Source organism: Phyllostomus discolor, chromosome 10, assembly GCF_004126475.2.
Source record: "Phyllostomus discolor isolate MPI-MPIP mPhyDis1 chromosome 10, mPhyDis1.pri.v3, whole genome shotgun sequence".
Taxonomy (NCBI): Eukaryota; Metazoa; Chordata; class Mammalia; order Chiroptera; family Phyllostomidae; genus Phyllostomus; species Phyllostomus discolor.
In genome coordinates this window covers 67,098,560-67,170,648 of record NC_040912.2, presented here as the reverse complement: position 1 = coordinate 67,170,648, position 72,089 = coordinate 67,098,560, and the positions used below count along the sequence as shown (strand labels likewise).

Below are 72,089 nucleotides of genomic sequence, written 5' to 3'. Positions count from 1 at the left end.
AGCAGCCCAACTACCCTTCAGTAAGTGAGTGTATTAAAACATCTATGGGACATCTATACAATGGAATACTAATCAGGTATAATAAAAAAATAAAATTTTACCCTTTGTGACAGTATGGATAGGTTTGGAGAATATTATTCTAAGTAAAATAAGCCAGTCAAAGAAAGACAAATACCTTATGATTTCACTCATATGTGAAATGTAATGTAGAGACTGAACTAACAAGCAAAACAGAAGAGATAGACTCATAGAGAGGAGGATGACAGCTAAGGCCAGGTGGAGGGACTAAACAAAAAGGAAAGAGGACTCATAGACATGGACAACATTGTGGTGATTGCAGGGGGAGGGGATATAAGGGGACTAAATGGTAATGGGAAAATATAATAAGAAATAAAATAAGGATGACTTGGTTTCATAAGAAGAAAATCCAAAAGTATATACGAAAAATTAAATGAATAAGATGCTTTTTGCAATGTTTTCAGATCAGAAATCATAAAATCTTAGGAATTAATCTAATAAAATAACCACAAAATATGGGAAACCACAAAATATTGTTGAAATTTTCTTGTACCAGAAAATAATATTTTTATATAAAATCTTAAAAATTGAGCTCTAGATTCTGATTAATCTCTATTTAACTTCTGGAACTAGTGTGTGTATGAATGTTATGTCTCTCTATATGCATAAACTAATAAATTGAAACATAATTTCATGTAAAGATGCAAAGCATAGTCAAAATTATTTTAGGAAGAACAAATGTAGAGAATTTTACCACTACATTGTAATGTGCATTCTATATAACAGTAATTAATGTGATATTAGGACAAGGATAGACATACAGGATGAGAAAGAGAGGAGAGGCACAGAAAGAAATTCACATAAATTGGATTACTTAATTTTTAACACCTTTATCGATTAGTACAACTATTAATGTAGAGGTTGATGAAGAAAAGATAGCTACAAAAACATGCTCAAATATATCAGAGGGCTTATATTTTAAGTTTTATTAAGGTATATTTGATATGCAGAAAATGGACATATTTAAAGTATACAGTTTAGTGACTTTGCCGATGTGCATATACCTATGAAACCATCATCACAATCAAGATAGGAATATAACCATCACCCCCAAAAGTTTCCTTCTGCTCTTTTTGTTTTTTTATTTGTTTGTTTTTGTGGTAAGACCAATTAATGAGATGTATACTGTTAACAAATTGTTAAGTGTACAATCACTGTACATTACTCTATGATGTAGAGAGCTCACTGCAAAATATTCATCTTCTATAACAAACTTTATACCCAATGAGCAACAAATTCCCACTTCTCTCTTATCCCTGGTTATCCACATTGTGTGTGCTTCTATAGCTTTGACTAATTTAGATACCTCATATGAGAGTAATCATGCAACATTTGTCCATTGTGAGTGATTACCTTATTTAGCATAATGTCTTTCAAGTCCATCCATGTTCTGATTTCTGTGATTTTTAAAATTATTTTTTTCTGTAAAGTATTATTTAAAAAAAATTGTTGTTCAAGTAGTTGTCCTCATTTTCCCCCCACCATTCCACTCCACCCCACCCATTCCCACCTCCTACCCTCTTACCTACACCCTTTGGCTTTGTCTATGTATCCTTTATACATGTTCCTTGATGGCTCTTCCCTTATTTTCCTCCATTATCCCTCTCTCCTCTCCCCTCTAGTTACTGTCACTTTGTTCTTTACTTAAATTTCTCTGGTTATATTGTGCTTGCTTATTTCTTTTGTTAATTAGGTTCTATTTATAGGTGAGATCATATGGTATTTATCTTTTACCATCTGGCTTATTTCACTTAGTATAATGCTCTCCAGTTCCATCCATGCTGTCATGAAGGTTATGAGCTCCTTCTTTCTTTCTGCTGTGTAATATTCCATTGTGTAAATGTACCATAGTTTTTTGATCCATTCATTTGCCAATGGACACTTAAACACTTGGCTACTATAAATTGTGCTGCTGTGAACATTGGGGTGCACAGGTTCTTTTGGATTGGTGTTTCAGAATTCTTAGGGTATAACCCTAGCAGAAGAATTGCTGGGTCAAAAGGCAGTTCCATTGTTAATTTTCTGAGGAAAATCCATACTGCTTTTCAGAGTGGTGGCATCAGTCTGCATTCCCACCAACAGTGCACTAGGGTTCTCTTTTCTCCACAGACTCCACAGCACTTGTTGATTTGGTTATGATGGCTATTATCATAAAGGTGACTGCTATAAAGTGATATCTCATTGTGGTTTTAATTTGCATCTCTCTGATGATCACTGAGGCTCAGCATCCTTTCATATGTCTCTCAGCCCTCTGTACGTCCTCCTTTTGGAGGTGTGTCTGTTCAGGTCTTTTCCCCATTTTTTAATTGGGGTTTTTGTCTTTCTGGAGTGGAGTTGTGTGAGTTCTTTATATATTTTGGAGATCAAATCTTTGTTTGGGGTATGATTAGCAAATATATTTTCCTATACAGTTGGTTCCCTTTTCATTTTGCTGATGTTTTCCTTAGCTGTGCAGAAGCTCTTTATTTTGATGAAGTCTCATTTGTTTATTCTTTCTTTTATGTCCCTTGATCTAGGAGACATATCAGTGAAAATATTGCTGTATGGAATATCTGAGATTTCCCTGCCTCTGTTCTCCTCTAGGATTTTTATGGTGCCATGATTTCTATTTAAATCGTTTACCCATCTCAAGTTCATTTTTGTGTATGGTGTAAGTTAGTGGTTGAGTTTCTTTTTTTTTTGCATGTAGCTGTCCAGATCTCCCGACACCATTTGTTGAAAATGTTATTTTTATGCTATTTTATGTTTCTGCTCCCTTTATCAAATATCAACTGACCATAGACACTTGGGTTTATTTCTGGGTTCCCTATTCTGTTCCATTGGTCTATGTGTTTGTTCTTATGTCAGTACCACGCTGTTCTAATTACCATGACTTTGTAGTATAGTTTGATATCAGGTATTTTGATCCCTCCCACTTTGTTTTTTTCCTCAAAATTGCTGACGCTATTTGGGGTCATTTATTGTTCCAATAAATTTTGGCAACATGTGTTCTATATCTGTGAAATATGACTTTGGCATTTGTGTAATTTTTTAAGACTGAATAAATAATCTTTTTTTATGTATATAAGGTCTGTCCAGAAAAAGTCCAACTATTATTAATATGCAGAAAATGTTTTGTGTGACACTGATGTAACCTGGCAGCCAAGGTGAAGGGACTGGAATGTGCATTCATGAACAATGACAACTTCACTGTATTAGTCAGTGAGAGTGGTAGATGCCTTTGAGTGAGCATGTGTACTGTGTGGCTGTCACATTCAAAATGACTGAGCAAGTAGAGCAATATATCTGCATCAAATTTTGCATTAGGCTTGATCATTCTTCTGCAGGAAGCATCTGGATGATTCAGAAGGTTTTCAGAGGTGATGCAATGAGTACAGCACAAATAAAAGTATGGCACAAGCATTTCAAAGATGATCAAGAATCTGTTGAAGCGATCCATGTTCTGTAAGACCTGCAACAGCAGAACACCTGAGAATGTTGTAGGTGTACAGGCTACAATGAGTAAAGATCAGTGACCATGTGAGAATGAGAAGCTGATCTCAAGATTCCAAAAAACTACTATGTCTGAGATTTTGTCACAGGATCTTGTCATGAAACACATCCTTGCAAAATTCATTCTGCAGCTTCTACCACCAAAACAGAAGGAAAATTGTGCTACAGTTGCTGACTTGATTCAAACTGCTACCAATGAACCAGATTTCCTTAAGAAGGTCATAACCAGAGATAAATCATGGCCTATGGCTAAAGTATGATCTGGATACAATGGCCCAGTCTTCCCAATGGAAGTTGCCTGGTTCTCCATACTGAAAGATGGCACAGCAAAGTTGCAGCAAGATCAAGATGATGGTAACTCTGTTTTTTGATTGGGAAGGTGTTGTCTATCACAAGCACACCCCTCCAGGCCAAACACTTAATGAGGAGTACTTCCTCAATGTTCTTCACCAGTTGAGAAATGCAATATGACCAAAAGGGCCACAGATGTGGGCATATGGTGATTGGCTGCTACAGCAAGACAATGCACTCATGCATCACGTCTCGTGCAGAGTTTTTTGGTGAAACTTCAAATCACCCAGGTGACCCAGCCCTGTACAGCCAGATTTGGTGCCCTGTGACTTCTGGATTTTCCCCAAACTAAAATTACCTTTGAAAAGAAAGAGATTTCAGGCCCTTGATAAGATTCAGGAAATACAATGGGGCGGCTGTTGGCAATTCCAACAAAGAATTTTGCAGAGTGTTTTGAACAGTGGAAGAGATGCAGGGAGAACTGTGTGAGATCCCAAGGTGCCACTCTGAAGAAGACTGAGGCATCATTTTCCTATGTACAATGTTGTATCTTATATCTTCTTGAATAAATGTCTCTATTTTTCATAGCTGGATACTTTCTGGATAGACCTCATATACCACATATTTTTAATTTATTCATTTGTAAATGGACATTTCAGTTTTTTCTGTATCTTGACTATTGTGAATAGTACTACAATAAATATAGAGATGTAGCTATCACTTTGAGATACTAATTTCAATTATTTTGGATATATACCCAGATGTGGACATACTGGATCATTTAGTAATTCTATTTTAAATATTTTGAAAGACCTCCAAACTATTTTCTGTAATGGATGCACCATTTTATATTCCCACCAATAGTGCACTAAAGTTATGATTTTTGCACATTCTCACTGATGCTTATCTTTTTCTTTTACTTTTTTATAATAATAATCATCCTAAAAGGCATGATGTGACTACTCATTTTCACTTCAATTTGTATTTCCTTGATAATTAGTGATGTTGAGCACTGTTTCATACTCCTGTTAGACTTCTATATGTCTTATTTGGAGATATGTCCGTTAATGTTCTTTGCACATTTTGTAAAGGAGTTATTTTTTGTTGCTATTGGGTTTTAGGATTTGCTTATATATTTTGAATATTAACTCTTTATCAGATGTATGGATACAACATTAAAAGCACAGGAAACAAGGGCAAAAACAGGTAAGTGCAATTACATCAAACTAATAAACTTGCGAAAAATGGGAAAAATCAGCAGAATGAAACAGCTTCCTACAGACTAGGAGAAAATATTTGTACACCATACATCTGATAAACAGTTTATATACAGAATATATAAAGGTCACTAAAATCATGCCAAAGGTGTCACTGTAATTTATGGGGAAGAGAGGATTGATTTCAGTAAGTGATGGCATTCTCCCAAACCTCTCTGCTTTCAGGATTAGCATTTAAGGAGAATGCTCTTTGTATCTTCGCAAAGTACTTTCTAATTTCTTGATGATTAAGTTACCAACTAATGTTCATTTAATTTTTCTTCTTTCTCTCCTTTTGCTCACTTTCCCATTTACTTTCATCATATCTCTTTGCATGCCTTGTTTTACTGTATATGTTTATATTAATTCAAGTTGATTTAGCTTATATTTTATAGTTTATTTTTTAACTTTTATGTTTTAAAATTATTTTGAAAATGTACTCATTTGGTTGTTTACTGCCACTATAGTCATGTTTTGGATCTATGGTGTTTTTTTTTTTCCTGGGAACTTAATATTATTAATTTTACTATAGAATTATTTCCAAAGCAGTAATTTGGATGATCATGATTCAAAACCAATATATTTCCATAAACATCCAAACACAATTTAAAAATCTGGATTCAAGTGTATACATAAACACTATTAAAATCATGTGTTTTATCTGATAATAGTAGTACATGGATTTAAGTTAAAATAATATTATCTTGTCACACCATGTTTTGCAGTTAGAAATTCCTTCTTTTGCAATCCACATAGTGTTCCTGTATTTTTCTTTCCATGGGAAAAACAGGGAATATATATCTTAAGTGGCATTTGATAATTTTATTACCTGTTACTATAGCCTATAATACATCCTATAGACTTAATGAGAATTCACTTGTAAAGCCTGAGCCTAAGCTTTAATCTGAGCAAGATTTTAAATAATATATGTAATATTATAATATATATAGTTATGTATTATATAATAAGTTGTTTTGTCATTGTTTCTAGTAATTGGTTTAATAAATAAATAATACAGTTCCTTTTTAAATTTACATTTCTTTAAAGTTAAAAAGTGAAGACTAAAAACTATAAATTGTAGATGTGCATATATGCCTTTTCTATTGAATTAAACACTTTAAAGGCAACTTAAAAATTCAACATATTACAAACTTAGATATTAATGTTCTTAGATGAGTTACAATTTAAGTTCCTTTTTACTATCCAACTCCAACTTCATATTAGGACATTTTGTTTTTCAAAAAATATCTTGATCACCATAATTTTTCATCTTTGTCCATATCCAAAGGCAAAAATTCCATGCTGTATTTTGTTTATACTTAGAAGCAGCTGTTCCAACATACATTTCATCATTTAAAAGATGCCCTGTACAGTTTTATCAGAGGAAATAAAACACCATGATGTCATTATCAGCCAGTAACATTTTTCCCTCAAATACATGAAGGCAGAAAATATACACACATATCAATTAATTATTTGTTCACTAGACTTAAGGAAGACAATGCAGAAGGTGATATAAAACCCCTTCCCCGTGCTATACCTTATAGTTCCACTGACATGTCATACTCAATTAATTCTCTGATTTTCTCTCTCACATACATTTCATCCCAATGCTGCCTTTAAGCATTTAGTCTTCCTTTAAATTTGTGCAAATACTCTGCTTATTTCGCTTTCAGTCCATTTTAAATTCAATCTGTCTACATAAACTACTCTTGCTCATCACCGTCAACTCAGCAAACCAAGTTACTCTCTCAAATTCCCTAATGATTTGGCACTTAGACCATGGCCAGTCTATTATCACAGATATATTAATAGTGAACATGGATTGGACACAACTGCTTTTCAATTACTTTATATCTTCATCTTCAGTAATCTCTTCTCACATACCATTTTAACCACAGGTGGTCAAACCTGTACTTCTGTGGCTAAAATGATATGTGTCAACCTTAAAATGCCCTGCAAATTGTTCTTTTTTTTTTTTTTGCTTTTATTCTCACTGGAAATATTGCCTATTTTAAAGATTACAGAGTTATTTTCTGTTCTAGTCAGAACAACTAACTCTGGGCACACCATTTTGAATATTAGAACTAATCTATATCATATTTTCAGATATATAACTAATTTTCAGCCTGACATTTTTAAAATTACAAAGTCAACTTAGAAACAAGCTAAAAAGACAACACACTTGATGGGAACTCCTCACTCTTTGCTGTCCACAGAGTCCCATAGTTTTGAGTGTTAAAATGGCCTTCTCAGATGTTAATTCAAGATGAGCGCTCACCCAGCATTACTCGCTTCCTCTTGCTTTACACTCAAGTAAGGCAGTTTAGTCACTGAATGCTGTTCACGGAAAAGGGCCATCTGCTCTTAGCTCTTTTTTGAGTAATAATTAGGAAAAGGGATCAGGTATCATAGTACCTTATTTTGAGAATTCAGAATTCTGCCTGAACTTTCCTGGCCTTGATGCTTCTTTAGCTCCCTTAATGGAAACTTCAAGTCAGCCTGGTTGTTATAAACCATGGGTGGCAATGTAGCCAGAGCAAGCTTAGGGCATTCAAATAAATTCTGGTTTTGTTACCTAAATTCTTTTGTTGGATATTCATGATAATGATCACTTGGATAAGAACCCTACTCACCAAGTTCCACTCTAGTGGTCCACATGGTCCAGTTCAGAATATATAATGGGCTTCTTTATGTCTTATAAAAACTCTCTGACCCTACTGCTGTTAGTCATTTTGGATAAAGAGTATGGGTGCAAGTGTGAATAATAGAAAAATGGTGAAGTAATAGTTACTGTAACAGGACACACTGATTTTGTAACAGTTGAGAGAATAGTGATTCATTCACTTAAGAAAGGAATACAGGTCACTGGGAAGTATGAGGGATGGGAAAACTTTAATGATTTTTTGTTATTTAAAGCCATTCCTGAAGTCTTCATTGTGAAAACACCCTAGTTAGGATCTTTTAAATTCTTGCAAGTACCTTAAATATAAAACTGCATTTTGATATTTTGACAAAATAGCTTTATCATAATTTGGCAGCCATTTCTCATAACATTACTCAGAGACTATCAGAAGCAGCAAGACATTACTGCAGTTCTGGCACAAAACCCCATTCTACTGTTCCAGATAGCTTCCCTACTCCTGTTCCTCATATGTCACTTATCCATTTGTTCGGACACTTGGATGCCACACAAATATTAGTGAAGACAAATAGGTCTGATCTGAGTGCCTATCCTTAGACAATTCTTCTGACAACAAACACCAGACTCCACAAAAGCCTATATGATGCCTAGGAGGCCACACTAGAAATACTGTCAACTTCTATTTCCCAGCAAATGATTACAATCATTCCTTTGCAATGATTGTAATCAATATATTTTTTCCAGAGTAATTACATATACCCTCAGAATTGTACTTCGTATATGGAAACCAGGCATTAATTAAATTGTCTCTCTCCTCAAAACATACTGGTTTGTGCAGCATAGGTGGTCATAAGAGACCTTTAAGTGTTCACAGAAACACCACTTCTGCTATGGAAAGCATTCCAGTCAGTCTCACTCACTGTCCAAGTTGGTTTGAGGTGTAGACCAACACTACCACCACAAACCAAGGTAGAGCTTGTAATTTTTTTTTCATCTGATTGGGTCTGGGATGCTAGGGAGTTATTTGAAGTTAATATGGCAGGTTGGTCTTATTTTACTCTTGGAGTCTTGCTAATAGTAGCCTGAATTGTATATTGTATATAAGAACTTAAAATGATTTTGTCCCAAACTATGTCAGGTTGGTTAATTAAAATGTGTGATAGAACACTGTACTCATGGGACAATTCACCACAAACCAAGACATTGTAGAAAAAAGGGATGCATGTTGTTGAAAGCAATTTTCCATGGAACTCTCACCTTGTTGTGTATCTAGTAAACAGAGGCACAGATGTCTTTTGTTCAGGCCTATCTTCAATGATATAGCAAAATACTTACAAGATAAATGTTTTGCCTTCTTTCAAAGCTGAAAGCAGGTTTATTTACTATTCAGTATAAAGAAGATAATGTTGCCTTTTGGTGTAAAGATCAGGCTTTTTGCTTGTAGTCCATTACAAAGATGGTTCATAGACAGTATATTTCTGAGACATTCTGCATCAGCCCTGTGGGACATGAGGGACAAAGGAAACTGGCATGGACATGAAGATCATGCTGCTTGCTGTTATGAGCAATAAAGTTCTTTGACACTGACCCGGGAATCTTGTGTTTTCTACCAGCATTCATGAACCTATAGCAGGCTAACTTGTAGAGCTAGTAGAGTAAAATTTTAGAGTTTCCACAGTTCTTGATATTGGCTTCATAAATTCAGCCTTAATATTTGAGAAAAAATTCACTGTCTTAATATTAACATTTAATAGCAGTGGCTTACAAACATTCATGGTGAAATAGATGCAAAGGCAAGTGAATATATTTCATCTGGGCAGCCTGGAAGTATAATCCGAAATTTGATTTCTTTCCCCTGCATCTTGAAATTGATTTTAAACTACATTGTTTATGTGAGAAAAAGTCACGTGAATTTTACTTTTTTACATACTAAATTTGCATTCACTTTATATAAAAATGACACATTACATTATTCTTTACATTGTTTACCAATTCCAACTACTTGATTTCTGAGCCTTACACCCCATCCAATTTTCACATAATATTGATGAACCTGAGTGCTCACTGACAACAGGCTCTAATAACCTAGTGAACACAACTTATCAATCCTCTGAGGGTTGGTTTGGCTAAGATTTCAAATGGCTGTTACATGGTGATAGTCATCATCTGAATCCCAGTTTTCTCGATTCTCTGGAATTATGTTAAAATCCAATGATTGTATCCTGAGGAATAAATGCCTCACACAGTATCTTTTCTTTGCCTCTCTGATAATTTTTCAAAGATTTAAATGATATTCTAAGAGTATCTGCCACCATCACATTCCCTGGGAGTCATGAAATAATGACTTGTTACAGACTCCACCATTGGAGTCTGGCTAAATTATTGGCCAATTTTGTAACCTGAATGGCTGGCAGCCCTTAGATAAAGTACTCATTTTACTTTTCCCTTCTTTTCATCTAGATATTTTGGTCTTAAGTGTATTCCAAGTTGATATTTAATTTGCATTGGTATTAAGAATATTTCTCTAGATACTAAATGTCAGGTACATAAGTAATTACAAAATTATATTAAGAATTTGGATTCATATTCTATGAATATCTCAAAATGGTTGATATATTTAAGCTCAACCAAGATATTAAATTAGGCAAATCAAGTGGTAATTGGTAGGGCTTCAGAACATGTTTAAAATTCTGTTTGCATGGAAATATATTTAATATCTTACATGATCATGTTTTAATAGGGAACAGTGTAGGGACTATCATTATTTTTATTCATTATCAACCTAAATATAGTTTCCAAAATGATTGATAACTTCTTGTAAGTGAAATCATCCGTTTTACATTTGTTTTAGAGAAGGAAGAATAAACTATGAATTGTGATATTATGAATCATAGGAATGTTCTGAAGTATATAGAAAATTAAAATTCATTTTAATAGAAAATAATGAAAAAATATTTTAAGTCTCTGTTCAGTACATTTATTGAGGATATGTTATCACTAAAATGGTCTGGATTGTTTGGAATTTGGACATAAAAGTATAAAATAAGGTATTTACCCTTAATTTGCCCTTAAAATGTTATAGATTAGTGATTAGCAAGTGCTCATGGGAACTCATTAACAAATAATAAATTTGAAAGCAAGAAACACAAGCATATTAATGTTGAAAGGAAAAAATCAAAGAGTAATTGATGGATACAGCTTTTATGATACATCTTACATATGCCAAGATTTTGAGACCTAGAAATTTAGAAAGTTTGTTCCTCAGGAGAAAGGTCAATGCTTAGGCCGCTTAACATAATGTTTAATAGTTAAAAATATAAAATTAGAGGAAAATAAAACCCCTCAATAAAAATTGATCCCCATGTAATTTTTGGGGACCTTATAAAAGAGTTCTTTTTTTTTTACTACTGATGCAAGGCAACAAGCACAATATGGGTGTAAAAAGAAAGCATAAGGTAAGAAGACAGGAACTAGGCACCAGCTTGAAGGTGACATAGTGGAAAGTAATTTTAGCCTGCTGGTATGTTATGCTACTCAGGATATTCCTTTAAACCAACTGCTTCTACTCAGGTGATACTGCCTCAGAAATTAGAATATAGGGCAAAAATTATTCTATTTTTTTCATTTTATTTAGATACTATTTTAAAGGCTGCCTATGAAAATATCAGTGGGCATTTTTATGTCTAATTTCATCTGAATAAAAATGTGAGGGTTTGGTAAAATGTCTATTGTATTTAGTAAATTAATAACCCATATTTTATTTATCTACTTGAGTAAACTTTGTGGGGTGTAACTGACATACTTTGGACCTGAAAATTCTGCCACTGCAGGACCATCTGGCTGGTCAGATGGCAGTTTTCATTTTTTTGTCAGAAAATTAATATCTCTGGTAGAAAGAAAGTGAATATTGCTAGCAAGCCTTCAGAGGTAAGATTAACAAACTCTTATCAGAGTTCTTGTGTACTAATGTTCCTGTTTCTGTATTTCTGTCTATCATTTTCACATTTCTCTTTTAATTAGAATAGCTGAAAGTGAATCAATGACTTCAACAGAAGTATGTTTAATTAAATGAAATGAAATTAGGATATTTACAATCCATGGTATAGGGATTGTAGGAAATGTTAGATTACTCCTCAATGTGAATATAATCTCTGGCACTTATAATCCATGACATTGAAAACAATTTCCTCCCTCCACCTTGTTTAAGTTTGTTTCTACATACACAGATCAATCTAATCCAAAGTTATAAGACATGGTGACATATTTGAATCTCTAGCATAGTACAGAGTACTCTTCAAAGATGCCTCCTTTGCAGCCACTTGAGTTGCCAGAAGCCATACCTTAACCTTCAACTCACTGAGGGTTAAGAAATATATCTTCATTGTTATTATTAGCTCTTGGTTGCATAGTACACATTACAGGGGCTCCAATAATATTTTTGCTAGGAATGACTGAATAACACAATGATTCAAATTCAATTTTAAAATTAGAAAGTATTCATATTAATTTCTCTGAAAGTCTAAAATGTGTTTAGTAAAATCATTGTGGATTTTCTGCATTTATATTACCAAACAATGGATGGAATCCATGTTTTCAATTTGTACTATTATGTACTATTAAAAACATATCATGTTTTCAATTTGTACTATTTTATATAATAATTTGGTGCCAACCTTTATTGGATAGGTATTATTTTTCCCAGTAGAATTAATTGTCTTTGAAAAATAGAAAGTAAAAAAAATGATATACAATAGAGACACGATGAGCTGTTATAAATCATGCTAGTTACATATTTTGCCATTTAGATGTAATGTATATCAACATATGCTTTGAGGTATTTTTAAAATAAAATGTATATAAGTTTTAATGATAAATATTAAGAAAATACACTCTGTTGTATTTACTGATTGATTCATTCCTTTTTCCATCATTTTGGAAATCCTTCTTTCATATATCTCCACTGTTTCTACCTAAGCTATGTTATCTCTTATCTATATTACATTATGAGCAACCTACTAAATGGATCATCTCCTCCAGTGCTGCGTGCATTGGCAATGCATTATCCATGCTCTTGTAAGAGCAATCACTCGAAGACATATGTCAAATCTTCTTACTCTACTACTTGTATCATTTAAAAGCAGCCTTCAGGGAACAAGAGCTAAATCTTCAGTTTGTGTCACAAAATCATTCATAATTTGGTTTCCGATAACTGTTCAACTTCACCTTGTAACACACAAAACCCCACTGGTATGTCCTGCTCATATGATATGAATTGCAGAACCTTAGCAGTCTCTGCTTTTCTACTACTCCATGCCTTTGCATATATTGTTCCTTCTATTTAGAATAAATTTTCTTTCTCTTACCTTTCACTCTCTGGCCTGCAATTATTTACTGTTCAAGATGCAGAAATAACATCAGCACTAAGATTCCATAGAGACCTCAAGAATCTCTCACCTGCTTATATTTTACTTTCTAATCTTACTTTGCACACATATAATTACTGAGCACTTTGAATATGACTAGTGAGGCTGAGAAGCAGAATGTAATTTTATTGAATTTTATTAGTATTAATTTAAACACACATATCTGGATATTAGTAACTGTTGGATATTACAAAGTTAGAAAAAGGCCTTAATTTCCTGATGATGCTACTAGCATATATATTACCTTACATAAGTTATTTGATACCCTTAAATAATAATTCAATAATAGAGTGTACATTTTAGTATTAATATTCTTCAAAAAGTTCAGAGGAATCTCAAATTAGGTAATATAATATATGTAAAACATATTAATAGCAATGTGTTATAGTGTTGGTTATAATGACTAAAAAGCCTTCAAAAATCAAATTTTAATATTTATACTGTTATATGGGATTCAAGATAACAGCAGAGTAGGTGGAAGCTACACTCACCTCCTCCCAGGACCAAACTAGAATTACAACTAAAATAAAGAGCAATCAACCTGAAAAACCAACTGAATAATAGCTGAAGAGAAGTTTTATAACCAAAGATTTACAGAAGATACATTGAGACTGGTGGGAAGAATAGAAACAAGAAAAAGGCGAGTCTTACTTTGGTGGACATGGCTGAGATTCTGAAGGGATATCTCGGCTGTGAAGGCTCCCCCTGAGAAGCATGTGGTCTAAATCCCAAGCCAGGCTCCACGGCCCAGAACACTAGAGTGGAGAAGTGGAGCCCATATAACTCCTGGCTTTGAAAATCAATGAGGATTCTGTCTCTGAGAGAGAAACAGGAGTCTGCTAGAGAGATGGATGGCCTCAAGGGCCAGTATGCAAAATTTGGTTCATAATCACTTACCCTGAGTACCACTGGAGGAAGGGCAGAGCAGACTAGACTCACGTGAGGAGAGACTGGGACTTGTGGCTCTGGGGAGAGAGCTGAAAAGACAGCCACCGGCATCCATGTGCTGAGTCCCTCTCCAACACCAAGAGCCATCTTTCTTTGAGGAAGTAATACCCTCCATATAGCATCAGCCTGGGGGAATGCAATAACCCCACCCTCGGGAATCCCTGTTGTTGCATCCTGTAGAGTGTGTGCCTTGTTGAGGAGTCAGCTGTCTGGGCTGATTATAGAGATGTGGGAAGACTTAAGGAGCAACAATGACTGAGTTGTTTGGCTTTTGGGTGGGGACCATTCCTCCCACTTTCCCATGAACCTGACTGGCAATCCCCCTTTCATGGGAGATCCACTAGCCCCATACTCTCTACTCCCTATGGCCCTGTCCTTCTGATATCATGCTCCTCCACACAATCTGTGATAGACCAAGCTGTGTGGCTCTAGGATGGGGGCCATTGTTTCTTCACACACCAGAGCATGTAGAGCCTTCACATCACATGGCCAAATCTTGGACTGTTTGGGCCTGACAAAGTCTGCTGGCTCAAATTTCCAATTCTTAATAACCAATGGCAAAATTCTGAAGAGGTTTAAGGTTAACTTGGATAACATGAAAAAAAGCAACAACTTTGAATTGAAAACTGAACTAGAAGCTTTACGAATTGAAAAATCAAGGGTAAAAGAAGGCTGGGGGTGGAAAAAGAAGGAAGGAATAAGTTACCTGTAAGGAAATACAAAAGAATTTAAAATATCTGTAATTAAAATCTAGTAAATGAGGAGAAAGGTAAAATACACGTTTGAATAAATAATATTCAAAAATTTCAAGGCTTAATGAAGAAAATCAACCCATAAACCAAGTAAGCTTGCTGATCAATAAACAAGATAAGTGCAACAAATACACACCAAGATAATTAAATACAATTATTGAAAAGCATGAATAAAAAAACCTTACTTGTTAACAGAAAAAATAAATTATGCCATTACAAATAGGGACATAAAGAGAATAAGAATTGATAAAATTACATAAAAGTGTGCAAATAAGAAGGTAATAAATAACTTAAGTTCTTAGAGACAAAACTTCAATATAGAATTATACATAGTTTATATCTTCTTATATTAATTATCTATTGCTCATATGAGTATATAACAAGAAATACTAAGATACTCAAGTAATAAAACTACTAGGAATAAGAAGATAACATGTTTACACTGGATGAAATTTCAAAGCTTTTTTATTATTACAGCAAAAGAAACAATAATATAAAACACAATAAGGTGAATTTATATATTTATAGACATTTGATCCCTCTCTTCTGCAAATCATTTATTCAAGTTTTTGCTGTTATTTACTATGTATTTACTTTTTATGACACATATTATTATATTCTGGACAAAATGGATCTATGAACTGAGGATAACTTCTATTCTGCACATTATTTATAATTAGACTGATATTACATTGTCTTATTCATTATAACTTTAGAATGGTTATTAACCTGGCACTCACCCATCTTTGTTTTTTTTAATTGTATTTTCATATGAACTTTCTAAGTACCTTCTCAATCTTCATAAAAACAATCTTAAGGAACATTGAATAGACTTGTATTGAAATTATTTTTTAAATAATTAATTTATTTATTTTTAGTGATGAGGGAGGGAGGCAGGGAAAGAGAAAGAAAAAAAACCACAGGTTATCTGGCTCCCAATCAAGGCATGTGTCATGACTGGGAATCGAACTGGGGACCTTTTGGTTTGCAGGCCAACACTTAATCCACTTAGCCACACTGTTACAGAACAGACCCAAGGGTGGGTATATGATATACTATTACTGAAAGGATCCCCCTTTTTTCTCCAGGGGTCCCTCCCACTAGGTTCACTATGCCCACCGCCAGAGGAAAGACATCTCTCAATGCCAGAGATTTGTGAAAAGGAAGGGAATTATTTATTTTAAAGCTGTACAAACTTAGAGTAGTAACTTAATAGATTATAATCACTATGGATAGATTATACACATAATATATAATGCATAATATATGAATTATACATGCAGAACATAATATACTTTATATTATTTTGTATATAACATTTTACTAGTACTGACATTTTACTACTTTAAGTGCAGTGTACAAGTTTTACTTCTATTTAGTTGCTTTTATCGCTCTCCCATTTAAAATACAAATGACTTATGTATTCCCTCTACATCCAAGAACCATAGCATACAATGTTATGTTAGCTTCAACCAGTAAATGTAAATTAAGAAATCAAGAAAAAGAATCCATTATATTTACTACATCTTTATGTTTTCTTTGTCAGAAGTTCTAGCTTTTTTGTTATAATTTCTTTTTAGTATAAAAAGTGCTTTAGACATTCACTAAGAGCAGGATTACTGATAATTTTCTTATTTCTTCTTTGTCTATAAATGTCTTGACTTTCCCTCATTCCTAAAGAATATTTCAACAGCCACTAAACTCATTGTTGACAGTGCTTTTCTTTCAGTAGTTGATGGTGTACTACTTCCTCCAGTCACCATGGTTTGAAATGAAAAATCTGCTCTCATTTGAATTGATGGTCCTCCCTACCTTATGTGTTGTTTCTCTCTGGTAGCATTCAAGATTTCTTTCTTTCTTAGTCTTCCAAAGTTTGTGAGTTTTAAAAAGGTTTTATTTATTTATTTTTAGATAGAGAGGAAAGGAGGGAGAAAGAGGGAGAGAAACATCAATGCATGGTTACCTATCATGCCCTCCTCCCCGAATAGGGACCTGGCATGCAACCCAGGCATGTGCCCTGACTGGGAATTGAACTCGTGACCCTTTGGTTCACAGGCTGGCACTCAATCCACTGAGCCACACCAGCCAGAGCTAATTATAATGTTTTAATGTGGATTTCTTTGGTTCATTCTATGTGTATTCACTTAGCTAACTTGAATTTATGTCTTTATCCAGCTTTTGGAAGTTTCTATCCATTACTTCCTTGACTATTTTCTCGGTCCAATTCTCCCATTATCTATATAAATATTATAGCTAAGGAATCTATATATTCAATGAAAATAGAGAAAATAGACAAGGGGAGATTAAGAGTAGTAATGGAAAAGTAAAAGCCAAAGAACTTATATGTACAACCCATGGACATGAACTAAAGTGTGGGAATTCAGGTGGGAGGGGGTGTGCAGGGTAGAGGAGAATAAAGGGGGAAATTAATATTAAGCATTTTTTGTTGTCCTACAGAACCCTGAGACTCATCATTTTTTTCAGTTTATTTTCCTTATGTGCTTCAGATTGAATATATTCTATTGACCTACTCTCTGGTTCACTGATTGATTGTACCATTTTTATCTCCTACTATTGAACAAATCCATCACACTCAAAATTTTGTGTTATTTTATTTAGTTCTACAATTTTCATTTGATTTATATTTTTTATTTCTTTGCTTTGATTTTCTTTTTTAAATTTTCAAGCAAATGTGTTAAAGCATTTTTTATATCTTTTTAAAAATCCTTACTATTTAGTTCCAACATCTGGCTTATCCCATAGTTGGAATATTTTATTGTCCTTTATCATTCAATTTGTGATTTGCTTTCTTCTTGATATAGTTAATAATTTTTTATTGTATCCTTGGTGTTTGTATATTATATTATCATACTCTTTTTAATTAATAAGGGCATTTATGAGATACAGCAAGATATCTGGCTGGGTGTGTATGTTCAGCTTCTCACTGACAGGCCCTTCTGACTTATACTGTCATAGTGTTTCACTGCAAATGGATGGGGTGGGAGTTCAGACTCCCAGCCCTGCTAATACCATTCATGCAGAAGTAGGGTGCCAACTTATAGCGCCTCATTACCTTTTAGTGCATGTGTAAGTTCACCACCTTCTCTGAACTCTGATCCAGCCAGAGCAGGATAGGGAGAAGATTGGAATACTAAACAACCCACTTCAAACCACTTTGCTCTGTCATATTGACGCTATATGGACATAGCTTCTCAGCTTCTACTGCACCCCGCTAACACTGTGGGAAGGGGTAAATTTTAATGGTAACTAGCCTTATCTCTCAGTAACTTATTAGGTAATGTAATTGCTGAGAAGAGGTAAAGGCTCAGTGATGATGGATTATTGATTATATTTGATTAGTGGCTACTGCTTATCTCTGGTTAAAAAGTAAAAAATAGACTTCTGGCCAAGATGGAGGCATAGATAGACACACTGTGGCTCCTCTCACAACCAAAAGAAGGACAACAAGAACTTTAAAAACAAAAACAACCACAACTGACAGAAAATCAAACTGTATGGAAGTTTGACAACCAAGGAGTTAAAGAAGAAACATTCATCCAGACCAGTAGGATGGGCAGAGACCTGAAGCTGGGTGGAGAGGGCTCATGGCAAGGTGGTGGCTGGTGACCCGGCCAGGTGCCACCTGTGTCAACAGCCATCACCTTGTGGACTGGGCAGTCCCATACTGTCATACAGATAAATGGGGAGGAACAACTAGGGAGAGAGACAGACCGAGCAACCCGGGGTTCCAGTTCCAGGAAATAAAGCCTCAAAGCCTCTGACTGAAAACATCTTTGGGGGTTGAGGTGGCAGCAGGAGAAACTTGCAGCCTCACAAGAGAGTTCACTGGAGAGGCCCACAGGGTCCTAGAATGCACACAAACCCACCCACCAGGGAATTAGCACCAGAAGGGCCTGATTTGATTGTGCATGGTGGGGAAGTGACTGAAAATGGGCAGAGAGCAGAACAAGTGGAACTGTTCCCTCTTAGATGCCTCCCCCACATACAGTACCGCAAGAGAGCAATGAAGGTTATAAAAAGTGAAATAAAGAAAAATGTTCAATGAACCACCAGTGATGGGGAGGAAACCAGGACTCAAATCAACATTTTGGAGAAGGAAGAAAGAAACTTTCAACCAGAACAGAATGAAAAAACAAGAATTCAAAATAGTGAGGAGAGGGTTAGGAACTTCCAGGATATCTTTAAATGTCCCAACAGTCGAATCACAGAGGTGCCAGAAGGAGAAGAGGAAGAGAAAGATATTGAAAACTTATCTGAACAGATAATGAAGGAGTATTTCCCTAATCTGGCAAAGGAAACAGACTTCCAGGAAGTCCAGGGAACTCAGAGAGGCACAAAAAATGTGGATCCAAGGAAGCACACACCAAGGCACATCATAATTATAGTACCCAAGAATAAAGACAAGGAAAGAATCTTAAAAGCAGCAAGAGAAAAGGAGACAGTTATCTACAAAGATGTGGCCAGAAGACTGTCAGCTGATTTCTCAAGAGAAACCTTGCAGGCAAGAAGGGGCTGGAAAGAAGTATTCAAAATCATGAAAGGTGAGGACCTACATCCAAGATTAGTCTATCCAGCAAAGCTCTCATTTATAATGAGAGGGCAGATAAAGTGCTTCCCAGATAAGATCAAGTAAAAGGAGTTCGTAATCACCAAGCCCTTATTATATGAAATATTAAAGGGACTTATCTAAGAGAAAGAAGATTAAAAATATGAACAGTAAAATGACAACAAACTCACAGCTATTAACAACTGACCTAAAAACAAAAACAAAGTAAGCAAACAACTAGAACAGGAATTGAATCACAGAAATGGAGAACACATGGAGAGTTATCAGTGGGGGAATGAGAAGGGAAGATAGGTGGAAAAGGTACAGGGAATAAGTAGCATTAAGGGTAGGTAGAAATAGAGAAAATAGACAAGGGGAGGCTAAGAATAGTACAGGAAATGTAGAAGCCAAAGAACTTATATGTAAGACCCAGGAACATGAACTAAAGGGCGGGAATGCAAGTGGGAGGGGGTATGTGCAGGGTGGAGGGGAATAAAGGCAGGAAAATGGGACAACTGTAATAGCATAATCAATAGAATATATTTTAAAAAATTAAAAAATAAAATGTAAAAAATAAAGAGGTAGGTAACTAAGGCATCAAATTTTACTTTGATTTATAATTATTCCATTAATTTAGTGTTAATATTTAAAAATCGATTTTGTTTGTAAAGTATCTCTGAAAGTTAAATTTGATGAAGTAGAAGTGTATATTTCATGTTCACAACATGTTCACAACAGAAATTTCATTAAAAAGATCATGCTATAGAAATAAGTTGAAAAAAACACAAACACTTTATTTTAAATATTAGCAAAATGAAAAGTACGTTCATAAAGCTCCAGTATTTTTAACAGAATTCAGCCTAAATCCAGATAGGAATCTATTATTCAGGCTCTTAGGAGTCATTAGTGCAACTTCAGCCAAAATTCAAAAGGAAGATATCTGAAGTGCCTTCAGTGTTCTTCAACTAATTGGTTATTTTGAGCTCAAGGAGTTTTTAAGATTGACAAATAAAATGAATAGCTATGCTTAATCACTAATGATTAGTGAAAATAAAAAAAAAGTAAAGACAAATCCACTTCTTTGAAATATATGGGACTTCTCTGGCTGGTGTGGCTCAGTGGATTGAACACTGGGCTGAGAACCAAAAGATGGCCAGTTTGATTCCCTGTCAGGGCACATGCCTGGGTTGGGGGCCAGATCCCCAGTTGGGGGTGAGCAAGAGGCAAGTGATGGATGTTTCTCTCTCACATCGATATTTTTCTCCCTCTCTTTCTCCCTCCCTTCTCCTCTCTCTGAAAATAAATAAATAAAATCTTTATTAAAAAAGAAATATATGGATTCTTGTAAAATCTTTTTAGAACAAATATCTATACAAAGCATATGTAATTATTGTCTTAGTTAAATCATTGTTGGTAACAAATGTAATGCCATGTACAAATATATTATTGATTTCTATATTTATAGAAAATATTATTTATAAAACATTTATTTCACATATGATTAAAAGACAATATATAAAGTTTCACAACAGATGACATTTAAGATGTTCTATTAGTTCAAATGGCCTTAAAACTGCACGTGTCTGATGTCAAATAGAACACACTGATGTTTAGTTAATATTCATAAAATTCCTTCTACTCTCTAAAACTACAATGAATGTGAGAATGGATTCATTAGAAGCAAAACTAATAAATGGAATAGAGTGTAGCCTTATTAGTAAGATTCTTGGAGCAATTTCTGCAAAGCATTACATGTCAACATATTGAAAGCCTTGTATTTTTCTGAAACAAGTTATGCTGCTAAGGCTTTGCTTATTCTGAAAATAATACAAATTAAACAATATAAAATATTTCTATCTGAATTGCAATGTGTCATTCAACTGGATCCAAATTCCAAATTAAACATATCAAAACTCATATTATTTATAAAGAGGGCCACATTAATTTTTTACTGTTTACATTCTAAAAATAAGTAAAAAAAATAATATGAGTATTTTTATTTAATTTAACCAGAAGGTATTTACATAATTGCAGGAAGAAGGCACAGTTGAATGGCAGCTGTAACTATGATTTCAAACAAATAAAGCACTAAATTCAATATTTTGTTTAAACACAACACACAAAATCATTTTGAGCCCTGGCTGCTGTGGCTTAGTGGATTGAGTGCCAGCCTATCAACCAAAGGGTCGCTGGTTCAATTCCCAGTCAGGGCACATCCCTGGGTTATAGGCCAGGACCCCAGTAGGAAGCATGCGAGAGGTAACCACACGTTGATGTTTCTCTCTCTCTTTCTCCCACCCTTCCCCTCTGTCTAAAAATAAATAAATAAAATCTTTAAAAATTATTTTGAAGAAATGGATGCTGTATAAAGCAATTAGGAACATCCCTCTCACTTTTTAAAATTCTCCTGTTTGATTATTATGTTTGGTAAGATACAAGTTCCTTTTTTCCATGATTTTGTTTCTATGATGCTATTACTCAGAAATTTGTACTCAGTTTCCTCTCATCTACATTTATCTACTATATATGGTTTCAATGACAATTACATTGGCAGATAGATAAACAGATAAGCAGATAAACTATTATGTAGGCAGATAAAAAATTTCCTTATATATGTATCAAATATGAATTTGTATTTACAATTGACTCAGAAAAATCCTCCAGTTATTTCAAAATTGAAGAAAAATATATGCTAATATTGTTTTATGTGTCACAATCTAAAAGTTATCTAATTATTATTTATTCATATTTTATTTCATCTTATATCTTTAATTCAATAAATTCTGGGTTGGCCAAAAATTCCATTTAATTTTTCTCCATGAAATATAAGACACATTTTTCACTTACATCAGTAACTTTATTGATTTGGATATTTTGGGTATGTCAGTTATCTCCCATGTGGTATGATGTTGATTGTTCTCAATTAATGTCTCCATTTGATCGCTATCACCTTTGAATTGGTCTTCCTGACCATGGAGGATGGTCCAGTGAGAAATCTCCAGCATACAACTTTAAAAACCACTTTTGACGCATTCATTCAGTCACAGCACAAATCTATTGTTGTTTCAGTTGCATTTTTACGTTCTTGAAGTAATAAAGTATAATATGCTGAAAATATTGCATATTTTCTTCCATCTTGAATATTAAATGGCTACACAAAAATTTACCAATTTTGGTAAGTTTACTTTTTAAATGCATGGTGATATGATAGCTGTCACAATACAATCTAACAAAATTGCTTTGAATGAGGTTAAAGACAACTATGCGCCACTAGAGTCATCTTATGGGAGAAAAAAACGAACTTTTTGGCCAAGTCAATAATAAGAATATAAAAGTGTTTTTAGGTTAATAACACAAAATATTTAATATACGGTGAATAATATTTTTTACATTTTCTCTGAGTTCATGGGCATATCTTGAATTATTAGAGAGAAATATCATTAAAACTGTGAATCATTTTGTGCTTTTCATTCAACTTATTTCAACCATAGACAGCACAAGAATACAAGCATATTTTAGAGAGTTTATTGCTGCCATAGTAAGCAAAATCATCTTCATATTGGAAGAACTGAATAAAAGAGTAGGTTAAGTAAGTTAATCTATTGTGGAATTGGCCATAAAGCCCACAGGCTTCTTTTCTTTTAGTTAAAACCTTAAATTCAGAACAGAAATATTAAATGTTCCTAGCACAAGATATAAAATACTTTGCAAGAATCTTTTATAAAGTTCCTTCATTATCATTTGCACATGGTCTAAACAGGACAACTTTAAGAATCATTCATGTATACTTTTGCTTTCAATGAGATTTCATTGCAAATTCAGCCTAACTTGCCCCTTATTTCTGATTCTAAAATACTAGACTGACGTGATGTAGCAAATAAAGCCACCTGATAATTTACTCAACACAGAAGTTTTTGCAGGAGGGTTTTATAGAAGCCTTAGAAGTCATTATGTAGTTTTCTCAAACAGTGAAAATGCTCTATTCACCACAACCTTATGACTATATTTTATGGAGAAAACATGCAAAGTCTGTGTAAAGAAAATAAAGCAACTGTTTTCATGATGGATTCTAAAACACAAGAATCTCTTTTGAGGGGGATGCGCCCAGTTAGTAACAGTGTGAGACAAATATAGAAAGGAGAGTTCTTCCCACTTTTACGTGGAAGACAACATGGGTTGGCACCTTGAAATATTAGACAACAAAAGGACTTTCATCGGAGTTCTTTGCTGTAAGGAGAGTAACAGCAGCAGTAGCAAAATACAATCTCAAGTGACTTCTGAAACAAGGAAAGTCAATGAGGAAAACTGGGCAAAAGGACACAAGAGGATTATGTGTTTGACAAACCCTTAAGAGACCAAGAAATATTGTGAAGTGAGGATAACGTTGGAATCTGGTAGTCTTCCGTAAACAGATAGGGGACTGGTTCAGTGAAATTTGCCTGGTTACTCTTAATGTGATGCAGTTTATACCCCTACATGGAAAACAAAACAAAACAAAACAAGTCATACTGTTACAGAATGTCCCCACTGTAGGAAATAAGATACTGTTACTGAATGGACCCCACCCCTCACCTGAGGTCCCTCTGTACCACATTTGGCTTGCGTGTCACCCTTAGGAATTGGAATTAGGGCTCTCAATGCCAGAGTTTGGTGAAAAGAAAAGGAACTATTTATTTGAAAGTTATATAGACTTAGAGTAATGACTTAATGTCTTTGTTAAAACCCTAAAGTCCTTTAAAACAGCCACAAACACACACAGTCCCTCCCCCTTTGCCCTGGCAGGCCAGTATTGGGTACTGTGTCTCAGGAAATAAAAAATAGAAGTCTGCAGCTCATTTCTCCCAGTTCCGTGTAGTCATCCACACTAACTGGTAGGCCTCCTGCAAGTTCAGGCACCATCAGCTGTATCACTGAGATCTCCAGTTCTCAATCCAAAGTTATGTGGCTCTTCTCAACCCCACCAGCAAGGGTCCTTTCACCCCTTTCATTCCCACAGTGTCTCTCCTGCATTCTTCCAAACTGCTAAGACAGAGCTCTCCATGGCTGCTACATCTTGCTTTCCTGCTTCCTAAGCTGTGTGGTTAAGGGAGTCCCCTCTCCATCTCCAAAACTACATGGTTCCCACCAAAACCTGCATGGTCAGTCCCTGCATAGCTGATGTGCTTGAGTTTTAATCCCAGCACGAATTTTCCTCTGCAACCACATTTCCAACTCCTCCCACAATCAACTATGCCTGCCATTATTCCAGTATTTTTCCAGCCTTTCTTGGCTGCCAGTTAGTACAGGCAGGCCATGGCCCTGTGGTGTGGAGTGAACCATCTCCAAGCTCTCACCCAAGTCTCAGGCAAGTGCTGTAACCAGGGGCAGCTGCCTCCCAGTTACATCATAGGTCAAAGTCACTTCTTTCTCCCTGGCTCAAAGCTTTGTCACAGCTACTTAACATATCTATGAAGCTAGCCAGCTGTTATAGATATGCAAAATAACCATTTTTGCATATCAGGTATGAAACTAGCCAACTGTTGATGTGCAAAATAACTCTCAATGTCCCTTCCCCATATGTCCCATCCTCTAGTTCAGGCTTGTTGGGGTGAGGATATCCTATATTTTTGTATTTCCTGGACACCCCAAGTTCTGGACACTTTTACAAATTTCTCTTTGGTGGGGCGGCCCTGGCTGCACCCTGTTATAATACCAGTAATTAAAATTATACTCATTAGAAGATATTTCATCAAAACACTTTCTTCCTTAGGCATTTAAAGTAAAAAGACATTAAATGCACTCAGAATAATGAGAATCACCCCTTATTTGTCCCCTAACATCCTGAAAGTAGATATACATTGGATCTTACTCCTCTCTTTTTACATCTATAAAATAAATATGATCACAATCACAGTAATTTATGCAATTAACATGATTAGCAAAGAGTACAAAAATATGGTAATAATTTTGCTTCTTAAAAGTTTTTCTGTGTATTTATTAATTTAATTCTTACATACTACATTTATAATATTTCATTCACAATTTGATATAAATTAACACCATTCATTCATTTGCTTATTCATTGTTTGTTCATAATAATTGGTGTTGGCATAATTGTGAACTGTTTGACAACTGTATATCATGAAAACGTACTATTATACTAAGAAAGCATTTCTAGTTGTAATATATGTATTCTACTTAATAATAAATTAAAAGTAAATGCACCATAGTATTTTATGCTAGTAAATGCCAACAAATACCATTATGAAAGTTCAATTTATCCTTCCGAATACACTGTCCTTGAGTGCTAAAATAGCTCATTGAGACCATCTTTTTCATGTTTTGAAATCCAGACCTACAGAGAAAGTCTTACAGTGAATACAGCTGACTCAAATACAAGATAGATTGTTGCTGCTGGGAAAATAGAATGCAAAATTTTACAGTAATCAGATGAAGTACAAAGTGGACCAAATTCTGAAAACACTTTAAAATTTGTTCTACGTGTTCTAACTACATTTTGATTTATTTAATTATTAAATATATGTCTGTGAATCATAAGAAAAAATACCATAACATACACAGAGTAGCATGCTGAAATAAAATATGTAAGCTGAATTTTTGCTAAAATTGTAAAACAAAGAGACTTACAAAATAAAAATACTTTTCCAAACATCTAAAGGATAAAATGTGAAAAGACCATACTTCTATTACAAATTTTATTAAATCAGAATCTATTGAAAATGTTTTCCTGTTATATTTCATCTTTGAAAACCAACTTACTCCTGTTAAAAGGTAGTCAAGGGGGAAAGACAGCTACACTGGACCCTTAGCAGAAACTCTGAAAGAATTCCAACAGCTATCAGCAAACTGAAAGAAGAAAATAAACTGAATTCATGGAGCCATTCACTTCAACTATAGAGAGGAAAATTGTCATAAAGGCCTACTTTGAGAAAATTTCATTGTTTAAACAGCCGACTCTGAGGTAGCTTTGAGAGAGCAGTAATAGTCTCCTCATAAAGCTATAGAACCAAGGAGCAATTACACCCCAGCCATTATATCAAATAGACCTATTAGCAGCTCTCTCCATCCTTTCAGGGCCCTGAGCGCGACTCTGTCAAGCACAGTTCAGAGAATTAGGAACATGAAAGAGGGAAAAACCTCCTTTGCTTCCCCACAAATAATTTCCAAAAAGGGAAAAAGACATATGATTTAAGCAAGCAAACTTGGTTAGTGAGATTTTCAGATATATGACCTAAATTATATCTCACAAACCCCATAAACTGAGATAAAGTGGATCTTATACTAATGGCTACTTTTAAAATATAAAATAAAGAATAACAAGAATCCTATTTTTGAGTTTCGGCCAGCATTTCTAGGTGCATGATGGCCATTACTTCATTAAATCACATACTAATTTGTAAGGGTAAACATTTTTACCAATGAAGGAATTAATGCTCTGAAAACTATATATCTTGAATTATTCATAGGTAAGTTTGGCTCCAATAGTCATCCCACTTCACAAACACAAACCTTCACCAGATGAAAGATTCAGAAGGTGGATATTTAAATGAAAATAAATGAGGACACATTGCAATAAGCTTCCTAAATAGGGGAAACTTGAAAGGTTATGATGGACTCTAGATTCAATTTAATATTTCCCCTCATTGTTTGGATACTCTGTAAAACAGGATATCATCCATCAAATATTTAATTGACATATAGAAACACTAGGCCAAAGGCTATTATTCAAGACTGAATATTAATTAAAGATACAAATGCTCATCTGAATACTCCAGATTGTACTATTTTCAGTTACAGTGTAAATTCATGAGGGCAGGAACAGTATCTCTCTCATTTGTAGTCTTCATAATACTTATTCTAATATCAATAAACTAGAATACTCTTAAGTTTATTATTTTTAATTATTTAATAAATAAATAGTTTTTATATCTTTAAAATGAAGATAAAATCTATATAAAAGAGTTAATATGATTATTAACTTATGCAAAAGATTTATGTGACACACTGCTTAGCACATAGTAATAGCAATGGTTCATCATTATGTTGTCCTCAGTCATCAAGAATATACTGTTTTTGGAGACCTAAAGAAAGGAGTTGGGTTTAATTCCAACAAATGCTTTGGGGGGAGCACTAATAAATATATTATCTTAGTGCTCTTCCCTCTGTTAAAATATTTTATAGAGGAAGATGATGTATCTTAGTGGTTCAGAGTGCTGTGTTCCACACCTGACTCCTTCATTTAGAACTGTATCTCTAACTATAATATATGTTTCACTGGGCTAAACTCAAGTTATTCACAGAGCTGCATTGTTTCTATAGACTGTAGGGGACAATCTCTTCTCTTTCTATTTTTTTTAGCTTCTGAAGGCCTTCACATGGCTTGTTCCTCATGACCTCTTTCTCCATCTTCAAAGTCAAAAGCATAGCACCTTCAACTCTCTTTCAGACCCTGATCCTTCTGATTTCATCATTCACTCATAACGACCCCTGTGATTATATTTAATAAACCAAGATACTCATTCCATTTTAACATTACTAATTACTCATACCTACTGGGTAAGGTAACATATTTAACAGGGGTAAGGTAACATATTCAAAGGTTTGAGAGGTTTCAAAGGGGATATCTTTGAGGGTGATGAGTTGACTATTATGCCTACCACATAGTTTCCATGGTAGATTCAATATTGACTTTATTCCCTCTAACAAACTCAGTATCAAACTGAGTATGATTAGATATAGTAAGTTCATTACTTCAATAAAGTAATCATGACATGTATAGTGGTGTATTTTAAACAGTTACTAAAGTCTATTCAGGATGTTTGATTTAAGTGTAGACTATTTGGTAAAACACATAAACCATTTTGTCAGTTTAGAATTGGTAGTTTCCCTAAGCAACACAACTGTTGAAGGTTGAGTGATTAAATGTATAAGCATAATCTCTTAATGACATTTCAGTACCCACTTAATTGTTCTTATAAATAGGATATATCTGTGAGTGCTACTCTATTATTTAATAAGGGAAGGTCCTTTGTGAATTTCATCAAAATTGATTACTGTTTGTCCATTTCGAGGGGCCAATGAGGCAGATAATTAACCTCCAACACATTTCCAAAGTAATTTATGAGTTGATCCTTAATCATTTACTGCTGCAGGCTCCAGACATGTGGAGTATTTGTAAAAATGCAAGTTGTAGGTTCATATGTCATGACAGCATTTAAAATATATTTGCTTATTTATTTTAAGCTCTCAAAATATCCTGAAGTTCAGACTTATATTTTAATTTTATTAATAAATAAATTTCTAAAGCCAACAAGAGACTCCGAAGTTCTCTGAAGCAAACTAAATCCCTCCAGTTACTTAGTTAAATCATCCCAAAATTTACATTATGTTAATATTAAATGTTAATGTTAAAATCTGAATCTATGTTAACATTACATTAAATTTCTTTGATGATAAACATGGAATACCCTTGTGAATTTTTCCTTCTGTGGATGATGAATTATAATAAATAAATCAATTGCTTTAGATAAATAAAAATAAATTTCATATCTTAATAGTTTAAAAGTTCAAATACTCTTTAAGGTATAAGGTATTGATTTTAGTTGGACTTAGATAAATCTTTTTAAGGATTTTATAATTTGTTTTGAAATTTTAAATATTAAAAGAGAAGAAAACTAGTTTTTTTAATTCCCTATCTGACATGTAGTGGCTTGGAAGTCATCCCTTCCATTCTCAAAACAAGAAAAAAGAAAACTAAACACTATAAATCAACAGATTGTCCTAGATCCACCACAGAATTAAAGTCATATGGCAAGCTTTCCCCTCAAAAACAAGAGAACAAGAGACAGGTAGCTATTGGTCCATAACTTCCTGGAAATAGAAGCACAAGAACAAGCCCACAGCTGGAACCAATATTGGTAGGAAGACTTTACATTGGAATGACAAATGGTTAGAAGCTCAGTGTAGACTAGCTCGCAAATTAACCATAGTACTACAGAATGGTTCCCTAACCCCTCATACCTTATCACCATATCAGTCAGGGAGCTGTATGATAACAAGGTTACAGCTCAAAAAATTTACAACTCTCAGAGCCTAGTTAATGAATCTCTAGGAAAAGTTCATTGACAAGGGTGATAAAAACAAGAACAAGAGAGAAACTTTAGCGTGTGATACAACTACAACAAAGAAACAGTTTACTGATAATCTCAAACCTCATATTAAAGGTCAATGTATCTCAATTCTTCACTTCCTTTTATGGAATACATCATTTATAATTTTAAGGAATGTCAAATTATAAAGAAGAGAATAGACATTTGAGAAGGCAAAGCAAAGATCACATCTAGAATTGGATATGGCAGAAATTTTGGAATTATTGGACAGGGTATTTAAAGTAGCTGAGATGAATATGCTAAGGGACCTAATGGAAAAAAGTGGGCCGCATGGAAAACATAAGACAGAGGTGAAAACTATAAGAAAGGAAAGGAAATGCTAAAAACTGAAACAATGTAACAGAAATAAGAATACATTTGATGAATGAGTCAGTAAAATGGGTATAATCAGGGAAATATACAGTGAGTTAGAAGAAAACTGTACTTGAACAATGATTAAAATAAATAAATAAAAAAAGAAAAATAAAAGAAGATATATCAATACAAACTTCTAAAATTTCAATGTAAAAATATAAAAAAATGAAAAATATGGACCAGAATAACCAAGAACAGGGGAACAGTTCAAAAGGTTGCAATATATTAATAAGAATAATACCAAGAAGAGAAGGTGAGAAAGAAAAATAAGAAATATTTGAATAATGGCTGAGAATTTTACAAAATTAATGACAGACACCAAACCACAGATTTAGAAAATTCTAAGCATAATTAATTTGTTTTCTAGCTGCTTATTTAACATGTAATTTTATTGAAAGCCCATTGAGGTAAATATCAGTATCACTCCCTCACTAAACTTGGAGAGGTGATGAGCAACTACAAGGACACTTCAGCATAAGTGACCTTGTTACCTTCAGCCTCATACTTATATTTTAAACTGGTGTCAGTACCTCTATGTGTGTATTTTTCCAAAATGACCCAACACTGAGTAGTCATTTAAAACCTTCAATGCTTTTTAGATCTCCAAGATGGTGGCCAAGGTAAATATGGCTTGCCTCCTTGCACAACCACATCTAAATTACAACTAAATAATGAAACAACCATCATACAGAACTGGCAGAAATTGAGTGGAATGGAGGTAGTCATGTAACCATGGAATTAACGAAATTATATCCATCCAGACTGGTAGGAGGGGCAGATCAAGGAGATGTGGGGACATGGAACAGGTTGATCTCTCATCCATGTGTGATGGATAAAAATTGGGAGGCATATCTCAGAAGCGAAGGGTCCCAGCCCACACTCAGGCCCAGCTTATGGTTCCAGTGCCTGGAAGATGAGTCCCCAGGGCTTCTGGCAATAAAAAACAGTGGAAACTGAGTCAGTGGAAGAAACTACTGGATTATTTGGCAGTGCCTCTTAAAAGGACAACACATGGTTTATTTAGACTCACTCTCACTGAGCTGTGAATATCAAGGCAAGAGCAGGGGGACAGCATTCTCCAAAAAAGAACAGCTGGCAGAAGACATTGCTCCTCTTCTGAGTCCTCCCTGCAAATAACCACAGAGTCCCATGGGCACTATATCTGAGACTCCGTCAACCTGGCTCACACTGTTTGCCCCACCCTGGTGATTCCCTTAGACTCCACCCCACCCAATTTATAGGCTCACACAAGCAGTTATCAGTGGCTTTTCTATATGAATGGCTTATTTTGGTTAATGCTTCTGATCTTCCTGTATCCTCTCAAACAAGCATCAGTTGGCCTCAGCAAGCCCCCATAACTCAGTAAGTCCCCACAACTCTTCAAGTCCCCAGACCTGGCATTAGCACAGCTGTAGTTGGTTGAGAGCCTGGCCTCACTAGGCCACCTCCAATCCAAGAAGCAGCACAAGAAGCAGCCAGCTGCAGATTGGTTTATAGTTTATGCCACGTGGTCCCAGAAAGAACATGAGTGGGCATCAGAAACCTGCTAAGGTAAGCCCTGCTCTGTGGAGTGAGCCCTTGTTCAGCTGATTCTCCACAGAGGACAGAGGTTGGTAGTTAGTGGTCACAGCCAGTCCTTGCAGCTCTCTGGCCTGGGTAAATCCCTCCCACCGAAATGCCAACAGTCAAGGCTCAACTATAAGAGGAGGGTGTTCTCAGCCCACATGAAGGGCATACCTCAAATACCCAGCTTGGGTGATAGGGGACGTCGTGCACCTGGATGCCACAGGATACCTACTACATTAGGCAACACTACCAAGGCAAGCATAGAGCTCTTTTTAACACCTAGAAACAAACACAGAGAGGCTGCCAAAATGAAGAGACAAAGAAACAGCCCAAATGCAAGAACAGAACAAAACTCCAGAAAAAGAATAAAAAATGGATATAAGCAATCTATCAGATGCAGAGTTCAAAACATTGGTTAATAGGATGCTGAAGAAACTTAGAGATCACCTCAACTGCATAAAAATGATCCAGTGAGAAATGAAGGATACACTAATGGAAATAAAAAACAATTTATAGTGAATTAACAGTAGAGTGGATGAAGCTTAGAATTAAATCAACAATTCGGAACACAAGGAAGCAAAAAACAATGAACCAGAATAGCAAGAAGAAAAAAGAATCCAAAAGAAAATGAGGATGGTGAAAGGAGCCTCTGGGACAACTTCAAGCATATCAATATTTCCATCATAGGGGTGCACAAAGAAAAAAAAAAGAAAGAACAAGAAATTGGAAATCTCTTTGAAAAAATAATGAAAGGAAACTTCCTTGATTTGGTGAAAGAAACAGACATACAAGTCGAGGAAGCAAAGAGAGTCAACAAGATGGATGCAAAGAGACCCACACCAAGATAATCAAAATGGCAAAGGTTAAGGATACAAAGAGAATCTTAAAAGCAGCAATAGAAAACACATAGTTACCCACAAAGGAGTTCCTGTAAGACTGTCAGCTGATTTCTCAAAAGAAACTTTGCAGGCTAGAATGGATTGGTAAGAAATATTCAAAGTAAATGATGAAAAGCAAGGGCCTACACCAAGATTACTCTATCCAAAGGAGCTATCATTTAGAATCAAAGGGTAGACAAAGAGCTTCCCAGACAAGAAAAAATTAAAGTAGTTCATCATCACCAAACCAATATTGCATGAAATGTTAAAGGTACTTACTTAAGAAAAAGAAAGGATCAAAACTATGAACAATACAATAGCAATAAATGCATATACATGAACAATTTAATCTAAAAATAAAACAAATTAAGCAAACAGGCAGAACATAAACAGAATAATAGATAAGAATAAAGTTTTGATGGTTGTCAGATGGGAGGGGTTGATGGAAAATGGGTGTACAGGTGAAGGGATTAAGAAGATCAAATTGGTAGTTAAAAAATAGTTATGGGGGTATAAAGTACAGTTTTGGAAATGGAGAAGCCAAAGAATCTGTATGCATGACCCATGGACATGAACTAAGGTGTAGGGATTGCCTGAGGGAGTAGAGGGTGCTGGGTGGAGGGCATCAAATGAAGAAAAATTGGGACAACTGTAATAGAATAATCAACAAAATATTGATTATAAAATAAATATAAAATGGAATATAAAATTTTAAAAAAGATATTCAGTGCTCAAAAATTTACAAAACTAAATATAATCAATAATTAATTTTCTTTTTTCCTGCAAGAATTTTCAAGTGATTTTATGTACTTAAAATTTGTGAATTTAGGATTTTTGATTTATGCATAATATTTTAAAAATATTGTGCATAAAATTCTCCCAATTGCTATTTAATTTCTTCAAGAAATCATTTCATAGAGATACAAATTTCAAACATCTGCAATAAAATATTAAAAAGAGCTAAATTATTTATCATTGGAGAGTGAAAAAAGTGCACTATGTTATTTTGGTCTCCTAAGCTGTGTGGATGCCGATTTGAAGGAAAGAGAAATATTTGAAAATAAATTTATCTGGCTACATGTATACCACTTAAAAACCAAAGCTGTAGTCTATTTGAATGTCTGTAAAATTTTGAACATTTCATTTCTTCTATATATGGGTATCTTTTCTCCTCTCGTATAGGGTATTAAATATTTGTTTATATGAAATGTTCATTGAATTAAAATAGACAATGAGTAAACTTACTAAGAAGATGTCTGGCATTCAGGGTTAAAAATGAGAACATATAATGGTATAATCATTATCAATATTTCTATGAAATCTTTCTTAAAATGCATTCTGGCAGACTGCTAAATTAATCTACAAAACCAAGAAAAAGAAAGATATACTAATGACCATGCAAGTAAAAAGAAATTCATACTAGGTTAGGAAAAAAAAGAACAAATGAAGCATTTGTTGGAATGCTTTCAGACTACTCTTGACATTATTGGGTGATCAGATGAGACTAAATATCTACATTTTCAAAAGACAGAAACTACTTTAAAAGCTTTTTTTCTACATAAAATTATAAGATACAATGTTTCCTAATACCACCTGGTGAATTTTTATTTAAGTAATTTAAGTATTACCTGAAGCTTTTACTGCTTAAAATTATCATGTTTCACATGTAGAATGAACTTTCAAGACAGATACTACATCAGGCAAATATATTTGGAGGGATGGTTAGTGAAATTAGGAATGCTAAATATAGACATAGAGAAAGTAGAATGATTTGAGGGTTACTTTTTTTACTCAAATATCTACTCCAATACTTGAAATAGTACCTGTTAAAATCAATAGCATACTGTGACTAAATTTTGGAACTGAACTCTGGATGCCTATAAGAAAAGCTGCATTTATAATTCCTGAACACTCTCAGCTATGGGAATGGGGGTATGCAACCTTTGCTGGGACAAGGAAGTAAGAGGTTGGACTGGGAGGATGCTGTGGAAGGATAGAGTGACACAGAATTAACATTTTATGTCTTAGAAGCATTGTGCCAAAATTGGTATTATATTATTTGTTTTTTCTGGACTAATAAATGGAAATTTTAATAAAATAATACTACTAATACAAAAACATTTGTTCAAAATTTAATGTAATTTGTTTAAAATAGTAGTAAAACAAATATTGTCATGAATGCCAAAATGCCAGACCTTTTTAAAATCATCAAGATAGTTATAAAGAGCTTTCTGTTTTCAGTGGTGTGTCTTGGACTATGGTCCACTCCCACCACCCGAAAAACACACCATTAATATATGTTATTATGATCCAACTAGAGTGTTTCTTAATGTAAAAAATATATGCAAAGCATTAAATAGAATCTCTAGAGTAGTGATTTAGTGAATTTTAAGATGAAATTTATCTTGTGGTATTTAAAACATGTATTTCTGTACATAATCTAAAATTGTGCTCTCATTAAATGATATACCTAACAAAGGTCACATGCACTTAAGATCACATGAAAAATTATTTTAAATGTTTAAAATATATAAGTAAATTAAGCAACTGTCTAGAATATTAAAATCCCTTTCATTTGATTGTAATATCATCATTAATTTGATCTTGTAAAGTGAAACAGATGGCAAAAATAAATGGTTTATCTCAACACAACACATGCGAAAGGTTAATTGAATTGCCCTATTATCAATTCAGAAAACAAATATGCAATACTATTCCCAAAACATTAAATATGTGTCTAGGTACTTTTTTTTTATAGTTCAAGTCAACTGTGCAGTTACATTTATTACTATAATGATTTTAGCTCAATTAGAAACAAATATTTAAAAAATTAATTTATTTTAAAAATCAAATGTTCTTTGACCTCTTATGGGAGCATGTTATGCTCATAGCATTGTTATGCTCATGGCATTGTTATGCCCATGGCATTGCAAATGACATTCAGATATACTTTCGCTCGCTTAATATGATTAAAGAGCAACCCTTAACCAATATGGTGGTAATTTGTTGATCTGTTCCATTTGCAAAAGCCAATACAAAAATTTCAGGCCTGGGAAGTTCTCGGAGGAAAATTAACCCTGTAAAGCAAACTGAAACCACTGAAAATTCTGTGAAGAAAATAGCAATGTTGGCTGGCTCTAGTCTCTGAACTAGATGAAGAAAAAAATTAGTGAGAAAAGCCAATCCTGGGTCATAAATTTCAACTCTGCAGTCAGAGTTACATATTTATATTTTCTTTCTCTCTTAGTAGTTTTTCTCTATTATTCCTTTATATATTTCACTTCTGTAATTTTAATTAGCTCTATAAATGTAAATACCCTATACAATTCTTTCTTCTTTGTGAGTTGAAATATGTATATTATTTTAATGTGTGTGTCTTTAAGCTTGAACACTATCTATCTTTAAGTTTCTTTTAAAAAGATTCCTAATCATACTTATATTTATATTTCCAGTTTTGTGTCTGTGATAGAGACGGACACCCAGTAGTAGTTTAAATAATCTTTAAATAAATAAGTTAATATCTAAGATTTTAATGTACCCAATTTTTAGAATACTCAGCAGTACTAAAATATCCCTTTCATAGGTGAAACTATAGATGACAATGTTAAAATTTAATTGAGAATATATTTCCAAGATCCATATTCATATTTTTAATTGTTACTGGGCATTACATGGGTGCCCCGGTTGAATGTCTCAAAATTAAACTATAAAACCTCAAAATTAAACTATTACACAAATGCTTCAGTTGAATGTCAACTTGCATTAAAACATACTACTTTATTTTTTCATGTATGATGTAGTCATCAATGTCCTAGTGTTAAAATCTCATGTCAATAAACTCACCATTGACTATGGCTCTGATTATATTTCCCAACTACTTCCTAAATTTGCCTAAAAGCTAATATTGTCCAATATACTCCACTGCCTAACGATGTTGCTATGTATTAAATAATTTGTCCTAGCTTAAATGGGACCACCCTGTCTCTTTCCCACATACTTCTGTTTTAGGCCACCACCATTTTTCATAACATGTTCTGTAGTTCTCCACCCCTAAGCCTTTACTCCAAGTGTTCCTTCTAGTTGGAAAATTCTCTCTCTCTCCCTCCCTCTCTCTAAACTTTTCAATTATACTCATATAACTTTTAGCAATAAATTAAATATATGAAATATCTTCTTTTTCTGACAAAACTGGAGAAAGTGAGTCCGAGCCACTAATAGGTACTTATATTTTAAAAGTTATTTTGTGGGTCATGATATATTATTGGTTATTAGACATACCCACTCACCATGAAAAATGAAAAACTGGACAAGATTAGTGTATGTAGAAAAAAGCATCTATAAAAGCATCTATAAGCATCTAAAAATGAAAAAAAATTATTCTAGAATAACTGAGAATCAGTATTGAGTTATCAGAGTGGAGATTTAAAACTATCAGGACAGAAAATTTCAAACAAGAATTGTGATAAGAACAGTAACAATCACTGTTGATGAGTAAGCCACGGAGCCCTAAAGACCATCATGAGGAAGTGTTGAGACAGTGTTTGGATTTAGGTGGATGACAACAATACAAACCCAGAGTATCTTCTGGCCAGTAGGAAACTGCCTAGGATCCTTTCATATATACATGGGAAGGAGAGGCTACCTTCATCTTGAGCAGATTTTATAGTTATCCCAGGCATACCCAGCTTATATGCTAGAGAGTTTGTAAAATCAACAACTCAACTGCATTTAAAGAGAGAGATAGAGGAGAAAGAAAAGGTGGAGATACAGGAGGTAGAGACAGAAGAGGAATAGCAACAACTGTGCAATCATTTTGGAATAGTGAGATTATTTGTCATATAAAAATAATTCCAGAAATAAAACAATAGACTTTATCAATGCCTGAATTGTATAGATTACTGGTCCTCAGCAAAACTGGTAGACCACTGAAGACTCTGATGGTGATTACTTAATCACATTCAGTCAATCACACATAAACAACAACTAATCCAAACTGTGAACATATGAATAGTTTCCTAAGACTCAATAGTTCTGTGTGAGTGTGTGTTTAAATATACACACTAAGTAAAAGTACATTGTTATGCTTCTTAATATCAAATTCCAATGGTGGACATTCAGCTTTCACTAATATTATTCAGTATGGTTGCTGTTGCATGCATGGCACTACTAATGATACAATGTATGTGAAACAGCTTTAAAAATTAAGGAATATTATATCAGACAAAGATCAGTAGACATGATTTTATTCTACCAACAATCCACATTCAAAAGGTCAAGTTGCTTGTCATTTTTTCGTTTTTACCCTCTCAGGCAATTTAGATCTTGAATTGCCAGAATATGTACATATCTAACCACAAATACTCAGCATTATTAGATTTTACAAGAACTATATCAAAAATTCACCTGAAAAAAGCATGTGAAAGTCCTGTAGGCAATCATCAGTGCATTGGAAAATGAGAAGTATTTCAAACAAAGTGAATGTTGATTCAGTCTGAAAGTGTATTGCTTTCTAGAGATACTACGTCTTATTTCTGAGGTCTAACTAGACAATTCAGGGCAGCAAGTGATTAGAAACGTAGGGAAGCTTTTAGGTATGTGTGCTCACTGAAACTCTAAAAATTGGAAATGATACTATTGAACAGTTATCAGAACCATATTAGGAATGTATTGCTTGAAACAAAATGGAGTGCTTGCAACATGAAATATATTCACAACCTTAAATTTCTTCAAGTCAAAATAATAAAAATGGCTACTTTTAAAAAACATTTTATTTATTTTTATATTTAGAGAGAGGGGAAGGAAGGGAAAAAGAGAGGGAGAGAGACACTGACATGAGAGAGAATCAACAATTGGTTGCTGTTCATACGTGCACTTACTGAGGACCGAACCTGCAACCCAGGCATGTTTCTGGACTGGGAACCAAACCAGCAAGCTTTGCTGTGCAGGATAATGCCCACCCCACACTGCTCAGGGCAACAATGGTTTCTCATAAGCCAAATATCTGTGCATTTTTACTGGTCGCTTGACTTAAATTCATGTCAAAAGGGCAAAAATTTTATTTCTGAATATGCCTTTAATATTGTTATCACTTATATATCACACATACATTATTAATATTTGTGCTTCAGTCTAATTGTCAATTCATCATGGTAGCATTAACATAATACAATGTGTTTAATTTTCTTAATTGGTAATTTTAAAATTTTCCATTTTCCTCCTGAGAACACTTGACATTGTTAAAAATATCACTGTAGCACACACTATAAATTTTATAAAAATTTAGAGTAAATATGAACTAAATCACCAAAAATTCTTCAATTACCGTGTCTAATTATGAAAATTAATTATGATGATAATAAGCTATTATTTATTCATATGGGTGTCAGTCTCTTTTTCCATGGCACATGATTCTGACCAGCAATTTGAAACAGATTTTATGGTCCATATGGATAATCTAAGCCCTCAGTAGATGTTTCTGGGTTTCTTATTCTATCAGGATTCCAGAAAAACAGTGTGATCTTCTCTTCTCCTTGAGGATAACACTTGTTGTCAGTGGAAATCAGGCTCCTCCATGGGATCATGAGGAAAATATTCCAAGGACCCATGCACAGGAGATTGTGTTATGGCAAGATGTTTTATCTGTGTGGAAGGCTACTCTCTCCATCTATTTTGCCATGGAAAAAGTCCAACCTTGTCTTCAGGAAGGTCAAAACAGAAGCCAGTGAACAAAGTTTCTGCTTTATATTGAAGCTGAGTCCTTTGGAGACCACACAGTCTGCCACGGGCCCCAGTAGATGCTAGACACACATGGTTGCATGATCCCTACTAAGAAAGAACATGAACATAGAAGGAGAGAGTGGGTCACAAGCAAGAGGAGGAGTGATGGGGGAGAGAGAAAAAGAGAGAGGGGGTGCTTCTTTGTTCCCCTGGGATTATATTTAGCTTGGGTGTGAGATGGACCAGGTGTTTTTTCAAAAGAACCAATCAACTTTGCAAGCATTCACAGATTTTGATAGGTTTACAACCCCTAGTTAGACTGACAGCTTCTATCATTCAGCACCTCCCCTTTTGCCATTTGACTTCTATTGCATATGTGCTTGGCTCCCCCTGCTCCCATGTGGAGCAAACTTATACTAGAAGCAGGAAGGGAAGGGTGTTAATCTCCTTGGAACACAATGTTGTAATGTCCTGGGGTGTAATGCTGTAGCTTCCTAGTGAAGCAAGCAGGCTCATACTCCCTAGTTTATTAAGCTCAATGTTTAATTCCCTTTTCTCATATTTACTATTAATAATTAGCTAACTATCTACAGTAATGCAATGCCATATCAACCAGCATCTCTACCCAATCTCCAAATAAGAATGCTATTTATACTATTCATTCTCAAGGTAAATTCTCTGAATATTTTTAAAGAAGTAGTTAGCCCAACCCTCAGCCCCGCAATGAGACTTCTACTGCTATTTCCTTCAAGCAATCCCAGCAATTGTTCTTGGAAACAACCCAGCAGCTTTTTGTCCCTTTTGGTGCTGTCAGTGGCCCCCAAATTAGCTTGGATTTGCTGCTTACAGAACCATTGCCTCTTCCTGGAAGGCATTTTTAGTCAAAGCTGCAATAACTCCTAGAGGTAAATGCATATTTTCTAGTATCCCTTCCTAAAAAGTCCCTTGGATTATTAGAGCTAAGAATTACAGAGTAACTTTCTCAGCAATGTACTGCAAAGAAAGCACTTAAGAGACTGTAGTTCCTTGGCAACTCTTTTAAAAATATATTTTTGTAATCTGCGAAAAATGACCAGATGTTGCATTAGAAAAGTAATCCTTTCATTCTTCCTCTGCATTTCTGTGGCTATCTTATCACCTTTAAGTATATACTTTTGCTTTTCCCATTTGAAAAATACCCTCTCCCTGCCCAATTTTCTAGATGAGAATTCTGTGTCTCTGTTACCAGCTTAGACACCTGTGAATTTTAAAGACCAGAATATAGCCTACATGTTCCTTCCTCCACTTTCTTTCTGCCAAGTCACATTACCTTTCTTACCTTCTGATATTAAAATTACTACTTTATGGTGCTATTAAATATAAGTTGCTCTTTAAAAAAACATATTTGTGTTGTATTCATAGTTAACCTAGGAAGTCCTTTTTTTAAAAAAAAAGATTTTATTTATTTATTTTTAGAGAGGGAAGGGAAGGAGAAAGAGAGAGAGAGAGAGAGAGAGAGAGAGAGAAACATCAGTGTGTGGCTGCTGGGGGTCATGGTCTGCAACCCAGGCATGTATCCTGACTGGGAATTGAACTTGCGACACTTTCATTTGCAGCCCGTGCTCAATCCACTGAGCTATGCCAGCCAGGGCAAGTTGTTCTTTATAACTGCAAAAATGTGTTAAGCAAGTTTTTTTTAAAGGATGCACTGGTAGGCACTGTTATTTACCAACCCAACATCAATTTCCTCCTATACTCCTTTAATATCTTCGTTTTAAAAATATTTTGTTTATTTGTTTTAGGTTGAAGGGAAGGGAGGGACAAAAAAAGGGAGAGAAACATTGATGTGGGTGACGATAAGGAGAGAGAAAGTTGCCTCTCAAACGTGACTCAGCTGTGGACCAAATCCACAGTCCAGGCATGTGCCCTGATCAGGGATTGAACTGGCAAACTTTCACTTTGTAGTATGATGCCCAACTAACTGAGCCAAACTAGTGAGGACACATCTTAGTTTTACCATGAAGAAGTAATATGCCAAATATTGTCTGTTAAAAAAAATAAAATCATGTGTGATTTTTAAGCTTGCAAAATTGGTCTCCCTAATTAAAGAAGTTGAAGTTAAATGAAGGTGACAAGAAAATAAAGGAAAATAAGTCAAGAAATAAAGAGAAAATCATTATCTATGCATCTACAGCCCACTCACTCCTCTCCCTGTCTTTAGATGCATTTTTAAGTAAATGTCATGATTGGAACTTCAGTAGCCATCATATAATCACTAATGTTAGCCTTAGGCAGAAAGTTGTTATTACCAAGAATGGCAACAACCTAGGAAGAGTTTTGGTCTAGATGGTATCGCTGACACCCTGAAATGATCAGTTTTGTAACAACCAACCCCTGTGAGATGTGAGAAAATTGCCTTCATAGTGAGCTACCTTTAGATACATATTTTCTGTCTTGCAATTAATGGTGGTCTCTCTGAACCCAATGCTTATGATAACAAAGAATACAAATGTAGATATCCATAAATATAGTAAAATATCTCCAGGAAAATAACATTCCTAAAGATAAGAGTTTGGCCACACATTGGATAGCAAGTTATTCTGAGATCTTTAGTAACTGTAGCACTGAGTCCTAAATTAGTCCCTGGATTTTAGGCTTATGCATCCTTGAAGATTTCTCTACAGTTGATTCTCAGCTTCTACATTATAATGGCTGTTTCTTAAACTATTGTTTGGGCTAAAATCTAAAAATAATTGAAAGTATAAAATTGATATAAAACCATCATAAAATAGTTATCATATATAATTTAAAGTGTTTTATTATTTTCATTTATTGCTAATAACTAAATTCATGGAGTTGAATGTGAATATCCTCCATGTCTGTGTGTATGCATGCATGTGTAGGGGGTGTCCATGAAAATGTTTTTTGGGAAAAGACAAGACAATTTGAGTATTTTCTACTTCCTAGTAGGCATAATTTAGGACAAACTTGGGTCAAAGGTTAAAGTATTTTTCACTTGCATCTCTTTCAGTTGTTTAGAATAGGCTATATTTGGTTAATTGATTTTCACAGCTCATTGAATCATGTTCACCTCCTAAGTGTCACCTTATCTTTTTCAGTGATTGTTTGCATTTGAATGATCTATATTGCCACCTGAAGCTTGCTTTGTATCATAGTGTTAATTGTAATTTCTATTTCAGGTGTAAGTATTCTAATCTTAGTATGTCTGCCTTTCTTTGAAGCATTAACACCTTTCTAATTTTGCCAGGTCAAATCAGCTTTCCTGGTCATGGTTATTTTGGTATCACAGAGAGCACAGAAAATCCTCTAGATGCACATGGTTGCTTGAAATCCACAATGTACAAGAACCTTTAAAAGAATATTAGCTATCAAGTTTAAAATATTTGCAGCATGTAATATTATACTTAAAGTAAAATGATTCTTATCACTCTTGGTAACCAGTTTTGGCAAAATTTCACCAATTTTGAAGAAGTGACAGACTATTTAAAAAACTTAATGAAAAAGTGAAGACAGCATTGCTGAGTTGAATGGAAAACTATATTCAGCAGTTAAAATAATATTGCTTTTTAAGAAGATGCTGTTCAGCTTTGGATATAACATATCAGAATAAGCTAAATATTTCAATAATTTTCCAATGGTGTTAATTACTGTAACTGTATTTGAAATTTAGTAATACTTTGTTTGGAAATGTATGAATATTTGATTGAATATTAAACTACATCAATGTAAGTGAAAACATTAGAAGCTGAACTAAATAATTAAATTGGTAGGAAAGTATTTTATTTGCACAAATAAAATGTGGATAGGCAGAATTAAAAAATTAAGGGAAATGTGTGCAAATATCCTTGTGTATCTTCAATCAATAGCTACTGCTAAAGAATAAAACAAACTGTTTCCTTAAAAGCTAATAGTTTGGTTTATAGCATTTCTGGTAACTAATTTATTTCAATGGGAAATTTGAAGCAATGGAAAGACTACATGTCACCATGCAGGAAACTGAGCGTCAGTGAGCCATAAACTGATGTATATACCAATATTAACTTTATTAAATATACAGTGTGTGTGGATATACACATTGTGGATAATGTCAACAGTGGCTGTGTTGTCTATGATATAGCTGTGTGAAGAGAGTTTTACCCCTTGTCCCATACCAGCACAGCAAGTCTTGTATAGTACATGATTTTGTGAGTCTTTGCTGACCATCTGGCCCTGATCCAGGTATAATTGGTCACCCTCTCTTTTTACTCTCTCGTGAGACTCAGATATCTACTACAGCTTCATTCAAAAATTATTACAATAACGTGTTAAATGGCCCTTTAGTTTTTGTAAATCTTATGAAGGCTTTGACCACTTCCTATTCTTTTCTAGACTGTTAACATTTAGGCAATACAATGCCTGATAAATTAGGATCTAGTAAATAATTAATAGATAAATACATGAATTAAATCTAAGTGCCCAGAAAATTTCACTTCTGGGCTTAATTGAACATGATGCTGCTGTCAATACATTTACCTCCTATATGTACATGTATCAATGCTTAGAAAAATATATGGAAAAGGACAAGCTACATAAGTAGATCGATATCTGCTTAGGTTCAAACTCTATTTCCCTTCCCTAATTTGTTCTGTGACTACACCACTAAGAACAAACCAATGATAACTTGAGCTTAAGTGGATATTTGAAGAAATGAAGTGGTGGTTTCTTTTGGACAAAATCTAATATTTTATTGGCCATTCATTAAGTAAGCAAGTATGAGAAACTAACATCCAAATATATGTCCAAGTTAAATGTCATTTCACATTTTTAGACATTAATACTGATATATCAATGGTACAATAACTGAGAGAAAGGTAGAAATTTAGGTTATTGTACTTTGGAATCCTTCCAAAATTTGATTCACTCAGAAGTAGATATGATATTTCTTTTCCAAGCTGCTATAAGTAATAACAGTGCCTTTCTCTCATTGAACTGTCTTATATATTTTGCCCTTGGAAAAACCATATCTGTCCCTTAACCTTGAGCATAGTACAAAACTTTACCTCTGTCACTTAGAATTATTCAACATCTTAAAAGTTATGATACAAAAGTGCTGGTGAGGAATTTTCCACTGTATCTATGTGAGGAGATTAGTAAATCTTTTGCAAAAAAAACAACCATACAAACAGACAAAGTCTACAAAAATTACTATTTTAGCATTTCACATATCAAAGAAAGCTTTACACATTATAAGATAAATATTTATTCTTGAAAATTGCTGAATGTCAGGTAGGAAGAGTGGTAGTCTGTGACATCTTATTGGGTCTACTCCTCTCTAGTACCTCACTGCACCTCAGTCAGCAGAGAGGTTCTCCCAGGACAGGGCAGGCAAGTAATGACAGGCAAGCTTCACTGACACAATCAGAAGGAACTCACTCAATCTGGATTGGAAAATGATACCCACACTGAATAACATTATTGCTGGAAGTGATAGTCTTGATGGCAAATCACCAGGGAACATCTAATAGCTAGCTGGAGGATGTTATGTGTGTTAGAGCAAACATACTCCTGGCTGAGGCTGGGTATATGCACAACGAAGATATGAAATGATGCATATTTTGGTCCCTATAGAAACCACCAAACAGTAACCAAAACACTGTAGAAAACATGAACAGAAGCATTTAAAAGGTAGACTAAAGTAATTATGTAACACAAATGAAGTAAATAAAAAACCAAAAAGGGGCTCTGGGTGGTGTGGCTCAGTGGATTGAGTGCCAGCCTGAGAAACAAAGGTTCCCCAGTTTGATTCCCAGTCATTGCACATGCCTGGGTGGTGGGCCAGATCCCCAGTAGGGAGCATGCAAGAAGCAACCATACATTGGTATTTCTCACACTCTCTTTCTCCTTCCTTTTCTCTCTGTCTAAAAATAAATAAATAAAATCTAAAAACAAACAAACAAACCAGAAAACAAAGAGGAAGATGGTGAATGCAAATACAACCACATCAATACCAACTCTAAATGTGAAAGGTCTAAACACTCCACTCAAAAGGCAGAAATTATCAGAGTAGATTTAAAAAGTAAGATGAACTACATACTACTTATAAAAGACATTCAATAGATTGAAAAGTGTAACTGAAAACAGGTTCAGCTGCCTGCCACAAAAAAAGCCAAATGCGTGAGAGCTGTGCTGGTGCAAAAGGAAATAGGTTTATTTAGATGCCACCTGGGAAAATGGTGGACTCATATTTCAAAGACCATCTCCCCTTCCTGCTCAAGAAAGGTTCTTATAGGGATAGGGAGAGGGGAACTTTTTTCTATCCAGTTATCTGTCTAGCTTTTGTCACACTGGAACCCTATTCATTCCTTTTTCCAGCTTTTGGTGGCTAAGGACCAATTCATCCTTCTAGCTTTTGGCACATGCAGTGTGAGAAATTGCCCTAAGCCATTGTGACCAATGGGGAAAACTCTCTTGTACTCCCTGTCTGTGGTATCAGGGTCAGTGGAAAAGGGGTGCTTAAGACCCACTGTCATGAAACCTGGAGGTGCTGCAGCCCTCCACCTGCCTTCCAGCGTTGCACATGGAGGGAGATGGTTGGAGTCCTCCGGAGACCCCCTGAATCCCAGCTCAGCCCTTGTGTTGCTTACCCCTTGGAAGTGGCCAGCTGTGCCCTGGCTCACTTGGCTTCTGGCTGCCCACGCTCTATCTATGGTAACAAAAGAGGAATTTTTTTGACATAAAGTGGACTTACATTTTATATGTGAGCATTAAAAATAGAAAGGCATTAATTTATGATATGGTTTCTAAGGAAAGGTGACTTTAGCTGATAAATTTGTTTATTTAAATATGCTTGTAATTTTTTTCTAAACATTTCTCTCCTCCTAATATTTTGTTAACCTGCTTAGTGCTTTATACATAAAAATATACGTTCAGACTTTAGAAGATGGTGGTGAGGTAGGTGGGAGTGGAGCCTAGTTCTCTCTCTGCCCAGCTGGATCACCTATCTGATCTTGTGAGGAACAGAGTGAACAGTCAATGGAATCACAGATTACATGAAGTTTGGAGGCCAAAAATTGTAGAGGACATTGAAAAACAGACGGTGAGGAGATTGTGCTGGGATGGTAAGGTTCTTGGGGTCTGTGCAGGACCTAGGCCACTTTAGCCCCAGGCCCAGTGCTTGCAGCAGGATATGGGGAGGCGAGTTAGATCACCAAGTCCCTCCCTACCAGAATAGGGAGGGTAGCTCAGCACCAGGAGGGATCTAGATGCTGGAAGTCACTGGGGGGCATAGAGATGAACTGGGAGACACAGAGGAGGTACACATCCCCTGGGACTATGGATGCAGGCACCAGAGAAACTGGGGTGCCAGGTGACACCTGGAAAAGAGAGGAGTTGGGCCCTGTCAGACCCTGACTCAGTCCTCTGGACTGGTTAGAAAGTTGGGCTGTGTCAAAAGCCATGCACTTGTTAAGAACAGCAGGCAGCTGCTTTTAGGAAACTTTCCAGCAGAGTATGGCTGGATCCAAGGGTGATTTGAGCTGTATGTGCCCAGAGATTGAGTGGCTAAGTGAAACTGTGCACCCAAGCTTATTCTACCCTGTGTGCCTAGAGGTTGAGTGGCTGAGTGAAACAGCACACCAAGCCTGAGCTGCACTGCACCCCAGAGACTTAGTGGCTGATTTGAGCCTGGTAGCTCATGGAGGACCTGGGCTGGAGGCTGGGCCACTGTGAATATTGCAGCCCAGACCTGGTCCCCAACTTCTCAAAACCATAGGAAGGGAAAAAAAATGAAGCCCAGCCCCCCATCTTCCAGTGGCATCCAGGAAGACCAACAGAACTTGCTGAATGGGTTTAAAGTCAGCAGGAGGCTATTTTTTTCTTTCCTCTATCTTTTTTTTTCTTCCCCCAAGTGAGATAATAAGATGTGGAGTTATGAAAGGTCCAGATAAAGATCCAAAGAGGGAGCACAAGGCTAATCCCCAAAACTAAAAAAACTGAGAAAAATGTCACTTTGCTATGCCATAAAGCTGGCATTTTATTGTTTATAGTGTATTATTATTATTTTATTATGTTTATCACTTTTATTTTATTAGTTTTTTTTATTTCTTTTCCATACATTTAGTTTCCTCATTTTATTTCTCTATTTAATTGCATTGTTTGACTAGTTTTCCTTATTTTCTCTTTACTGTATTTTAATTTTCCTTCTTTCACTTCATTGATGTTCCAATAACACACTACTCTTGAATGTGTACTTTCTATTCTGGTTATCCAAATCATATATTTCTTGTCATATTGTTGTTGTTCCAGTAGTATTGTAAATAATTGTTGTTCCATAGAATTGTACATATTACACAGCAACCCTCCCTGATCTTAGCCCACTTCACTTTATTCCTGAGCATTATTATTATTGTGGTTAAGTCTATTTTATCTCACACTATGCCTACTTTCTATCCTCTACTCTCACTATATCTCATCATCTAACTTTGCACAAGCACTCTGTTTCTGGATTCACTTACAATCATCCTGGCCCCTAACAAGTGTCTTATCTCTCGCCTTTCATAAAAGTGGCTAGTTGGGTGAAATATCACAGTTAATGCTATACTTACCCAAAGAATCTACTATCTCTTCTCTACTTACTGCCACTTTAAATCCTATAAAAGCTATCACACTGTCTTAACCCATTTTGCCTATCCCCTACCACTGATCATATACAAGAATAGGTGGGAGCCATGAACATCAGTATACCTGCTGGAGGGGAGAACCCAACAAAAAGGAACCACCAAAAGGTAAAAATGCAAGTGCAACATGAGAGCCCACACAAACAGAAGAAAGGGCAAACCTAGAGTGTCCAGATAAGGAGATCAAAGAGATCACACCACTGAACCCCATAGAAGTTCACCCTACAAAGACAGCTAGTGAAGTGAAACATCAGGAAGTGCATAAACAAACAAAAAGAGCCACCTAAAATGGGGAGACTCAAAAGAACCTGCAATCAAAGGAATGAAGACTCCCCACAAAAAGAGCTAAACGAAATGGAGGTAAGCAAAACTATCAGATATAGAATGCAAAATAATGGTTATAAAGATGCTCAAGGAACTCACAGAAAACAAGGAACTGAGTGAGAACTAATATAGTATGAAAAAGAAAGTAGAAAGTATAACAAAAACCAAGAAGAAATGAACAATAAAATCTCAGAAATAAAAAAAAAAACCACACATTAAAAGGAATTACAAGCAGGCTGGATAAAGAAGAGGATCGAATTAGTGAGCTGGAGGACAAGGTAGAAAAAAAACATCCAGAAAGAGCAAGGAAGGAAACGAGGCTCAGAAAGAATGAAGAGGTGGTAAGGGAGCTGCCAAGACAACATGAAATGTAATAATATCCATATAATAAGGATCCCAGGAGAGGAAGAAGAGCAAGGGATAGAAAACCTATTTGAAAAAGTAATGATGGAAAATTTCCCTAATTTGATGAGAGAAAAGTCACACAAATCTAGGAAACACAGAGAGTCCCAATCAAGAGGAACCCAAGAGGCCCACTTCAAGACACATCATAATTAAAATGGCAAAATTCCAAGACAAAGAGAGAACCTTAAAGGTAGCAAGGGAGAAATAAGAAGTAACATGCAAGGGAGACCCAATAAGGCTAGCAGCTGGCTTCTCAATGGAAATGCTCCAAACCAGAAGGGAATGTCAAGGAATATATTAAGAAATGAAAAACAAAGCCCTACGACCAAGACTACACTATCCAGCAAGGTCCTTAATTAAAAGGGAAGGCCAAATGAAGAAATTCCTGGACAAAGAAGTCTAACAGAAAACACCTCCACCAAACCAGCTCTGCATGAGATGCTAAAGGAAGTGCTATAAGAAAACGAAGAAAAAGAACAAGAGAGAGAGGAACACAGGTACTATGAAAAAATGGCAATGGATAAGTACTTATCAATAACAATCTTAAATGTAAATGTATTAAATGCTCCAATCAAAAGACATAGAATAGCTGAATGGATAACTAACCATGACCCACACATATGCTGCCTACAAGACACCCACCTCAGGACAAAAGACCTACATATACTGAAAGTGAAGAATTGGAAACAAATATTCTAAGCAAAAGGACAGGAAAAAAAGCTGCAGCTGTGGTAGCAATATTCATATCAAACAAAATAGATTTCAAAAAAAGGGCCATAAAAAGAGACCTAGAAAATCACTTCATAATACTTAAGGGAAGAATCTATCAAGAAGACGTAAACATTGTAAATATATATGCACCCAACACAGGAGCAACCAAATACATAAAGAAAATCTTGGAGGACTTCACGAAAGATATTGACAGCAACACAATTATATTAGAGGATTTCAACACCCCACTGTCAAAAATGGATAGATCTTCCAAACAAAATATCAGCAAAGATATATTGAGGCATTGAACAATGTCCTAGGTCAAATGAACTTAACTGATATATATATAAAACCTTTCATCCCAGAGAAGTTAAATACACATTCTTTTCAAATGCACATGGAACATCTTCAAAAATATACCATATGATAGGATACAAAACAAGCCTCAACAAATTCAAGAAAATTGAAATCATATCACAAGGGACTGAAACTAGAAACCACCCTAAGAAAAAAAATCAAAAGCACTCAAACTCTTAAAACTGGAGATTTAATAGCATGCTATTAAACAATGAATGGGTCAAACCAAGATTAAGGAAAAATCAAAAAGTTTCTGGAAAGAAATGAAAATGAACTCACAACAACACAAAACTTACAGGGCACAGCGAAGGCAGTCCTGAGAGCAATACAGGCCTACCTAAAAAGATAGAAGCATTTCAAACAAACAACCTAGCCTTACACCTATGAGAACTTAAGAAACAACAACAAAGAGAGCCCAGAGCAAGTAGAAGGAAGGAAATAACCAAGATCAGAGCAGGATTAAACAACATAGAGAGTAAAAGCACAATTCTAAGGATCAATAAATCCAGTAGCTTGTTCTTTGAAAAGACAAACAAAATCAACAAACCTTTAAGCAGACTTATCAAGGAAAAAGAGAGAGGACCCAAATAAACACGTTCAGAAATGGAAGGGAGAGATAACAACTGATACCACAGAAATACAAAGGATTGTAAGAAATTATTACAAAGAACTGTATGGCAAGAAATTTGAAAACCTAGGTGAAATGGAAAAATTTCTAGAAAAGTATAATCTTCCAAAACTCAATGAAGAAGAAGCAGAAAGCTTGAACAGGCCAATAACAGCTGATGAAATTGATGCAGTAATAAAAAAGCTCCCAACACACAAAAGCCCTGGACCAGATGGTTTCACAGGAGAGTTCTACAAAGCATTTAAGGAAGAGATAATTCCTATCCTTCACAGACTAGTTCAAAAAATCCAAAAAGATGGGAGACTCCCAAACTCTTTTTATGAATCTAACATCATCCTAATGATCTTTATCTGGTTATCAGATAAAGACACAACAAAGAAAGAAAACATCGGGCCAATGTTGCTGATGAATATTGATGCTAAAATCCTTGACAAAATATCGGCACACTGGATCCAGCAATACATTAAAAATATCATATACCAAGACCAAGTATAATTCACCCCAGGGTGCAGAGATGGTACATTTGTCATAAATCAATAAAGGTAATACATCACATAAACAAAAGCAAAGACAAAAATCACATGATCATATCAATAGATGCAGAAAAATCATTTGATAAGTTACAACACCGATTTATGATTAAAACACTCAGCCAAGTTGAAATAGAGGGAGCATTTCTCAACTTAATAAAGGCCATATATGAGAGACCTATAGCCAACATCATAGTAAATGGGCAAAAACTAAAAACTTTCCCACTAAGATCAGAAACAAAATAAAGTTGTCCACTTTTATCACTTCTGTTCAACATAGTATTGGAAGTGCTAGGCACAGCAAACAGACAAGAAAAGGAAATAAAAGGCATTTAAATTGGAAAAGAAGAAGCAAAACTGTCATTGTTTGCAGATGACATGATAATATACAGAGAAAATCCTATAGACTCCATCCAAAAACTGCTTGACCTAATAAATGAATTTGGCAAAACTGCAGGATATGAAGTTAATATTCAGATATCAAAGATATTTTTGTATACCAACAATGAAATATCAGAAACAGAAATCATGAAAAATTCCCATTTGATATAGCAACAAGAAAGATAAAATACCTAGTAATAAACCTCACCAAGGAGGTAAAAGACCTGTACTCAGAAAGCTACACAACACTGAAGAAAGAAATTAAGAAAGACACAAACAAATGGGAACAAATGGAAACAATCCATGTTCATGAATAGGAAGAATTAAAAAAATCAAAATGTCCATACTACCCAAAGCGATTTATAGATTCAATGCAATAATTAAATTATCAATGGCATATGTCACAGATATAGAACAAACTCTTCAAAAATTTATATGGAACCATAAATGACCCCTGAAACACTGCAACAACTTTGAGAAAGGAGAATAAAGTAGGAAGGATCACAATACATGATATGAAACTATATTACATGGACACATAATCAAAACAGTCTGGTACTGGCATAAGACCTGATACATAGATCAATGGAACAGAATAGAGTGCCCAGAAATAAACCCAAGACTCCATGGTCAATTAATGTTTGACATAGGAAGAAGAAGCATAAAATGGAGTAAAAATAGCCTCCTCAACAAATAGTCTTTGGATATCTGGGCAGCTACATGCAAAACTATGAAACACAACCACCAACTTACACCATACACAAAAAGAAACTCAAGGTAGACAAAAGATTAAATATAAGTCATGGCACCATAAAGTCCTAGAGGAGAACATGGGCAGGAAAATCTCAGATATTCCAAGCAGTAATATTTTCACCAATATGTTCCCTAGAGCAAGGGACATAAAGGAAAGAATAAACAAATGGGATCTCATCAAAATAAAAAGCTTCCATGCTCAGCTAAAGAAAACATTAGCAAAATGAAAGGAATCCAACTGTATATGAAAATATATTTGCCAATGATACCTCAGACAAGAGTTTGATCTCAAAAGTATATAAAAAACAAACAGGACTCCACTCTAAGAAGACAAATAACCCAAATTAAAAAAAAAAAAATGGACAAAGGACCTGAACAGACACTTCTCCAAAGAGGACATACAGAGAGTCCAGAGACATATGAAAAGATGCTCAGTATCGCTAGCCATCAGAGATGCAAATTAAAACCACAATGAGATATCATTTCACACTGTCTGAATGACCATCATAAACAAAGCAACAAATAACAAGTGTTGAGGTTGTGGAGAAAAGGGAACCTTAGTGTACTGTTGGTGGGATTTCAGACTATTGCAACTATTATGTAAAACGGTATGGAATTTCTTCAGAAAACTAAAAATCAAACTGCCTTTTGACTCAGCAATTCCACTGCTAGGATTATATCCTAAGAACCCTGAAACACCAATCCAAAAGAACCTTTGCATCCCAATGTGATACCAGCACAATTTACAATAGCCAAGTACTGAAAGCAACCTAAGTGCCCATCAGTAAATGAATTGTTCAAAAACTATGGTACATTTACACAATGGAATTCTATGCAGCAGAAAGAAAGAAGGAGCTCCTACCCTTTGCCATAGCATGGATGGAACTGGAGAGCATTATGCTAAGTGAAATAAACCAGGGGGTGAAAGACAAATACCATATGATCTCACCTTTAACTTGAACCTAATCAAAAAGAAAGAGCAAGCAAAATACAACCAAAGACATTGAAATTAAGGACAAACTGACAGTAACCAGAGGGGAGAGGGGACGGGATAATGGTGGAAAAGGTGAAGAGTTTGCAGGAACAACTATAAAGGACACATGGACAAAAACAAGGGGGGCTGGAATGAGAGGAGGGAGGTGGGGATGGCCGGGGTGGTGGGAAGGGGGGGGGGAAAAGGCAGACAACTGAACTTGAACAATAATAAAATTCACAAGTATTTAATAAAAATATATACATATGTTGAAATAAATTATTATTAGTTGCTCTAAAAATATGGAATAGATATATCAAAGTTTATGTACACAGGTTTTCTTATCAATCCAAACAGACATAATATTATTATACCAACAATATAGATATATATAAAATATGATACTTCAGGAAAAAAGAGTCATATTTCATAGTTATTAAGTAACCAATTCAGTAGGAAGATATATTTATAAAATTATACATATCCAACAGAGTCTTAAACTACATAAAATAGAAACTGATGGAATTTAATTGGAGAATTCAACTCCTTGTTCTTTTTTTAAAATATTTATTTATTTATTTTTAAACAAAGGGGAAGGGAGAGAGAAAGAGGAGAGAAACATCAATGTGTGGTTGCCTATCACATGCCCCCTACTGGGCATCTGGCCAGCAACCCAGGCATGTGCTCTGACTGGAAATAGAACCTGTGACCCTTTGATTCATAGGCCAATATTCAGTCCACTGAGCCACACCATCGAGGGCTCCTTTCTTAACAATTGACAAAATAACTAGAAGTACAATCAGCAAGAAGAAGAAATATGTATTATCAATCAACTTGACCTAATTGACATATAAACACCACCAGAAAGTAATGAGGCAAGATGACGGCCACCAAGAGGAAACCCAGCGTGGAGGCTAGGCTATTCAAGTGAAGAGATAGAAAGAACCAAAAAGGATGCCAGACTGCCAGCTAAGCAGCTTGACTCAACAGAGGAGGTGGAGGAGGAAAGGATAGAGACCAACCATATCCAGGCTCTTGTTTTCAATGATAAGTGGAAAAATAAGGAACAGAGTCTCATCTTTTCCTCCCAGGAAATACATTTCACAGCAAGGCATTGAATGCAAAACTTAAGAATGTTGATGCCTCATTCTAAAGCATATCCTAAATGGGTCATAAAAATAAGTTGTTTGTGATGAATGGGTTTTGTAAAATGAAAAACTACAGTAAATGCATATATTTTGAAGTCAAGAAGAAATAAAATCTGTATATGTGGCTTTAAATTTCACCTCATGGGCCATCTGCAAAGTTACTACTTCAAAATTTTTTATATGCTCACCCAAGTAAAGATAACTGGAGGTATTTGAAAGGCTCTCAGGCCTCTTTTGTTTTTTGCCTTGCTTTTGATGAATTATAACATTATGCTTTTTTAGAAGAATCCTTAGTTCAGATCTTTAGCATACCAGGTATCATCCCAAAAGCCAATCTTTTGTGGACCATGTTTTCACTTTCACAGTTTTGGATAATTATAAATGGTTTCAGAACTCTGAGATCATAGAAGATGCTGCTCTTGTAGAATAGGACCTCGTTTTGTCTTAAATCTCATAAAGATTTTCCACTGAAGATTTTGAGGAACAACTTTATATGAAGATCCTCACTACCAGTCACCAAACATGCATTGGTGGGTCATAAGATCCATCACAGCTACAAAATACAAAGAGAAACAGCAACTTAAAGTGGCACTGACACTAAGAAAGAATAAACCAAAGGCTATTCTTCCACATGATCAGACTGCATATATTTTTGTTGCACCTGCTGTGAAAGAAACCAATAGAAATACAGTGGGTAAAACCAGAGCCACAAGTAGATCTGAAAGCAAGAAAGAAAAGTGTTTACAAATGACAAAAAATGAAATGAAGGTAAATAGTGGGAATCCACAATACATCAATGAATAACTATTTTTTAGTTATTTTATATTTATTTTGCATTTAATGTGTAATGTGTTTATTATCCAGGACTATCATATATCTAATCGTTGTGGTATTTAAAAGAAAAAAAATTCAATTGTAGCCCTGGCTGGCGTAGCTCAGTGGATTGAGTGTGGGCTGGGAACCAAAGTGTCCAGGTTCGATTCCCAGCCAGGGTACATTCCTAGGTTGCAGGCCATAACCCCCAGCAACCGCACATTGATGTCTGTCTGTCTGTCTGTCTGTCTCTCTCTCTCCCTTCCCTCCTAAAAATAAATAAATAAAATCTTAAAAATTCAAATCGTGAGGTTTCATTGGTATCTGTGTTTTCTAGGTAAGATATCACCAAACTCAAATAAATTAAATTAAATTAAATTAAATTAAATTAAACTCACCACTCAACAGCTGTAGAATATATATTCATTCAAGCACTCATGGAACATTCTCCAGAATAGATCATATGCTAAGATAAAAAACAAGTCTCAACATATTTATAATTATTCAAATCATATAAAGTATGTTCTTGGGTCACAAAGAAATTAAATTAGAATTTAAAAATAGACTGGAATCTAAGATATCCCAAAATATCTGGACATTAAAGAAAATACTTCTGAATAATCCATAGCAAAAAAGAAATTATAAGGGAATTCAGAAAATATTTTCAGCTGACTAAAAGAAATGCAACATACCAAATTTATGGAGTATTTATAACTTTGAAATCACTGTATCAGAAAGAAAAAGTATTAAGCAACAATTGAAGATTACAGAATAAGCAACTAAAATAGAAGCAAAAAGAAAATGAAAGAAATAATGGAAATTAAAACATGGGTCCATCAAATAAAGAGAAAAATAGAAAAATTAATAAAATCAAAATTTGGTTCTCTGAAAATATAAGCAAAACTGACCAACTTTTAGGTAGAATAAACTGTAGCAATACAGTAAACTATAAAAATACCAGAATTAAAAATTAAAGATTCACAAATAGAGATCAGGCTAATAGCTCTGGAGGTGAGGATTGGGGGAGTGGAGGGATCAAAAAATGAAAAAGTCCTCATGGACACAAAAACAATGAAGTGATTGCTGAGAAAGGTGAGTGGGTGGAGGTAGAAGAGTGTATGAGGGAGATAGATGATAATGGAAAAAATGTAAGAAAATAATAAAAAGTCACTTTGGACCAAAGAAATAATTAAAGAGAAGATTCCATACTGACTATGTAATTAAAATGGGAATACTATGAAAACTGAAGAAACTAAATTAAATAACTTTGATGACACAGAAAAATTCCTTAAACAAATGACCAAAAGCAATTCAAGAAGACAAAGAAAACAATAAACTATATAACATACTCAGAAATAGAATTATTATTGAAAATTTTCCCCAAAGAAAATCACTGATGGCTTAATGGTACAGTAGAAATAAGACCCAATCACCAAGCACTTTCAAAAAAGAAAAAGAAAAAATGATTGAACTTTTCCAAATAATTCATTCTGAGGCCAGTATTTATTACCTTAATGTCATTACCAGACAAATATATTGCAAGCATATAATATGCTAATGCCCCTCATGAACATAGCTGCAAATATCCTTAGTAAAATGTTAGTATAACTCATCCCATAACATATAATAGACATTAGCACTATGACCAAGTCAAATGAAAGGCTGATTTAATATCTGAAATCATTTCATGTAATATACCATATTAATAGAACAAAGGACAAACATCACATCTGAGTAGATGTAGATAAACATTTCTCAATAACACACTTCCTGATAAACAAGTAGTAGAAGGAATTTGCTCCACCTGATAAAAGGCATTTATGAAAAAAACAACAGCTATCATGAAACTTAAGGGTGAGAATGCTGATTGTTTTATCCATAAGATCAGAAATAAGGAGGGAAATTCTCTTTCATCACTTTGATCTAACATTTTACTGGAGATTTCTGTCAGTGAAATAAGGCAAGAGAGAGAAAGAGCAGATTGAAATGAAGAGAAACTTTATTTGCAAATGACAGAGTCTCAGAGGTAGATAATCCCAACGAATTAAAAACCAAACCAACCAAAATAAACAAAACCATATGCTATAAAATAGAGTTATAAAAGTCACATGCATTTTGAAATAATAGCAACAATTAATTGGGAAACAAAAGTAAGAAATAATTCATCATAATAGAATTGAAAAGATAAACTTCTTAGAAATAAAATTTAACAAAATTAGTTCAAGGTTTGTAAGCTGAAAACAAGAAAATATTGATAGGCAGATTTTTAAAGATCTAAATAACCATCAATAGGTTGAAGGATATAAAAGATAAACTGTCAATATAGAAATTCTTCCCCACAGTGATCTAAAATCAGTGCAATTCTCATCAAAATGCCAATAGGGTTTTCTTTTCAGTAGAAATTGAAAACTGGTCCTCAAAGACAGATGGAAATGCAAAGGACCTAAAAATGCAACAACAAATTTGAAAAAGAACAAAGTTGAAATACTTAACTTTTGCATTTCATAGTCACTCTAAAGGCAGAATTATCAGACACTTAGATATTAGGACAAGGTTTGGCAAATAAACAATAAAACAAAATTGAGAATCCATAAATACATTTTTATATTTATATTAAACTAATTTTTGATAAATGCTCCAAGAAAATTCAAAGAAGATAGGATAGATTTTTCTACAAAATCGTACTGGGAAATGAAAGAAAAAAAAACTGAGACTGCTACCCTCACAATATACATAGAAATTAACACAAAATAGGAATGCTAAAACTATAAAACTTCTGGAATGAAAGATGGAGCTTTTCCTTTATTTTTCATTCTAGAAGCTTTATAATTCTATATTTGGTAAGGGACATGTATTCAGGATATACATGCCGAACGCTTACAGGTTAATAGTAAGAAAAGAACACAAATATTAAAATGGGTAAGATAATTTATTATACATTTTTCAAGAAGATAGACAGTGACTAATAACACAAAAAAGGTGCTCAACGTAATTAGTGATTGTGGAAATGAAAATGAATGCCTCTTTGAAATGTTATTTCACTCTTCCTAGAGTGGCTACAATGAAATGACAGACAGTATTAAGTATTGGCTACATGTGGGGAAATTAGAATTCTCATGCATTTCTGAAAAGTATATAAAAATGGCAAAGCCATTATTCAAAACAGTTTGGCAGTTTCTCAGAAAACCAAACAACCTTACCAAACAATATATCAATTCCATTTCTAGGGTCAAAGAAAATCAGAACATATAAACACATAAAGATATGCAGGCAAATATTCATAGCATTTTTTGTAATAGCAAGAAAAACCTGTCTGTCAACTGACAAATGGAAAACAAGATACAGTTTATCCCCACAATGGAATATTCAGCAATAGAGAAAGGATCTAACTGCTGATACATGCCACAATATGGATGAATCCAAACACATTATGCTAAGTGAAAAAAGACAGATTTATAAGGCTACATATTATATGGTTCAATTCATATCAAATGTCCATTAAAGGCAAATTATACAGCCAGAAACAGGTCATTGATTGTATTGAGTGAGATGTGGGAGTGGGGATTAACTGAAAATTAGTCAAGGAGACTTTCTGAGGAGTTAGAACGTTCTCAAACTGGATTATGGTAATTGCACAATTCTATAAATTTAGTAGGAAAATATTGATTGTACACTCACATGTAAATTTAATAATATGTAAATTATTAAGCATCTTGTAAAACAAAAAGTTACAGTCAACTGCTGCATAAGAAAGATTGGAGAGAATATGGGACTATGTAGTGAGACCAACTAACCAAAGGAGAAAACTGAGGATTAGTTGCCAAAACTGTGGCATTCTTATCACTGATAATATTTTTGAACCCAATATCAACATCATACATACATATAAATTTTCTAAATCATGGCATTGTTTTAGAACAAGACTGCTATTGTTTAAGTGTGTTTTCCTTCCAAAATTCATATGTTGAAATCCAAACTTGCAGGTGATGGTATTTGGAGATGGGGCCTTTGGGAGGTGATCACAGAGCCTTATAAAAGGTCTGAGAGAGCTCCCTTGTCTTTCCTGCCACATGTACTTACCACTAGCATATTTCCTATGGACCAGAAAACAGGACCTCACTAGACATGGAATCTGCTGGTGTTTTGATCTTGGAATACTCAGCTTCCACAACTGTTAGGAATAAATTTCTACTTTTTACAAGCCAGCAGTCTGTTACACTTTGTAACAGAACCCAAATAGACTGAGACAAAAGAATGCAGATGTGCAAAACTCCTTTTCTGCCTGAATCTACAGGTTGCAATTGTCATTCTTGATTTGGATAGAATTATCACTTCTTTCCAAAATTACAAAGCTCGTGTATTTCTTAACTTAAATTCTCTTTTCTCACTCACCCCAACAAAACAAAAATTTAACAGCAAATATGTATTTTTATAACCATTGCTCCCTCTGCCTTTGTTCTTCATAGTCTAGTCACCAGGCACAAAACACCTCTGCTACATTTTACAGCAACAACTGTGTAGTCTTCCAGCCTCTAGTTATTTTTGTATTTAACACATGCTCCACTCTATAGCTGGAGTGATCTGTCTAAAATACTAACCTGCTTACACTCTCCACGGGTAAAAACTCGTTGATGGCTTTCATTTCAATCACTATACATTCTAATTGTCTTAACATGACTGCACTATTGTGTGACTATTGGTGCCACAGAGGGTATCTGGCCAGATCACTGGGCAGAGGGAAGGGCCCCTGAGGCAGGTTGGGAAGCACCAGAGGTGGCGGGGAAACACCAGAGGCAGAGTATGTGACAGATTTCCATACCCACAAGTGAAAGGGTAAGCAAACCAGTCCCACTGCATGTGATTCTGGAAGCTGTGTGCATGAAAACCCCCCTTGCACATCCTGGCTGCAGGAGAAGAGGCAGAGGCCCCATGCAGGCTGACTAGTGTAATGGCCGCTGCTTCGACTCACAGGGTTTTGGGCCCAGACTTTTAAGTGGAAGGCAGGCAGACACTTGCACTTTTTTTTTCTTGACCCTGCTGGCCCAGTAGGAGCTGCCTGGCAGAGACCTGTCCTGCGTTGGGCCACCTACCTTCCTGGCGGTGGACTGAAGGGACACTGTGGCGCTGCAGCACACAGCATGGGTCCTGAATCACGCTTCTCCTCAGCACACGGACGCTTCAGCAGAACACTCGCTGGCCCTCGGGGCATGGAGCAACCTTGAGTGCCCCGGGACCCCATGGATGGAGCCCCTACTTGGCCAGCTGCAGTGATCTGGCAGCAGGCTCTGGGTCCCAGGAGAAAAAAAAGCTGCGGCGAGGCAGTGGAAAGGCTGGCCCCACGAGTGTGCATTCCAGGGAGGAGACAGTCTAAGCTAGACAGCTGGAGACCCATTTGGGTAACTGCCCTGGGTCCCAGAGGAGAGATGAGAATAGAACAGGGTGTCTAGACACTGACTTTGGTTCTGGGGGTGGCTACATTCTTTTTGTATTTTGCAGAAGAGATTGACCTGAAGCAGGGGAGTCTCTAACTACCCCTCCTCCCCATGGGCAATCCTTTAATAAACATTTTTTTCCTTCCTCACCAATCTCTATTTTATGTCTGTGTGTAGCAGCAGGCGGCCAAATCCCACTTTGTTAGGTAACATTTGCATCATATTCACCTCACATTTTCATGCCAGTTAGCTGAAATCAAAATGTGCCACATTCTTGCTTGCTCCAGGTCTTTATAGCTATTTTCTCCTTCTGAAACATACAGTTCTTTATCCCATTCAACATCTTCTCCCCTATTTCAGCTACTTTACCTGGTTAATTCCCAGCCATTCTTTTAGACTTGTCATAGATATAATGTTTTCTGGAAAGCCATTCTTTAAGTTCTTCAGAATAAAATCTTCTGCTATGAATTGTCATTGTATTATTAACTGCTGGGGTAATCAGACCTCCAAAGCACTGTACATAGTAAATTTTCAGTAATTATTTAATGGTTAAATGAATAAATGAGTGAACTTTGAATATAGTTTGAATATTTCAGTTGAGCAAAATTTAACATTAAACCCTATGAAACTTGGCATATTGGTTAAAGTATGTGCACATTTCCCAGCTTTGGCCAACTTTCTGTGATTAAAACCGTAAATTAAAGAAGCAACTAGCTAACACTTGTCAACATTCAATCAACTTCCCCAAGTGATTGTTTCAATTTTCTTCTCAAATACATTTTCTTTTTCCACACTCCCTTTGGCAATAGACTGAGTAAATACATGAGACTTGAACTGAATTCTATAGGATATTTAGACTCTTAATATGGAAAATCACCTTTAAGTTTAGAAATTTACAATCTTACTTCATTTGTATTAATATCTTTGCACTTGTGAATGAAAATAATTACAACAACCTAATTTTGTCATTGGTAGATAAAATAGTTGTCTTAATGTTATCTATTAATAATTTACATTAGTATTATAGAGAACTAGGAGTTGGTATTGAGAGTAGTTTTCATTGCTAATAAATATGTTTCTGAAGGGAAAGTCGTCAAATGACTTTGTAAGCCTAGGAATAACTTATTATCTTAATGTGTTCTACTTTTCATAACTAAGGTATTTAAGAATGCAAGAATGAATATCTAAAATGCATTAGGGTGAGTCCTGACTAATGAGCTCTTCTATGTGCAAAAAAAAAGATTTTTATTATAATTACATAGCACAATAAATCTTATATATTAGTGTAAAATATGTCATTAAAATCTGAGAATTATATGTATTTCTACTAGTAGTGACTAAATCATGGATTGTACTAGAGCAGATTTTTTCCATTAAGAAATCTTTAATTTTATTTGTTTTGTTTATTTCCATAAAAATAGCTCTTTACTCTAGCGAAAATAAACAATGCTGAAAGGGCACACTAACAGTTTTATTAAGGTCAAGGAAGAGAAACAATAATACTTTTATGTATTCTATTTATATGTGATTATGTATATGTGTGTTTATATACATGTGTGTATATCTATATAACATATGCGTACACTCATCTGTGAGAACAATGCAAAAGTAATCTTAAATATTAGTTTAGTCTTGGAACATACAAGTAAATGGAGGAATATTCTGCTAACTTTAATGGATGCTGAGTGAGAAGTTGATGATGAAGATGCCTGTTAAGAATGGAATTAGCCCTGGCTGGCATAGCTCAGTAGATTGAGCACAGGCTACGAACCCAAGTGTTACAGGTTCGATTCCCAGTCAGGGTACATACCCGGTTGCAGGCCGTGACCCCCCAGCAACCACACATTGATGTTTTCTCTTTCTATTTCCCTCCCCTTCCCACTCTAAAAATAAATAAGTAAAATTTTTAAAAAATGGAATTAAAGCCCTGGCTGGCATAGCTCAGTGGATTGAGTGCCAGCTGCGATCCGAAATGTCACAGGTTCGATTCCCAGTCAGGGCACATGCTTGGGTTGCAGGCCATGGCCCCCAGCAACCACACATAGATGTTTCTCTCTCTATCTCTCTCTTTCTCCCTCCTTTCCCTCTCTAAGAATAAAATAAATAAAATCTTAAAAAAATAAAAAACAAAACAGAAACAAACAACCAAGAACTCTGTTTAAAAAAAAGAATGGAATTATACTTTCTTAAAATTCACGTATTGAAGTCTTAGCCTCCAGTACCTCAGAATAAGAACTTTTTTGGAAATAAAGTCATTGCAGATGGAACTGTTGAGATGAGTTCACATTGGAGGACACAGAAAAAGACAACGTGAGGACACACTGCACATGCCATGTACAAGCTAGGGATGACACAAATTGCCAGAAAACCACTAGAAGTAGAAGAGAGGGATAGAACAGATTTTGTCTTACAATCCCCAGAATGGAGCAACTCTGCCAACATACTAATTTCAGACTTCTGTGAGAGAATCAATTTCTGTTGTTCAAGCTAACTGGTTTGTGGTACATTTTAAAGCAGCCTGAGAAACGAATACAATGTCTTAATACTGTGTTGTTTTGTATGAATTATAACAGGCTAAGGAAGACTTATCTGACTTGAGCTCTAAGTTCATTAGTCAAAGGTGCATTAACTCAAGGATAACCAGGGTGTGATTAGCTTGAGCAGTATGCATGCACTGGTGTGAGGTGCGCAGCAGTCTTCTGCATGTGTCAATGACATTGTCATCTGTGCTGCTCTCTCTCCCAGTTATGGGTTATTGTTTCTTTTTTTGCCTTTGGGTATGTTTGTAATTTTTTCTTAATAGCAGTACATGGTGTAATTGGTAGCAGGCACTGCATAAATAGGACTTTAGTAATGTGGTGGTAAGATGTGGGGGAAGCATTGTGTAGTCCTATGATTAAGTTTCAGAATTTTAGCAAACCTATGAACTGTGGACTATGAACTTCAGAAGTGTTGCTCAGTTTTTTCTCTTACCCTTACCTGGGATAGGATGGCCCAAATGGGCTGGAGATGGTATTTGTCCTTCTCCCACATGAAAGGCTACAATGGGCTGGATTTTGGTATCTCTCTTCTCACCAGGTGGGTTATGCTCTCATAATACCCCAGCAACAGGTTAGCTCTGATTAACTAGTTTCTCCTAAAGGCAAACCCTGTTAAGAAAAATAATACTCTAGCCTATTTCACAGGGGCTTCCCTGCCTGTTTCCCACTGGAAGTATCAAGGGATTTTTTTTTGGGGGGGGTGGTAATATTTTCTGTGAAAATCTGATTAGGCTCTTGGAAGTAATCTCACAATATTGTGGGAGCTCATCTATGACTGGGTCCCCTGGAGTTTTAATTCTCAATGTTTTCCACCTCGAGATTCCAGCAATTCATAAATTACAATACAGGTTTTCCTGGCCTGCAGTGGTTCCTGTGGAAGTTTATGTTTATTTCCAATGAGCAGTAATTCCCTTTATCCTCCAGTAGCTCTCCAATCCTGGGGCCAGTGGTTTGTCCTGTGTCCTCTCTTCTCTTAAGAATCCAAGAAGAGTTGTTGATTTTCCTTCCTTTTTTTCCCCTACTTGCTATTAGGATAGAGTGGTAACTTCCAGGCTTCTTATGTGTGGAACTGGAAACCAGAGACCATTTATTTAGTTTTTGAATACTTCTAAGCTTCTTATAAAATGAGAAGCCTGTGTTTAATTTTGTATTTTATAATTGTGGATGGTATAGAAAAATCACAGTTTAATATTTAGACTTATAAATTTGTGTCTAGAATATATTCAACTGCATGGAAATTAATTACAAATATTTTAATTATTTTTCTGAAAATCATCATACATTTACTAGCATAAAAATCATCATAATTCTATCATTATTTCTAGTTATCAATTTTAGCCCAATTTTAATGAGACGCTTCTAGTTATATAAACATTTTTCTACTCTTTAAAAATAACAGTTAAAATTAAAATATGTGATCAAAAATACAATCAAATTGTAAATTAAAATAGATAAAAATAAAGCCAAAGCATATGGAATTGTGTGTTTTCCATTGGATGTTGTTAAAAAAAATGCAATCATAACGGTTATAGTTCTCTGTTTTTCTTCTCCTTTTTCAATACTTCAAACCAGAACACAAAATTATACTTATTTAATAAATAAAATGCTAATAATGGAAATAGACATTGAATGAATATATTAAGACAGACTTTAAACTAGTAGTATTTATAATCTCATCTATTTCCAAATATATAATATACCATCTTTTACATATCTTCTTAACATTCTGTAATTTCTTACAGTTCAAAAATTTGGAAGGAAAATGTCAATATTTCAAATTCTTTTCTACTAATATTACTTGTTTATGAGGATATAAATATATCTTGTTTATTTAATTGGGGATCACAACTTTGTGAAGGAGAAGCAAGTGCAGGGAAATTACATGGCTTACCCAATTTTCAAACCTAGAAGGGCAAGTCAGACTGGAGTTGAGATTTCCTTATACCAACTCTGCCCTCAGTCTGTGCCACATTTCATCTTCATATACAGAGTGTCCTGGTGGCAGAATCAGAAGCAGAGCAAAGGCAAATGCATCTGGTGGTTTTATCATGACACAGACACTGCCAAAGCAGTTCTGAATAGCTTTTAGTGCTCAATGTAGCAGTACACACAACTATTACCAAGCAGTAGCTGGGAAATTTTAATTAAAATGCATATAAATAAAAAAATTATCCAAGAAAAGACAACACATTCCAGCTGTGTAACACAATTCACTGCTTTCCAGATCACACTGCTATGCCTTTCTTTTTATTTAGTAAACTGTTTTCATATTAGTGTATCTTAAAATGATGGAAGTTACTATATACCACAGCACAAGTAAGCTACTATGTAGATTCACAGAGCTGTTTTAAGGATCTGATTGCTGAGATGATCAGTGCTGTTCTGGGATATTTTGGAAGTATTAGGGATGCTTTTTGTGAAATACCACTTCCTTGTAGAAGGTTTTCTTGATCCCCATACACAAAGTTAATCTATAATCCCCTTCTGCTCCAAACCACCACAACAGATGTGCAGACTTTGCAGATGTTTTTGTTATAACTTCTGAACTTTTAGCAGGGCACATCTCTCTTCCAACCCCCATTCTTACTCCATTCTAATTCAAAGTAGGTTAAGAGTAAGTCTTTACATTATGGAAGTACTATAGTCAACTTTGCCTTTCAAATGGGTCTCTTGTATGACTTTTTTTTTTTACAGGAAGCTGTAGAAATGGAAGGGTGCCCCAGCTAAGAAGTCTCAGGATACTACACTCCTCTCTCTCTTTCTTTCTCAATCCCTTGCTCTCCTGTCTCATTGTCTCGTAGACACTTCCTTTCCTGAGACATAATAAGCACAGAAGATGGGGCCTGTGTGCCATCCTTCCGCCCTAATGGTCCAGAGTAGGTATTGAAATGCACCACTGTATAAAGAAAGCAAATCATCCTGGCTTTCCTGTGTTTGCATTTTCTTTCTGCATAGCATGTTCTTTCTAGGCAGACATTTTCTTATGATCATTGTTTTGAAATATAAAGAAAGGGCTGAAGTACAACTGTATGCTTTTTTAAAAGTTAGCAAAAGGAAACTATTTGGCTTCCTTTGCTCTTGGTCCTAATATGATCACTATTCTCACAGAAAAATATTCTGTGTTCCGTTGCCAATCACCATGAGTGTGTATTTGAGATTTTAGACAAAATGATATTAGTCAATAAAGCTCAAGTAGACACTATTTGTTTTATTTTTTTTAATCCCCACCTCAGCATATGCTTTATTGTTTTGAGAGAGTGAGAGAAGAATGGGTTGGAGAGAGAGAGAGATTGATCAGTTGCTTCCCATATGTGCTCCAACTGGGGGATCAAACCCACAACCTAGGTATATGCACTAACCGGGAATCGAACCCTCAACCTTTTTGTCCACAAGATGGCACTCCAACCACCTGAACCACTCAGCCAGGGTTGGTTTTCTTAACTTTGTCATGTGTATATGCTGTGTGTGTGTAAATATGTAGCCTACGAATATAGGATTTAGAGTTTTAGAAATCTGGCTCCATTTTTTTCACACCCTAAACAACCTAATTTTGAGTCATTATTTTGATTGCTCACTTGTTTACCTTTTCCCTGAACTAAATGCCTAGAAGGTACATACCACATATTATCCTCTTTTTGTGGATATCTACATGTCTGCCAGATACTTAATTCTTACTGAATGAAAATTCTGAAGACTGACCCAACTACTGAATAAGCTACTGAATGAACAAAAAATGGATATGATTGTAACCTGACTAGTTCAATGTCAGCATTTATGTTACTCTCTGTGGGTGCTGAGAAAAATTAGAAAGTTGCTACAAAGTCATTGGAATTGTGTATATGTGCTATATTTTAAGGATCACTGCTAAATAAAGATCAAGTTAATGTTTGTATTTCCCCAGAAGAAAAAAATTGAATCTCAAAGACAGGTTGTTGCCTCAGAGGTAGTAGATGGTTTTTAATTGGCAAAGAGGAGAAAAAGAGCAAGAAATTTAATCTTTACCCTGTTTCCAAGCTAAATTGTCTTACCCTCTTAGATTATTCGTCATACTGTTCACACAGGGAAAAGGACAAAAGTAATGCCCAGTACTGCTTCCCTCTCCCTGGCAGTCGGTGTGTCAAGGGCATGTGCCTGTGCATCCTCGCTGTAGAGGGATGATATTGAGGGATGATATTGAGCTCATTCTCTCCAAACACAACAAGGCCTAGAAATTGTCCTTTCTCACTTTGGTACCTCAGGCTCTGTTCAGAACAGCCCTGCAGTGTCGGTGTTTACACTGCAAAGAATCATCAGAATGATGTCAGCCTTCAAGAGGTGGTTGTAGGCTGATTTTAAAACGAAAGCTGTCTATGAGTCTGAAAGTGCATCCTATCTGAACTGTGAAATGTTGGTGTTACATTTGGCATAATGGGTTTCATATATTTTTAAAAATATGGTGATTACCTCTAGTCATTTCATTTTTATTCACATTTAAGTGTATGAAGTCATTCTAAGAAGTATAGTTTTCCCAAAGTATTATAAAATCAGGTAATCCATTTTTTAAAAAAGCACAATGACAACCACATATTTTGTTATTTAATTATCATGCCAATAGATGTTGATTTAAATATTAAATAAAAGAGCTTACAGAATTTTAAAATAAATGTAAATTTTTTAAAATTATTAAACTTATTAGTATTAATTTATAATTTGTAAAACCACCTGGCAGTTGCTATTCAGAATTTTATTTTTTGTAATAAATATAAAAGGACTAATGTCAGTGGAGCAAATTCATTCTTCACACTCCAGGAAGACAAGGTACTGAGGTGATGGAACTTAATCACAGTTTTGCAGAGCAAGTGTCTCATTCTCAATCCGACCCCTCTGGCAGTAGTAGAGTGGTAAAAGTGACATGATTTCTCTTCTCAATGTCTCTCATTTCATACGGTACTGTGTCCACCTTTTTGCGTTTCTTTATTATTGGCCTTTGGAAAACTGAGTTTGATATGCATCATTTCATATCTGAGAGAGATCTCTCCCTTATTTTTCTTCAGATGATGTCTTGAGCAGACAGAGCAGAAAAAGACATCAACCTGGTGAGCATTTGACCTGTGGTATTAAAAATCTGCTGCTTGACACACTTTAAATAAAATGCTTGGCAAATCATATTTAAGCCATGTGTTTTATAAAATATAATATAATAAAGTATTCATTTCTCCTTCCATTATTGTGTATCAGGGAAACACTTTCCATACATTCATTAATTGACTGATTGTATTAAAATGTGTGAAGATAAAACAAAAGCCTTTATCAAAGAGAATATGAAAGTCTACTGTGAAGTTACTTTTTTCAAGGTCAATCTGTATATACTATTTATGGATTATGTTTTCTACCGAACCTTAATGAATCAGAATAGACACTGCATCTGTTCTCACATTTTTTAGTGTTATAAATAACAGGTGTCTAAGAAATTGATGCTTTTTTGTCACTTTGTTATATTATATTCAATAATACATTCAAGCTCTGCTCTAGAAAAAAATGAATGTGGAAGAGCAAATTAGGAAGAGTGAACCTAATTTAGAATGGCTTTATTCAGCAGATTGAATGTAGTGAGATGCTAGTGTTTTTAAAAAATTTTGAAATTTAATGATTTCTCTTATAGTTTATTTTTAATAATGTATACATTGATATTTATGGTTTGTAGGGTATATTTTTATTTACTTTGGAGAAATTGTATTTATTTATATAAAAAACAACCTTGTACTAAGTGACATAAGGTGAATATTGAAAGGCCAGATCCCCAACCCCCAGACCGCTAATAACCCAGTCAGGCCAGTTTCCAACCCTCTCCATGGCCTCTGACTTAATTGTCTTGACTTGCTTGGTAGCCCCCTTAATTGAAACTCTCTCTCACCTCCCACAATAGACACCTTGTGCCAGACACAATAGCTGGTGGTCAGACTGACCTTCCTGTACCTGGGAACAGACCACCCTTTACCTAACCCATTGTCTGGACTCACATCCTGGAATCCTGAGGCACCGGCTCAGAAGAACAAGACACTAACCCCTCCCCATCCCCCCACAAACCCCTCACTTTTTCTTTTTCTTTTTTAACATTTTTTATTGTTGTTCAAGTACAGATTTTTGCCTGTTCACCCCAGCCCTCCCCACCACCCCAGCCCCTTCTACCTCCCTCCCCTGTTTCCACCCCCTTGTTATTGTCCATGTATCCTTTATAGTTGTTCCTACAAACCCTTCACCCTTTTCTCCTATAATCCCCTCCCCTCTCTCCTCTAGTCACTGTCAGCCTGGTCTCTATTTCAGTGTCATTGGTTATATTTCGCTTGCTTGTTTGTTGTGTTGGTTAGGTTCCTGTTAAAGGTGAGGTCACATGGTATTTGTCTTTTAAAAATCCCACTCTTGCCTTCCTCCAGTGCTGAAGTCGACCCAGACTCAGCTAGCCTCTCAGCACAGCAACAAATAAAGGATCAGATCACTGGGTTCCTTACACCTCCATTTCTTGCACATTTCTAACAAATATATAGACTTGACAAAAACAGAATTTAGTATCCTAAGGTAGTTAAAAACAAAGACAACTCGGCCCTGGCTGGCGTAGCTAAGTGGATTGAGCACGGGCTGCGAACCAAAGTGTTGCAGGTTCGATTCTCAGTCAGGGTACATGCCTGGGTTGCAGGCCATGACCCTCAGCAACCACACATTGATGTTTCTCTCTCTCTATCTCCCTCCCTTCCCTCTCTAAAAATAAATAAATAAAATCTTAAAAAAAATAAAGACAACTCTTTGAAAAAATTTTTAAAAGTCATTGCCAACTGTAGGGAAAAAGGCATCTACTACAATATCTATCTAGTCCAAGATACTAGACAAGTTGGGTGCAAATAGATAATTTTGATGTTATGATATTCAATGAAAAAATTTTAAGCCATTCAGCCATAATAGAATCCATTAACCGATCAGAGCTAACATCAACATTTTTTGTTGCTTTTAAATTGATTATTTAGCTGACCAGGTGGAGATTTTGCAATAATTGTGTTGGGATATCTCCCACTTGATGGGTTATTTTCCCTCTGATTCTCTCAGAAAATTTTGTTTCCTAGACAGCTCTTCTCTCCCAAAAGATCTTGAGCTGGGAGATCTTGAGCTCACGTTACTAAACACTGATTCATTTAGATATTGCTCTTCTAAAAAGATTAGTAAACAGAAATCTCATTCAGAGTGAAGTGAGGAGGTCAATCAAAAAGGAGGTGCTCTTGCATCCTACATTGCTAGCAAAGCCAACTAATGATAAACTGTAATCCCTCTTCCCAGCTTCCTCTTCTTTATTTTAGTGAACTTGCACTTGATTCTCCATGGTTGTATCCTCCAGATTGCACTACCTAGTTGGTCCTGAATAAACCCATTTTGCTGGGGAAATATCTGGCTGACTTTTTGTTTGCAGTCAATATAGTTGAATAAAAAAGAGCTGGAATGATTTGCTGCAGTTTGAGAAGAGAATAAGTTTGTAGCCATATACATGTAATCTTAGAGGTCAGCAAATAGCTCCAAATAGCTTCAGCCATCCCCTTGTCTGGTGCTAAATCATCAATAGCTGTTTAACTATTTCAAAGAAATGTCCTTTCAGCACAAGACCAATTGCACTCGCACACGACGTGTCTACTTTGTGCTTTTATTTAAAGGTCTGCTCTTCTGTAATTGCATTTATCAACTAATTTCTCCCACTTTTTTTGCCACTCATTCAGATTTCCAGGCTATTTGTAGAGGATATTTCATTAGCAACCACCACTGAGATTAATGGAGAAGTATATTTTGAAATTATTTCTGATATTTTTCCAACTGAGTGGTCTATAAAATATATAATTACTGAATATCGCCCTGGCTGGCATAGCTCAGTGGATTGAGCATGGGCTGCGAACCAAAGTGTCCCAGGTTCGATTCCCAGCCAGGGTACATGCCTGGGTTGCAGGCCATAACCCCCAGCAACCGCACATTGATGTTTCTCTCTCTCTCTCTCTATCTCTCTCCCTTCCCTCTCTAAAAATAAATAAATAAATAAATAAATTAATTAATTAAAAAATAAAAAAATATATAATTACTGAATAATCTATATACATTCTAAACCATAGATATTTTAAACTTAAATCTTATGTTCTTATTAATGTACTTTTAAGTAAGAACTATATATGTATCTTATAATCACTGCAAACTTTATTTTAAAGGAAAACAGGCATTAATTTTAGGAGGAAAATGTTTTTCTTAGTTTAAGAGGTTAATGATTCAGTTATTTACATATACATAGTACATGCTGAAGACATACACAAAACTATTTTTTCTTATTTTATTTAGTGTCATAAAACAACAAATAATAAATTCATATGGGGAGGTCACATGGCTATAGTGACTGAAAGTCACTTTATCAGTTAAAAATTGTGTGTGTGTGCATGGAAAGGCACAGATATGTTTCTGTGATATGATGTTGTGTTGAGATAATAAATATTATAATTATCCCAGTTTTCATAATAAATATTCAAATATCAGTATTTTGAAAGTTCTGTTTCAGGTTTATGCGTATGATACCAATAAGCATTTGAGAGACAAGTGTACTTGAAGTATAAATATCTATGTCTATATCATCTATCTATCTATCTATATTTATATCTATATCTGGTCTTTGTTTCTGATTCTAGCACAGGGCTCCAAACATCCTTGAAATTTCCTAGATGAAAGGGGTGGTTTTTGTTATTCATAATGGCCCCTTTTATCTTTGCTGAGTTTATGTTAATGAGGTTACTTAAGGATGAGGCAAGTCACCAGAAAGGCCAAGTGATGAAAGTTGAAACTTCCAGTTCCACGTACCAAACTCCACTAGAAAAGGGAGAGGAGAGGGCTGGTGAAAGCTCTATAAAAACTTTTGAACAATGAGACTTGGAGAGCTTCTTGGTTGGTGAACACATATAGGTGCTGGGAAGGCAACATGCCTGGAAATGTCATGAAAGTTTAGTACCCAAACACCCACCACCAATTTATCTTCTTGTATGCATCTCTTCCATCTGACTGTCGTTTTGTTTTGTTTTGTTTTGTTTTGTTTTGTTTTTATCAACAAATTATGTTCAGAGACTGATTTTGTCATGTCCAACAATTTATTTAAAACAAGTTTAAGGCAGAACTTTCACAAGTCAGTAGCACATAAGAGGTCTCTTGAGCTAATAAAGAAATACTGTATTTTGCCATGTATAATGCACACTTTTTTGCCCAAATTTCAATAAGGATGCATATCATACATGGGTAGTACTAATTCTGTATCTACATAA

General features: G+C 35.1%; 1 pseudogene; it reads left to right on the top strand.

The window, feature by feature from the left end:
- Positions 1–53,731: 53,731 nt before the first annotated feature.
- On the top strand, positions 53,732–54,765 carry LOC114507242 (annotated as a pseudogene).
- The last annotated feature ends 17,324 nt before the right edge of the window (positions 54,766–72,089 follow it).